The sequence below is a fragment of the Pseudophryne corroboree genome, chromosome 3, assembly GCF_028390025.1.
Source record: "Pseudophryne corroboree isolate aPseCor3 chromosome 3, aPseCor3.hap2, whole genome shotgun sequence".
Taxonomy (NCBI): domain Eukaryota; kingdom Metazoa; phylum Chordata; class Amphibia; order Anura; family Myobatrachidae; genus Pseudophryne; species Pseudophryne corroboree.
In genome coordinates this window covers 370544900-370616988 of record NC_086446.1, presented here as the reverse complement: position 1 = coordinate 370616988, position 72089 = coordinate 370544900, and the positions used below count along the sequence as shown (strand labels likewise).

At 45.5% G+C, this 72089-nt stretch overlaps 1 protein-coding gene across 1 annotated transcript; it reads left to right on the top strand.

The window, feature by feature from the left end:
• Nucleotides 1–14226: 14226 nt before the first annotated feature.
• On the top strand, nucleotides 14227–31415 carry DLX3 (distal-less homeobox 3). The gene is made up of 3 exons (XM_063963557.1): nucleotides 14227–14630; nucleotides 20506–20696; nucleotides 29911–31415. The coding sequence occupies exons 1-3, from the start codon at nucleotides 14297–14299 to the stop codon at nucleotides 30208–30210; spliced, it is 825 nt and encodes a 274-aa protein (XP_063819627.1). The 5' UTR covers nucleotides 14227–14296; the 3' UTR covers nucleotides 30211–31415.
• The last annotated feature ends 40674 nt before the right edge of the window (nucleotides 31416–72089 follow it).

Below are 72089 nucleotides of genomic sequence, written 5' to 3'. Positions count from 1 at the left end.
TGCAATGAATTGTGGACCCCGATCAGAAACAATATCAGTGGGCAACCCATGAAGTCTGAAAACATGGCGGAGAAACAAAACAACCAATCCCTGGGCAGATGGCAGTCTGGGAAGAGCAATGAAATGGGCCATCTTGCTAAAACGGTCCACTACCACCCATATGACTCGGAATCCGGCTGACAGAGGGAGGTCTACCACAAAATCCATGGAAATATGAGACCATGGCCTGAGAGGAACATTTAAGGGCATAAGTTGCCCGATAGGCAAGGAACGGGGAACCTTATGCTGTGCACAGACCTGACAAGAAAAAACAAACTCCTTAATGTCTTTAGAAAGACCAGGCCACCATACTGAGCGGGAGACTAATTCCAAAGTCTTAGAGATCCCCGGATGCCCGGCAACTTTGCTATCATGAAACTCAGTCAAAACAGTAGCTCTCAAAAACTCAGGGACGTAAAGACGACCAGCAGGAGTATTTCCAGGAGCTTGATGTTGAAGCTGCTTTAACTGGGTAAACAAATCTTGTGTGAGGCCTGCCCAAATGACTGAAGACGGAAGTATGGGAGTAACAGGACTGTTATTATGAACTGGAAGAAAACTGCGTGACAGGGCATCCGCCTTGGTATTCTTGGAACCTGGCCAAAAAGTGATAATAAACTTGAAACGAGTAAAAAATAAAGCCCAACGAGCCTGCCGGGCATTCAGCCGCTTAGCTGATTCGATGTACTGAAGATTTTTGTGGTCAGTCAATACTGAAATGGTATGTGTTGCTCCCTCAAGCCAATGCCTCCACTCCTCGAAAGCCCATTTAATAGCCAGTAACTCCCGGTTACCAACATCGTAGTTGGATTCAGCAGATGAGAATTTCCTGGACATAAAGGCACAAGAATGTAGTTCCAGAGAGTCCGGATCCTTCTGAGATAGGATAGCCCCCACTCCAACCTCCGAGGCATCAACCTCAACAATGAAGGGCAATTCTGGGTTGGGATGTCTGAGGACTGGAGCTGAGACAAAAGCTTGTTTCAAGGCCTGAAAGGATAACTCAGCTTCACGTGACCAGTTGGTAGGATCCGCTCCCTTCTTAGTCAGTGCCACAATGGGAGCAACCAGGTCGGAAAAAGAATGAATAAATCTTCTATAATAATTCGCAAACCCTAAAAAGCGCTGAATTGCTTTTAAGTTGGTGGGTTGCGCCCAACTAAGGATGGCTTGGAGCTTCTTAGGTTCCATACAGAATCCCCGAGGGGAAATAATGTACCCTAAAAAGGATACCTCCGTGACATGAAACTCACACTTCTCCAGCTTGGCATATAGGTGATTTTCACGTAATTTTTGAAGAACCTGACGCACCTGGGTAACATGTTGTTCAATTGAGTCAGAATAGATCAGGATGTCGTCTAAGTAAACGACCACGAATCTTCCTAGAAAATCACGGAGCACATCGTTAATGAGATCCTGGAAAACTGCCGGAGCGTTAGACAAGCCAAATGGCATCACCAGATACTCGTAGTGACCCGACTGAGTACTGAAAGCTGTCTTCCACTCATCTCCCGACTTGATTCGGATGAGGTTATACGCTCCCCTCAGGTCAATTTTAGAAAAAATCACAGCCGAACGCAGCTGATCAAAGAGGACAGAAATCAGCGGCAGAGGGTAAGTATTTTTAACTGAGATCTTATTCAGGGCTCTAAAGTCAATGCAAGGTCTGAGTGATCCATCTTTTTTCTCCACAAAGAAGAAGCCTGCACTTAAAGGGGATTTAGATGGCCTGATAAATCCTTTCCCTAGGCTCTCCTTAACATACTCATTCATGGCCGCAGTTTCTGGCCCGGATAATGCATATAACCTTCCCTTTGGCAATGTGGCACCAGGAATTAGCTCAATAGCACAATCATAAGGCCGATGGGAAGGCAGAAGGTCCGCATTGCCCTTGGAAAACACATCAACAAAGTCCTGGTATTCCACGGGAATGAGTTCGGGAATGGCAGCAGCTATTCTGACGGGAAACGTAATACATTCCTTATTACAGATGGTACCCCATTGTGAAATCTCCCCCGACTGCCAATCAATGATGGGATTATGAAAGGCCAGCCAAGGGTGACCCAGAACCACTGGAACTGCTGGGCAATGGGTAAGGAAAAACTCGATCTTTTCGGAATGAAGAGCTCCTACCGTAAGTAGTATAGGGGGTGTACGGAGGGAAATAACCCCATTGGACAAGGGACTCCCATCTAAACCATGCATGGTGATACACCTACCCAAGGCTAACTGAGGAATACCTAAGGCTTTGGCCCACGTTAAGTCCATAAAGTTCCCTGCAGCTCCACTGTCAACAAAAGCCGACACCGAAGAACTGAGGCTGCCAAAGGAAACTTTAGCTGGGACTAAAAGGGAGTTATTCGAGGAGATAAGCTGCAGACCAAAGTGAACCCCCTCACAATTCACTTGATCGAGGCGTTTCCCGACTTGTTCGGACAATTACGGGCAAAATGTCCCTTACCCCCACAGTACAAACAAAGACCAGAGTTTTGCCTTCTGGCTCTTTCTTATGGAGACAGCCGGGAGAGACCCATCTGCATGGGCTCCTCTATGTCCTCAGGAATGGAAAATACACATGGAGTAGACCTGACCGGTGCTCCTTTTTCAGCCCTCCGCTCTCTGAGACGACGATCAATCTTAATAGAAAGCTCCATGAGTTTATCGAGAGTCTCAGGAGCGGGATACTGAAGGAGACTGTCTTTTATAGACTCAGATAAGCCGAGGCGAAACTGACTGCGCAGGGCTGGGTCATTCCAGCCACAGTCGTTCGACCAACGGCGAAATTCTGTACAATAAACCTCTGCAGGATTTCTACCCTGTCTGAGAGCGCGTAACTGACTCTCAGCGGATGCCTCTCTATCAGGGTCATCATACAAAAGCCCTAAAGACCCCAAAAAGGCGTCTACTGACAACAATGCCGGATCCTCTGCTTTTAAACCAAAAGCCCAGGTCTGAGGATCCCCCTGGAGCAAAGAAATAATAATTCCGACCCGCTGAGATTCAGTACCTGAGGAGATCGGTCTTAAACGAAAATAAAGTTTACAGGATTCTTTAAAATTAAAAAACTCCTTCCTATCACCAGAAAAACGGTCAGGCAAGTGCATTTTTGGTTCAGGGACTACCCTCGGGGAAGTTCGTAAAAGATCTTCCTGCGACTTCACCCGAAGGGAAAGATCCTGAACCATCTGAGTAAGTTCTTGAATCTGGCTGACTAGGAGCTGGCCAGGATTTGGCCCTAAACCTGTGGGATTCATGAGGCCGATAACTCTTACAAAACTGAATAAGGAAAAAATCAAACCCTGTTTAATTTTAAGTTTTGGTATGGCCGGTAATAATGTTATGATTCCAGTACTCCTGACCGGAGGAGATCTAATGACAATGGCCAGAGTACTGGAAGGGGAATGCTGGTTACGGGAGCTAGAAAGACTAGTTGCCCCTGGCGCCCTAACTCTATTGTCTCACCCGTGCTATCGAAAATCCCTTGCGAGACTATGGTTTCTTGAGCCCCTGGCAGCCACGTTTGAAAGGCGGATTATGTCTGCCCAACTCCGGTGCCCCCCGGTCTTAGTGAGAGACAAAGGGAAATCCGAGGCAGGATGATGACAAGAGGACCTCTGACTGACAACAGGCCAGGGGCAACAAGCTAACTAACCAAACCAGAAGTATGCGCGGAAAAACCGCCAGATAAAAGGACAACCAAAATCCACTAGTCCGTTACTCCTACCCAGCACCGCTGGATACCAGAGTGGATCTGTGGGAGCGGAATCCTCCGCAAAAGCTCCGAAACACAAATAATAAATAATAATAAAGCGGCCAAGCCGCAACACACGGCTACGCCGTGACTCACGAACACCACTGGATGTTTAAAGGTGCTCAGTCAGGACTCCAGGAACAGATGACGACTTCCGAGTACAGGACAACTGAGGACAGGAACGAACGGGTACAGCAGGACTGGAAACACTCTCAGCAAACAGATACAGCATGCAGGAAGCTATTACCGACGTCTGTGAGAAGCCCTGGAAGTGTACTTAACAGGGAGTCCTCCAATCAGCTGTTCAGAGGCTGATTGGATTAAATGCCGTGCAGCTGCCTTGCTGCACGGCCAGGAAACAGGTGCCCTATTAATTTAAATGGACCCAGCAACGGGGAACGCGGTCCGCCAGTGGCGTCCCCGTTGCTAGGGTCCGTGCGGCTCCGTGCGCCCGCGTCTAGCGTTGCCAGGGAGCCGGCGGCTGTACGCGCACGGCGTCCCTGGTTGCTAGGCGCCGGGCCGCACCGACGAGCGGACCCCGGCGCCTAACAGCGTGAGAGAAGATGTTTAGTCTTATTAACCCCTGGATGTTCTGAAGTCTTGTTGTCATCGAATTCAGATAATACAGCTGATCTAAGTTTCTCTGGAACAATCAGGAGTCCTGAAGGAGTCTCAGATGGGTCCTACATCTGTGCTGACTGGACTTGAGAGGCAAGACTCATGGTTAGGCCAGTAAGGATACACCCTGGGGAAAGAATCGGCTCCGTACGCTTAGAGACTTCATGACAAGACAGAAAACTTCGGGATAAAGCGTCAGCTTTGATGTTTTTAGAGCCAGGCCTATAGGTAATAATGAAATTGAACCTGGTAAAAAAACAGTGTCTATCTGGCTTGTCAAGATTTTAATCTTTTAGCAGATTCAATGTAGACTAAATTTTTGTGGTCTGTGAAAATGGTTATTGTATGCCTTGCTCCTTGTAGCCAGTGTCTCCATTCCTCCAAAGCACATTTGACTGCTAGAAGCTCTCGATTCCCTATGTCATAATTGGCTTCAGCCAGAGAAAATTTTCGAGAGAAAAAGGCACAGGGATGGAGCTTATGACTGAGTGGATTCTAATGCGAAAGGATAGCTCCAACGCCTACTTCGGAGGCATCCACTTCTACAATGAAAGGTAGATTTTGAATGGGATGCTGAAGAACAGGAGCAGAGATAAACGCTTTCTTGAGGTTCTCAAAAGCCCTAACCGCCTGTGGTGGCCAATGAGCAGGACCCGCACCTTTCTTGGTCAGGCTCACAATTGGAGCAACAATTGAGGAAAAAGAATCAATGAATCTTCTGTAATAGTTTGTAAAACCAAGGAAACGTTGACTAGCTTTTAGATTGGAAGGGCTGATCCATTCCACAATTGCCTGAAGTTTCATAGGATCCATAGAAAACCCCTTGGAGGTGATAATGTATCCTAGGAAGGCCACCTTCTCAACCTCAAATTCCCATTTTTCCAGTTTTGCATACAGGTGATTCTCTCTTAGTTTGGTGAGGACCACTTTTACATGAGCTCAATGTTCTTTAAGTGAGGCAGAGTATATCAGAATATCATCGAGATAAACGACCATGAATTTTACAAGCAAATCCCGAAGAACATCATTTATGAGATCCTGGAAGATGGCAGGAGCGTTGGAGAGTCCAAAAGGCATAACCAAGTACTCATAGTGACCCAAATGAGTATTGAATGCGGTCTTCCATTCATCTCCCTGCCAGATCCGAATGAGATTATATTCCTCTCGTAAATCGATCTTGGAAAATATTGTAGCACTTCTGAGCTGATCAAATAACAGTGATCAGGGGTAATGGGTATGAATTTTTAATTGTAATCTTATTCAGTCCCCTGTAGTCAATACATGGCCGTAAAGAGCCGTCCTTTTTACAGACGAAGAAAAAAAACGGCTCCTACCGGTGATTTAGAAGGCCTGATGATGCCTTTTTCTAAGCTCTCCCGTATATATTCCTCCATAGCTTTTGTCTTGGGCAAAGATAGAGCGTAAAGGCGGCCCTTGGGGAGTCTAGCTTCGAGTATGAGATTGATTGCACAATCATAAGGACGGTGAGGAGGCAGAGATTCAGCTTGTTGTTTGGAAAAAACGTCAGAAAAAGATATGTACTGGGTTGGCAACCCTTCAGGGACAGGAAGTGCTGAGCGAACCGGCATGGTCAAGCATTTGATTGCACATTCCGTACCCCAAGAAACCAGATCTCCAGTACTCCAGTTGAATACTGGATTATGAATCTTAAACCACGGCAGGCCCAGAACAATTGGAGTTAGGGGACAATGTACCAGGAAAAATGATAACTTTTCACAATGGAACATTCCGACAAAAAACTGGAGGACTGGAGTCAGGGTACTGATCTGACCATTTTGGAGAGGACTACCATCCAAACCACAAATGGAAATTGGTGAGCAAAGAGTTTCCATAGGAATTCCTCTGGCACAAGCAAATTCCAAGTCCGGCAGCCCAGAATCAACAAAAGCAGTAACCTCACTAGGACCAGAAGGGGTTGTTATCCTAATGGGTAACAACAACAAATTATTTGGGGAGATTGAACAGAGACCCGAAAAGACTCTCCCAAAATTTCTCAGGTCTACTGGTTTTCCACCTTCTGTGGACAAATGTTCGCCAGATGTCCCTTGGTTCCACAATAGAGACACAGTCCAAGAACGCCTTTTCTTAGGCGTTAAACGGAAAGCCCCAGTTTGCATGGGTTCCTCCATATCCCCTACAACCTCTGGCACTGTCCAACGAGACAAAGGTGAGAGGACCTCCTTCTCCATCCTTCGTTCCCGAATCCGCCTATCTACTTTGATGGCTAACTCCATGAGTGCATCCAGGGTGACCTCCGAAGGACATTGGACGAGAAAATCCTTGATTTGTTCTGTTAATCCGAACCGTAACTGACTCCGAAGTGCGGGGTCATTCCAGCCACAATCATTGACCTATCGGCGAAATTTGGTACAATACACTTCGGCAGAGTTTCTCCCTTGTTTTAAAGAACGAAGATGGGCCTCTGCGGATGCTGCCCGATCTGGATCATCATAGAGAACACCTAAGGCTTTAAAGAAGGAATCCACGGAAAGCAGACTAGGGTGATCTGCTGAAAGGCTAAAGGCCCAAGACTGTGGGTCACCTTGTAACAGAGAAATTGTGATCCCTACTCGCTGGGTCTCAGTGCCCGAAGAGAAAGGCCTGAGCTTGAAATACTGCTTGCAACTTTCCCGGAAATTCACAAACTGCTTACGGTCTCTAGAAAACATATCTCTGAGGTTTAGCTTAGACTCCTGGGGAGCAGATGATGAGACAGTCTGGGTCCTACGAGTTTCCTCCTGAGTGTCCACTCGAAGAGTAAGATTCCGTAGCTGCTGGGTCAAACCCTGGACCTGAACAGCCAGAATCTGAGCTGGATTTTGTGTTGGTTCCATCCGGAGACAAGTGAGCCATGGAGCTACGGTTTTGTGGCTGGTGATACTGTTATGGATGAGTACCTGGAACTCAGGGGGGTATGCAACAACTGGGAAGTTCCAGTACTCACAGGTAAAGCTGCAGCTAGATTTGTTGTCAGCAGCTACTCGTGCTCTGCCCCTGACTCCGTTACCCCTCTCAGTGGTTGGATGGCGCCTGCGGTGCTAAAGTACTTGTGCCCACGGCAGCCGCGTTTGAATGGGCGAATTAGGTCCGCCCCCTGGTCTTAATCAGTGATAAAGCACCACCCAAGACTGCGAGTGAGTAAATGGCAACCTAACCAACCCTGCAACACCAAAGCACGAGTGATTATGAGAACTACAATGGTTTTAGATGTTCTAAGCAAATAAACAGTGAGAGCAACAATGCTCAGGGATGTTAAAGATATAAATATAAATAAAGAACTGTTAGCGTGGATACTCCACGAAAGCCTGAACACCGGCTGGCAAGATCTGGTCCAGAAATTATCCATCAAAGTCTCCAGGTCACAGCAACACAGGCAGGATCTCCAATGAGCTGACAGGTTCATACAGAAGTAAGAACTATCACCAGCGTCTTTGGAGTGACCAGGAAGAGAATATAAATGGTGCTGCACCAATCACAGAACAACTCCTAAATAGCAATTATAGTGCAGCTGTCCTGCTACACGTCCTAATACAGCTGGGTATTCAGTTGCTCAGCAACCGGGAACGCCATCTGCCTCCGGCGTCCCCGTTGCTAAGGATCTGGCGGCTGACAGCGCCAGGCGCCTGCCTGTTGCTAGGCGCCGGGCGGGGACCAGGAGCCTTTGCGACCGGCGTCTGCCTGTTGCTAGGCGCTGGGCGGGGGTCAACGGTAGGCGCGGCTTCCCGGCTCCCTGGCAACAGCCGGGACACGCGCCTCCCGGTGCTAACAGTATTACACAGTTGTGGCTAAATTTGATGTAATTTGCGTTTGGGGGCAGAGCAGGTTCTTTTGCAGAGGTTCAAAGTTCAATGTTCCTGCAATGCAGTTGTTAAAATTTTACTTTCGCATTTGGGTTACACATAGGGGTTGGCACTGAAGTAGCTGTCAAGCAGAAAAGAGCGAGTAACTTTGCACTTTGGTCCTACCATGTAGCGCTGCAGATAAGGCAGATGTAAAGCTGAGTACACACCTGACCAGCAAGTTGGCGGACCCGCTATTCCACCGTCCAATCGGCTGATCCAGGTAAGTATACACACTTACCGATCGCTGCTTGTGTCAGTCAGGACACCCAGCTGGGCTGTGGCGTCGCCCCCTCTCCCCGCTGGAAGTGTACAGGTGGTCAGCAGACTGCCCCTACACGCAACCAAAGATGCTGCACAGCCAACGCGATATGTCTGTGAATGTCGTTGTTCACAAACATATCAGGGGTACACACCAACCAATGGGCTTACGATATATCGGTTAATATGTACTCAGCTTACCATGTGCAGAGAGATTAAGGGAGAAGTTCAAATGGGTGAAAGGTTTAGTGAGGTAAAAAACTTGGCATACCTTGCGCACAATTTTGGATGACCACAAGTATGCACAGTCATTATACCTGCAATATCCAATTTTAAAAAATGGTTGCAGGGTTTTCAGCAGCTATTCACCCCTTTGGTGCTTTCTGCGGCTTCTGGTGGATTCCTCTATATCTTCACACTGGAGAGGGGGCTGCTGGGAGGTGCAAGGACTGGTGGGAGATGTACTTCTCCCAGCGGCTGGCTCCAAGGGTTGATAAACTACACGGGAAAGGAGGGGGGAGTCGTCACACACACCAGGGGTCACACTCACACACTCATGCACTCTCACACATATTTACATACACAGGCACTCACACACATCTCACATACTCACCTTGGATGCAGGTCACACTGCTTCAGAAGGTTAGTAATAATGGAGTAATTAAGGTAGTTGGAAGCTTCCAAAGGCTTAATTAGTTCTCAGGAGGGGTGCCGCAAGGGTAGGTCCCGGTGATTTTTCCTAAAACTAACAACTTCAGGAAAAATCAGACTTGCTCCGGAGGTGGAGAAAAGTTTTATTTTCTCCCTTCTAATTGAATAGAAAAACCCTGCACCATAATTTAATCCCCAGCCCCCCCCCCCCCGTTAAATGTGTTTCCCAATTGCAGTGTAAAAATCAAACTGTCGAGCATTTGTAGGCTACATCCAAAAGCAGCCAAAATTTAGTGAATTAACATTTTGTGGTGTTTATTGTTTATGAAAAGAGCTGGGGCAACAATTACCATAGAACTATGAACACTACAGGACAAATAACGCTGGTCGACAGCATCAAAAGGTCGACGTATGGTAGACACATGTTTTTTAGGGTTTTTTTCACGTTTTTACAACTTTTGATGCATTTACTATCCATATCACAAACTATTACCTTTAGTAACCTCTGCTCCGCTTCGCTTGCCACAGAGTCCGAAGCGTGGCGAACGTAGCGAGCCCACGAGGCGACGCATTTCAACAAATTAACTGTCCATGTTACAAACTATTAACATTAGTAACCTTGTGGCGAGTGAAGCAGAACGGAGCGAGCCACCGAGCCTGAGGCGTGGCGAGCGAAGCGTTGTTACCCATTTAAACAAATTTGGGTAAAACATGTTTAAAAACACAAAATAACACCCACAATTTTTTTTATGTCCACCTTTTGACCTTGTCGACCATTTGACTGTCGACCTTTTGACCATGTTGACCTTTTGACTGTTGACATTTAACCCTGTCAACCTTTTGACTGTCAACCTTTTGACCCTGTTGACCTTTTGACTGTAACCTATGGTGTAGACCTAATGACTGCCTATCTTTTTAATGCCGATCTTCTGTATCACACCCTTTTATGCATATCAGGTTTGGGCTTTTTATTAATCTACTTTTTTTGTGCAATAAGTATCACACACACTACAGAATGAAAGACACCATGCATTTATTAACAAGTTTTCATCAAACCCAGTGTTTGTTATGGATTAATTGGAGAAATTCCAAGCATGATTGTTTACATTTGTAATGAATTAAAGAGTAAATTCCCACTAATGAGCTACTGTGTGTATAACTTGATGATGAGTGTGGTTTTAAAAGATATCTTTAATAATAAAATATATTTTTTTCTAGGACAATCTTGATAATGAGTGTTTACTCTTAAGGTATTTGCTCCTGGTAAAATACATTATAGATAAATAAAATAGCATATTGCTATACTATATAAAGTCAAAACAAGGGCCCTCATTCCGAGTTGGTCGGTCGCAAGGCGAATTTAGCAGAGTTGCTCACGCTAAGCCGCCGCCTACTGGGAGTGAATCTTAGCTTCTTAAAATTGCGACCGATGTATTCGCAATATTGCGATTACTAACTACTTAGCAGTTTCAGAGTAGCTCCAGACTTACTCTGCCTGTGCGATCAGTTCAGTGCTTGTCGTTCCTGGTTGACGTCACAAACACACCCAGCGTTCGACCAGGCACTCCCACCGTTTCCCCGGCCACTCCTGCGTTTTTTCCGGAAACGGTAGCGTTTTCAGCAACACGCCCCTGAAACGCCGTGTTTCCGCCCAGTAACACCCATTTCCTGTCAATCACATTACGATCGCCGGAGCGAAGAAAAAGCCGTGAGTAAAAATACTTTCTTCATAGTAAAGTTACTTGGCGCAGTCGCAGTGCGAACTTTGCGCATGCGTACTAAGCGGATTTTCACTGCGATGCGATGAAAAAGAACGAGCGAACAACTCGGAATGAGGGCCAAAATATAATAAATAGATGTGCCGTGTAATTTATCTTTCGTGCACTTTTTCTTCCTGGCTGAACTTCTGTCACTAGGGGGAAGCACATCCACAGGCAGGGATCGTATTTTAGATGTATGCATTTTATATGCTACAGTATATAAAGCATTATTAGGCGTTTAAAGTTAGATTGAGACAGGAATCAGGTCTTTGTAGCCTTTTAGAGAAATATAAGGTAGGAGATTAATCAGATGGACTCAGCAATAATCTATAAAGAGGCACCTCTTGTGCAGTGAGGCAATGTTCTAATGCAGTGGTTCCCAAACTTTTTCGAATCACGGCACCTTGGAATATCAGACTTTTTTTCACGGCACCCCTAGGCCAAAAGTTTCTTATTGAAAAATGTAGAAACAAATATTAAATTAAGTAAATTGTTTTTATAAGTCATCCTTAGGGTCAGTTATGTGGCGAGGGTCAAGATTTGTTTCTGTTTGTCCACATATTTTATGATTGACTGCCCAGGGTGCCAGGGCACACAGTTTGAGAACCACTGTTCCATACCCTCCAACATATTACACAGAAAAATCGGTACAAATCCGAAAAAGGGGCGTGGCCGCGGGTAAAGGGGGGGGGGGGGGGTGTGGCCACGCCCCTTTTCCTATACTTTCAATGGAAGTTTGGAGAGGCAAAAATCGGTACAGACCATAAAAAAAAGTTACTGTACCTATTAAAAAGGTACAGTTGGAGAGTATGCTGTTCTAAAGTTTAAAACAAGGGGTAAAGGGCAGAAGGACAGTTTGCCCCATGAGCCATTCTTCATTTTACAGATTAGGGTCAGTATTTAGATGAGAGACGGCTTCTGTTGCTGTAACTAGTGTGCTGAGCAGGGCATAGACAATGTACTGTATATAGCACCTCTAAAGTTGTAATTTATTACAAATGTATATAAGTGTGCCCAGAGCCGGATTAAGTCCATGGGGGGGCCCGGGGTACGTAAGACAGTTGGGCCCCTATTCAAGAGAGGAGGAGGAGGAGGCGGGCGGGGGGGTTCACATACCAGCCAACGATCGAAGTGCGCTCCCGTCCCCGCCAACCGCACAGACAGCTGTGCGACGGCTCAGCTCTCCAATCATGTTTGAATGAAGCAGCCTGCCGCTCAGCCATTGGGGCAGTCTACTTCACTCATACGTTATTGGACAGCTGAGCCGTTGCTCAGCTGTCCTGTTTGTACGGCCGCCGCTGCAGTGCGGACGGGAGCACAGCACCACAGATCGGATCGGAAGAGAGATCCGATCTGTAGTGTGGCAGGGGGCCCTTTTTGAAAGGGGGGGCCCGGGGGTACGTATCTCCGGGACCCCCCCCCCCCTTAATCCAGCTCTGAGTGTGCCTTCAGTGGGTGCCTGCAGGACTGGATTAAGGCCACTTGGGTTTGGGGTTGAGAATGATTAAGGACCTATTGTGAGAAATAGAGGGGATGTGACCAGTGCTGTGTAGGTGTGGCTAGAGCCATGTGGGAATGTACACTCCCTTACACTAGAAGCCCCAATATCTCCTTAAAAACCCAAAAGTAGAAAAATTGCATCGTTTTGTATGGAAAATAGAAATAACGTTTGAATACTTATGATTTTGTCCAACCATGTGGGCAGCTGGCCATCATCATGCTGACATGATGAAGGGCCTATTTTTATTTTGAGGCCTGGAGCTGTAGCTCCATATCCCAATTGTTAATCTAGCCCTGAATGCTGGCACTTATGGTGGCCATCGGAAACATACAGGATTATGTTTTGGTTTTGAATCTATTAAAAAATGTAGAAGACAAAGAAATTGTTAGCCCTTATAATTCTGTTTTGTTTCGTTTAACACATCAGAACAAAGACACTGTCAATATCACATAACCTGATGAGTGTTGTCTGGAGATTTCTATGGAAACCCATGCAGCCCTGCAGCTCATTTTTAAACTGCACTGGTGTGGCACGCTGACTTCCCATCCATGTACCCAGCATTTCTATTTACATGTACATAATACTTTTCAACACAAACAAATTTTCAGCACTACTTATGTTCACTTGTATCTCCCATGCAAACATGTACAGTACCTTACCTGGTGGTGTGAGGCAGCTGTATTGTTCTCAGGTATACAAGATATTACCTGCAGCTTATCTTGCCAAGTGCTACCAAACTCTAATCATAGTTTATCTGTTTGTGATAAAGAGAATTAGCATTCAGACAGATATACTATGTCTTATTTCATACCTAAATCAGGTAGGGACAGTCCTAGTATTACTGTAGCTGACTGTCTGCAAATGGGTGGTCTTCAGTTTGCCGGCTGTTGGGATCCCAGCGCACAGTATACCGGCGCCAGAATCCCGACACCTGGCATACCGACACCATTTCTCCCTCTTGGGGATCCACGACCCCCCCTGGAGGAAGAATAAATAGCGTGGCGCGCTTGCCCGCGAGGGGCTCATTTACGCTCGCCCAGCTGTCGGTATGCCGGCGGATGGGATTCCGGTGCCGGTATGCTTAACGCCGGGAGCCCGGCTGTCGGCATACCATACTACACCCTGTGTAAACATAGCATTCTTAGATAACGCTGGTTCTGGCTTTGTTTCTGCCTTTTTGTTTGTTTTTATGGCATGGATATGTTTTTGCTCAGGTATATAATGTGCAGCATAGCACATTTGAATAGAAAAAAATTATGTTCATAACAAAAAAATAATAAATTACAATGTTAAAATATTCTATCTATCTATCTATCTATCTATCTATCTATCTAGATATGTGTATATAGATATTAAAGATATATTTAAATAAGTGTATATATATATATGTATATATATATATAAAAATCTATATATAAATCTATCTATCTATCTATCTATCTATCTATCTATCTATCTATCTATAAATATAAAAATAATCTTTGTTTTTTTACACTGTTTTTGTAAATCTAACTACTAAATGTTGATGTTTTTATATAAGCATTCAGTTTCACGCAATCAAATACATGCGTGTGTGTGTGTGTGTGTGTGTGTGTGTGTGTGTGTTTTCTTTTTGTACTGACAAGAAGCTGAGCCATAAATACAGAGCTGGTGAAGAAATCTGTTTTGCCTGGAAGGCTTTACTCCTGAAGCCAATAGGAATGCGAGACCCTCCCTTCTCTAACCTATAATTATGGAGTAGAACTGGTCTGTGGAGCTTTGGTTTTGGCTTTATTGTACAGGGAGAAGTACAGAAGGGCTCAGCAGGGATGTGTGTGTGAAAGTCTGTTGGGATCTCGCCTCTGCTCTACATAACATGAGTGGGACCTATGAAAAGAAGATGGCCGTGTTAACTGACTTGAGCACATCTTTGAGTTGCCATTCTGTGTCCAAGGACTCACCCACTCTCCCAGAATCCACTGCCACAGACATGGGTTACTACAGTGGTCCATTGGCTGGTGGCCAACATGACTACTACCAGAGTCAGTCATATTCACAGTCGCTCAATCCTTACAACTACCACCACCATCCCCAATTCAACCTGAGTGGACTGGTGGGAGCAGAAAGCTTCATGCCCAAGGATGAATATCAGTATGGAGGTGGATACCGTCCATATGGACATTATCGAGAGGCTCCAGCTCCAGAGACAGGTATGCAGGAAAATTGGTTTTTCGTGTCTATAGAAAAGGATCCATTCGTAGAAACAGACACACTACATAGGAGAACAATAGGAGAATAATTTAAGATTTATATATACAGTATATATATATGTATATATATATATATATATATATATAATGAGAGAGATAGAGAGAGAACAGAGAATATACAGAAAGTATTAAATATGGTTAGGGCAGAGAGGTGGACAAATTATCAGATGATGATAAATAATAATAAAAAAAAAATATTGCTTGACAAGATAAGAGATGAAAGAGAAAGATGAGGGAGTAATAGAGAAAGAAAGCTGAGGATGGAGGATCAGATGGAACTGAGCACTAATATAGAGCATGTATGCAATATAGTATGGTAAAAGGAAAAATAAGAAAGTGCTAAGGAGAGGACACTAAGCAAAGAAGTGGACAAGCTGTGGTCAGACAAGTGCAATCCAATATATGACATATATACAAATCACAACAAGTAAAACATAGTGCCTGCATAAAGTAAGCAGATTAACAGAAGCCTGCAATATTTAAATAGAAATCAGAGCATATGATACCCCAGCATTCAAGTTTCATTTATAATAGAAAAACTAACAAATAAACATTTTTGGTTGTTGACATACAATGCTAATTGATGTATAGTTTTAATATTGCTGTTAATGTATAATTTTAATATTGCTGTGATAATCTACTTTAGTACTGAACAAACAATACAGGTTCTTTCGTAGAAGGGGTCAGATTGTGGTTCATACTGTATTTATAGTTCCTACTCATACTCTATTATTAGATGCTAATATCTAATATTGCTATGAAAATAATATACTCATGCAATCATATATAGACAAAATATAGTTTTGTATACATAGGATTGGAGAGGAGTTGGAAAATATTGGTCGTATTATTATAATTAGTTATTTATACTAAAACATTTACTTTTAGTGGGTCAGCACAAAACAGTTTGTAATGCTAGTAGAGGGCCTTGCACATTGACTGCTACCTCTCCCTTGTGTTTGAAACAATTACAAAGCCAAATAAAAAAAATACTTTTAATGTGTAAAGTACTGATATATTTTCTAATTGGAGCTTTAACTCCATAAGTATTGATCCCAACTGAAAAATAGTAATTTACTGTGTAAGCAAAAGTCGTTGTAAAAGCATTTATTTTCATTTTAAAATAGAACTCAAAAAGACATCTTAATTTATTTCATACATTCCTAATTTATGAAGTCATATTATTTAGCATATTTCCAGAATACACAGTAGTTCAATACATATATATTTTCTGTGTGGGACTCTCATATACATTGTAATATATTGGGTTGGTCTTACACAGGGCATAGTTACTTAGTGACATTGACATGTTTATAATGTTAGAATGCTTATTCTTGTGTCTGACTTTTAAATGACTGACACATTATTAAGAGGCAAGGGGTTTACAGGAGTCTGGCTGCCTTTCTGTCTGGGACGTTAATCAGAGAGAATTTATACCTTTATTACAGTTATTCTCTGTGATGTAGCACATCTCTCTCTTCCTGTCTCTTCTCTAATCCCAAACTCCTGTTTACCTGTCTGCCTATATCCAGTTTGTCTGCATATGTACTGTACATCTAAGGTGTGTGAGTGTCTGAGAAGAACCAAGCTGTCTGACGGGTTCTACCTACATCCAAGCTGGCTGGCAGTCTGTCTATGTTTGAAAGTCTCTACATATATCCAGGCTGTCTATTGCTTGGGTGGCTACTAAACAGAATATCTTCTAGATCAGTGGTTCTCAAACTCAGTCCTCAGGACCCCACACTGTTCATGTTTTGCAGGTCACCTGTAGATTTTAAAAATGTGACAGTTGGTGATACACAGTACACCTGCCAGGTGACATGGAAACGTGAACCGTGTGGGGTTCCGAGGACCGAGTTTGAGAACCACTGTTCTAGATCAAGCTGTAAGACTGGGTTTATCTGTATGAAAGCTGACTGTCATTACCCCAGTATATCTATCCTATGACATCCTAGAGGATGTCTAATGACGTATAGACATCTATGTTGTTACAATGTGCAAGGTCACTGATTTCACATTTCTTCTTAAACTTTTGAACCTTTAATAACAATATCTAGGGCTATAATTATCATTTTGGCAAACTGCATCTACCTACAGCACAACTATTGGGATGGCAGCAAGGAAGTGGTTCCATATTAATTTCAATTCTTTATTTTTGCTTTTATTTTATTTTTGGTAATCTGGTCTTTACCAAGCAGCACCTATTTTTCCTAGTAAAAAAATGTTTATACTGTAGGAGTATCTTACACACTTCCAGTGTCAATTGCAAATTTGATCCTGGAAATCAATATTATTGTAACCCTGCTGTCCTAAACTCTGAAGTTGTAATATTATATGTAATATTATATGCTTTATTTCAATTCTAAAAATGTCACACATGAACTAAACAGACATTTACTTCTTTTTTTTTTGTTAGCTTGTAAAAACAACCAATTTGTAGGATCTAGAGCTGCAATTGGCACAGAATTAATGATGTTGACAGAAGAAATTAAGTGAAAAAAACATGGAGAAAGGGTGAAGACATCCTGACATGTTGGACAACACTTAAATCCTGAGATGTTCTTAGAAACACTGATAATTCCAAAATCTTCAGTCATAGGCGTGAACAGTTAATTGACCATGTATATAGAAGGCCATGTTCTGGGGATATTCCGGATTCCATGGAAATACTATACAGTATATTTACCTAACAAAGTAATTGGTGAACTGATATGCACAACCAGAGAAGTTATGAAAACATGGTGTGCTACTGATGGTTTGGGACAGGTCTGGAGAAATCTGTAATGATGATCTGTTCACTTTATCCTTTAGCAATTTGCTCTGGTATCCAGGTGCTCTATTTCTGTTAGTTCCAGACTGTCCTTGCATTTATGGTCACACCCTTAATCCTAGGTTAATTTTAAACCTTTTGATCTGTAACTATTTTGCCGGTCTTTATTATTTGTGTTTGTTTATATTCAAAGAGGAACTCGTCTACTGTACTGTATATGCCAAATTCCTTGGTCAAGCAACTCTCAAAGCTGAACGTTAGTTATACCAACCCCCCTACAATCTGTGTTTAAAGATGAGTGTTCAGCCATTTTTAGAGGCAGAGGATTGTCAAAATCCCTGCAATCTGGGACATACACAGAGACAGAATTATATTTACCATCAATGAGCTAGCTATGAGAATAGGACAGCAGTGCTGAAATTCAGGATAATGATAAGAGATGGTGGACAGAAGCCCCTTTGAGATATACAGAGACAACAACAGGCAATACTTTTGAGTACTATTTGAGACAGACAGAGCCAGTTACAATACAAAAGCCCAAAAAGGTGGAACCTGAGTTAAACAGACAAGAATAGGCAGCACAAGTTGCTTCCTACAATATTTAAAATTAAAGCAAAGTAAAGAGTTTTGTTGTATTCATAGGGATATGCAACCCCCTGACAAGTAAACATATTCACAACTTACTGTACGCAGCTAGACACCACACACTCATCTCACAATACATACAATGAGTGCTATTGTACTGAATGTAGAAGGCAATCACAACCTTTTTATGTGGAGGAGGATCTCCATGCTCACAATCTAATATAAAAAGAAGCTGAAGATTGGATAGAAAATGAGTTGTCACAGTCAGAGGAGAAACAGTTGGGTTATCTGCAGTCTGCGCTTTATGAAATTAGAGAGGAACAGCAAAGGAAATGCTGGACAGATATACTTTAGTCATAAAGATAGAAGGCATGGGCAATTTCAGGCAGGCTGGAAGAAACTGCACAGTAGAAGCAAGACTAAGGGGTCTATTTACTAAGACTTGGTTGGAGATAAAGTCACTGAAGATAAAGTACCAGTCAATTAACTCCCAACTGCTGTGCCACAGGCTGTGTTTGAAAAATGACAGTTAGAAGCCGATTGGCTGGTGCTTTATCTCCAGTGACTTTATCTCCATCCAAGGCTTAGTAAGTAGACCCCTAAATAGACCCCAGTAATGGGCTCTAGCAGTAGAGTTGGCATCGCCAAGAGCATACACACTTGCCGATGTGGGCAGTGATGGAGCAACGGTGGGGACCATGCAGCATTCGGCAGCATGGCTTTTGCTAATGACATCTCCTGTCGGCCCTGGACATAGCGATAAAGAGAGGGCAGGTAGTACCTGAGGTAGGCAGTGATAAAGAGAGGGCAGCTAGTACCTGAGGAGGGCAGCGATAAAGAGAGGGCAGGTATTACCTGAGGAAGGCAGCGATAAAGAGAGGGCAGGTATTACCTGAGGAAGGCAGCGATAAAGAGAGGGCAGGTATTACCTGAGGTAGGCAATGAAAAAGAGAGGGCAGGTAGTACCTTAGGATGACAGTGATAAAGAGAAGGCAGGTAGTACCTTAGGATGACAGTGATAAAGAGAGGGCAGCTAGTACCTGAGGAGGGCAGTGATAAAGAGAAGGCAGGTAGTACCTGAGGTAGGCAGTGATAAAGAGAGGGCAGCTAGTACCTGAGGAGGGCAGCGATAAAGAGAGGGCAGGTATTACCTGAGGTAGGCAATGAAAAAGAGAGGACAGGTAGTACCTTAGGATGACAGTGATAAAGAGAAGGCAGGTAGTACCCGAGGTAGGCAATGATAAAGATAGGGCCGTTAGTGCCTGAGGTAGGCAGTAATAAAGAGAGGGCAGCTAGTACCTTAGGATGGCAGTGATAAAGAGAAGGCAGGTAGTACCTGAGCTAGGCAATGATAAAGAGAGGGCAGTTAGTACCAGAGGTAGGCAGTAATAAAGAGAGGGCAGCTAGTACCTTAGGATGGTAGCGATAAGGAGAGGGCAGTAGTACCTTAGGATGACAGTGATAAAGAGAAGGCAGGTAGTACCTGAGGTAGGCAGTGATAAAGAGAGGGCAGCTAGTACCTGAGGAGGGCAGCGATAAAGAGAGGGCAGGTATTACCTGAGGTAGGCAATGAAAAAGAGAGGGCAGGTAGTACCTTAGGATGACAGTGATAAAGAGAAGGCAGGTAGTACCCGAGGTAGGCAATGATAAAGATAGGGCAGTTAGTGCCTGAGGTAGGCAGTAATAAAGAGAGGGCAGCTAGTACCTTAGGATGGCAGTGATAAAGAGAAGGCAGGTAGTACCCGAGCTAGGCAATGATAAAGAGAGGGCAGTTAGTACCAGAGGTAGGCAGTAATAAAGAGAGGGCAGCTAGTACCTTAGGATGGTAGCAATAAGGAGAGGGCAGTAGTACCTGAGGTAGGCAATGATAAAGAGAGGGCAGGTAGTACCTGAGGTAGGCAGTAATAAAGAGAGGGCAGCTAGTACCCAAGGAGGAAGGCAGCGATAAAGAGAGAGCAGGTAGTACCTGAGGTTGGCAACGATAAACAGAGGGCAGGTAGTACCTGAGGTAGGCAACGAAAAATAGAGGGCAGATAGTACCTGAACTAAGCATAGAGAGAGAGCAGGCAGTATCTGAGGTAAGCATAGATACTGTGCACTAAAATGGATATAGTAAAAAATAAATAGGAAAATCTAGTCACAGGATATAAATATCAACATGAATGACTTTGATGATGAAAGAACTATTGGAAAACAGATTTGACACCATTGTTTTGACCTGATATTTAAGTGGCTATGCTATTGTGTGCTTGGAATCTAGAGTATTAAGAGATAATTTGCAAAGGGGGCCCAGAGATTTTGACTTCCTAGGTGCCTCCACCAGGTTTAATCCGGCACTTTTCCTACCCTTCCTACTAGGTAACAGCAACAGATGTGTGATAATTAGTAGACCTGCCATATAGAATAATTTACGCATCCTTAAAGTAATCTAAAGCTGACCTTGATTATACTACCTTGCAGTGTCAATAAAGGAGGAGCCGGAAACTGAGGTACGAATGGTTAATGGGAAGCCGAAAAAGATCAGAAAACCAAGAACCATCTACTCTAGTTACCAGTTGGCAGCTCTGCAGAGGCGTTTCCAAAAGGCCCAGTATTTGGCACTGCCTGAGAGAGCAGAACTTGCGGCTCAGTTGGGACTTACACAAACACAGGTAATTAACAAATAATAGTGTATAATGGCACACTGTGAAAAAGCATGAAAAAGCAAGCAAAAAACAAAAGCATATAATGCTATCTATATAATAACTGTCAGCGGCATGTCCTGAGATGGACATGCGCAGTGGGAGAGGGAATGTGCCTTAGACATACACTGCCGAAAAGGAGATGGGACAGACCCGGAGAGGAAAGCAGCACCAGCACCAGCAAAGGGAAGTATTAAAGTGGGGTCTGCTGAAGTAAGAATAAATGACGTCACATATCAAGATTATGAGGAATTGTACCATTAAGGCTCTTGATATTGAAAAACAGTGTTAGACCAAACCTTGTATGTTGTTATTGTTTTGGACAGAAAATTCGGTCTGGGGTTTATTTCCCACAAGGGCCCAAATGTAATAGCTTGTGAGTTGTGGGCAACATCAAGATTTCGAAAATCTTGCTGCTTCTTACAACTTGCAGGCTATTATATCTGGGCTCAGGGCTTTATCTATGTGGAACGTGTATGCGCTCTATGTGTTTGCCCTGGTTTTCTCTTACAAAGTCCAGAAACATACAGGTAGGTTAATTAACTTTTCTAAAAAATGGAGCCAACTGTGTGTTAGGGAATGTAAACTAAATGGGACTGATACGAATTACCTTAAATAACACTCGCCAACAGTAAACCAAGATGGCTGTCTCACCCAACCCAGTGCCGTTGCAGGGTGAAATGCCACTTCACCAGGGGCTTCACCAGCACCATCAAGTAGTTGAACAGCTCTGTGGTAACAACCGGAGTGTCTTTAGAATGCAATGTAAGCCGGGTACACACTTGGTGATTATTCGGATGATATATCGTTCTGGCGCGGATTGGAACTATATATCAGCCACATCGCACAGTGTGTACCCTACCCACAAACGTGCGCTTCCATGGGACATTCCCTAGGCCGCCCTGTCTGGCATCCTGCATGCCCAATGGTCCGACCCAGGGAATGATGGTCTACATTTTAAATGTGTCTGCCAATGATACATACATCGCACTGTCGTCCACTGCATCATGCAATGTGTACCCAGCATTACATTGCAGGCACCCTGCAAACCAAATGCTGGTGTTGCCTGCTAATCTATGCGCCTTGTGGGGGAGCCACTGCTTGCCAACCCCTAGTTACGGCCCAGGCTTCACCCTCTGCAAAATATCTTAAGTGCTGTAAGCTCTATTGGAACAAAGGTGCTATAATAATAATAATAATAATAATAATAATTCTTATTTTTATCATTCCCATAAATGTATCACCTCTTAAAAATACAAGCAATGTCAAAATTGTCCCAAGGAGAACACTTGTCTTAAAGTGTATATGTAAAAGTCTTTTCACTTTTATTATAGTTTGGACTATTTCCATCCAATCATACTAAATACACTTTTAGATCCGGTAAATGCTTACATGCACATCTACATAAAAATCCTTCAGCTTGCACAAATATGTAATACAAAAGCTAAGCAAGTATATAATAGCTTGATACATAACAAAACAAATATTGACATACATGTAAAGAGGGACATATAATATGCAGAGCCAGCAGAATCGAGATTAATGTTTTGTAGTGTAATACTTGCATACATAATTAAATATATATTAACATTTGGGCAAAACATTGTAATATTTTCCATTGAGTTACATTAGTATCAGTTTTGCAAGACCCCAAATAACCTTCCTTCCATGAAAATATTGGAACTTCTTTTTGCAGAACTGAGCTTCAAATGTATCATCAGGCAGTGTAGCTCCTCTGCGGGATGTAGTCGTAATGTCGGCATTTACAATGTCAACATTCATAATGTAGAGTAGACACCACAATGTCAGCATTGTTGAAATTTCGACTCTGAACATGTTAGCACCTGCAGAATGTCAACAAGTGAAATGTCAGCATTCTGAGTGGACCCGACGGTTAGGGTTAGGCTGTGTCAATGGATTCTTTAGGTTAAGGCTACAGGAGGGGCAGGAGGCTAGGGATAGACACTAGAGGGAGGGCTAGGGGATAGGGAAAGGGGAAATACTCACTGCTGCCTGGAACACACCTTTAGAGCCAATGTACCAGTTATGGAACCAATAGACCACCAGGGACATACTGTCAAAATTGTAATCATGTCAACATTTCATCAGTGTCAACATGATGAATTATGACATGACCACTGCTAAAATGCCAATCATGTCAACATCATGTGTGTCAACAAAATATACCACATCCCTCTCCTACAGCAACCATTAACAGTAATGGATGCTAAAGAATGACCACTAATTACTCCACATTTTTTCCATAAATAGATCCTTTGCTTTAGGAAAGTACTTGTTTGGAAGGTATTTAATCCTGCATCTGCATTCTAATACCTCTTATATGATGTTTCTCCTACTGCATGTCCTTCCCAAAGTACCCTCTTAGCAACTATTCTGCTGTCCAAGCAGGAGGAAATGATCCATTGTACTCAAGGATCACCTCCAAGTTTACAATAATAGGCTATTACAGATAGGAAAACAGAGTTAGCTACCAATTATGGTTTGATAACTGTATCCTCATACAGGAGTAGGCAACCTGTGTCTCTACAGCCACTGTGAAACTACACATCCCAGCATGCCCACCACAGATTTGCTTTTATAAGCTGCATCAAGGTATGCTGTGATATGTAGTTCCACAGCATCTGAAGTGCCATTATTTTATAATTTATTAACAGTTTCTTATATAGTGCAGCATATTCTGTTGCACATTATAATTAAAACAACAGTAATAGAACAAACTGGGCAAAAACAGACATACATAGAGCATACTTGCCTACCCTCCCGGAATGGCCGGGAGGCTCCCGAAAATCGGGTGACCCTCCCGGCCCCCGGAAGAGCAGGCAAGTCTCCCGATTTCAGGAGTCACCCCCTGCCTGGCCGCCCACTTAGCGAGTGAAGTGGGCGGTCCGGGCAGGTGATGACGCGATTCTTGTTGAATCGCGTCATCATAGCCCCCCCCCCCCGCTGTATAATGCCGGTAATAGCTGTATTACACAGTGGGGAGCGTGGCTTACATGACACGATCCAGCAACCATGCCCCCATTCCGCCTCTGGCCCGCCTCCGTTCAGCCTCCACTCCGCCCCCCTCTTCACGTCACCTCACTACCCGCCCCCCTGCTGAGCCGACCGGCTGCTCTCTCCCGGAGAGAGCAGCCCAAAAGTCGGCAAGTATGACATAGAGGTAGGAAGGTCCTGCTCTCAAGTTTACAATCTAGGTTGCCTACCCCAACCTACTACATTATACACTAGCTGTGGCTATTACAATATAAAAGGGTCCATTTACTTTATTATATATTATTTTTTAAACCCAATAACTAGAATTTCTTGCCCCACTTTTCACGGCAAAAAGGACTTATTTACCGTCTGGATGTATTAAAAATCCCATGGGACAGGGGTTCTTATTTTACTTTATGCTGCTGGACCGTGGCCAGCCTGCTGTGCCTGTGAGGTCATCAGACAGCGCATGCATGAGTGGCTACCAGTGAGGGATTCAGAGGATCTCTTTCCCAGTAAATGATGTGATATGTAGCCCACAGGATACAATGGCTGCATAGCTATTGGAGTTTGGTAATCTCACAATATAGCAGCCTTCATAGATATCTGCTGTGGAACCCCTGTAATACATTTAGGGGATACTTACATCTTACAGGATTTTCTGCAAAATATGTTTAATAAATATGTCCCTCAAGCTTTACATACTACAAAGAGGGTAGATTCTACACACCAGAGATGTGGAATGTAAATGAAGAAGACATATTCAGGGGTGGTCTTCAGTATGCCGGCGGTCGGGCTCCCGGCGACCAGCATACCGGCGCCGGGAGCCCGACAGCCGGCATACCAACACTTATTCTCCCTCGTGGGGGTCCACGACCCCCCTGGACGGAGAATAAAATAGTGTGGCGCGCATAGCGCGCCACCGTGCCCGTAGCGTGGCAAGCGCAGTGAGCCCGCAAGGGGCTCATTTGCGCTCGCCACACTGTCGGTAAACCGGCGGCCGGCCTCCCGGCGCCGGTATGCTGGTCGCCGGGAGGCCGGCCGCCGGCAGGTCGTAGTGAACCCATATTCAGTCACCTCTTTATTGCTATTAAAAAAATTGCAAGATACATTGTTCCTATATGACAGATTTTGTCAATATAAATATAGGGGGAGATGTATCAAACCTTACAGGTAAAGTAAAGAAGTTGCCCATAGCTTATAGCTATCACTTATCTAAAATGACAGAAGCTGATTGGTTGGTGTGGGCAACTTATCCACTCTCTCTAAGGTTTGATTTATCTCCTCCATAAGGTGTCACTGGCTTCCAAAAATATTTGTTCATCTTTTTTATTTTCAATGTAATCCGACCTGCTCTTGGAAATTGATCAGAGTTGCACCCAAGCCAGTTGCAGCAATTATACTTGCACTGCATGTTTGGAACTAGATGCACCTATTCACCCATGTGCCTTGTTTTACTTACCTATCTAACAACTCTGCCCCTATCCATCAGCGTCATTTCCAGTCCTATGCCTGGTGCAAGAGAAACACCTGGAATCAGGCAGCTCTCCATGTAGCACAACGTAGCATATCCTACAATTCTGTGTACAAGCCCTTGTCACGCCCGCACTAAACTTAGCCCATGTGCGAATGTCATGTTACCGGCCAATTATGTCTATTACAGTAAGTCAGAACTGCATATGTGACTGAGATGTGTACAGCTCTAACCCAGATGGCTACGGAGCACGCACAGTCCTAAATTGCAAGATCCATCTGCAAAAGGGACTAATGTGCACCTCTGCATCAGTCCCTCTGGGGGTAATAGTACTTTTTATGTAAGTTTGTCAACAGCTATCTACTTTTATGGTCAGGCACAAGAAAAGTCCATTACTCTAGGTTATCATAAGAGTTCTTCTATGGCTGAAACATTTGATGTTGTAACCAGATTTTTGTGCAAGCACTATATGAGTGTATTATCCAGAGACAGGCTGAAAATAGAAAATAAAAATTTGCAATTAAACAATGTTATAGCTTTTAAAATAGATTGCTAGTCTGAAAGCATGATGACAGCTACATACTGTAGTTAGATAGACAGAAACTAATTGTCTGTGCTTAGTTGTCACAGATTGCAAGCTTGCGAGCAGGGCCCTCATACCTCTTTGTCTGATATTACCCAGTCTTGTTTTATTACTGTTTTTTCCCGATTGTAATCACAATGGAATATTCTGGGACTATATAGGTAACTGTTAATAAATAACTGTTAATGAAACAGGATCATCAAGTACCTTCTCGTAAAGGGCGAGATGTATCATATATATTGCATATTCTATGCAGTACATCCCTCCCCTCATTGTATGCATACCAGTGCTTATTAAAACTGTATACTCAAATAATTACACAAGGGACAGCTCTTCCGATAAGAGTTGTCCTTTGCAAAGAGAGGACTTCCAGGTTTATGGCCCTTGAGTACCAATTGTGTGTGTATAGCCGCTGGCCAGCATATGTACAAGCTGTGGGGAAACAGAGAGGAATACTTAAGTTCCCTTTTAGGGGAATTTTGCAGAAAGAAGCCCAGAGGCTTCTATAGGCAACACCATCTATAGATAATGTCAGGCATAAGCCCCAAAAATGTTTGCATAACGGCACATCTCAGCCACATAGCATTCTATGGAGACTGCAGTGCTTCCGAACGCCGCCGGCACGCCCCCCCCCCCCCCCCCCTCCTGCCCTGTGACCGCCTCTGCCTGTCAATCAGGCAGAGGCAATCTCACCAGTGAGATGCCTTCGCATCTCACAGTGTGCACACGCGCAGTGCAGCTGCTGCGCGTGCACACACCTCACTATACTTCAGCCTGCGATTGATGCCGCTGCAGCGACCAGGTCTGAATTAGGCCCTTAGTCACAAGGGAACTGTTAAGCCTAGTCTAGTCTGGACTAAAGCACTCATCATATTTAAATGTAATCTTGTACATTTTAGGCATGGTGCACCAGCACCAAATTACAGACGAAAAAACCTTATACGGATAACGCTAAGTCCCAAGTAAAGAGTAGCAAATCTTCACACAGAAAATTCACATTGTTCCACATTTGGCATCAGAATTTTACATGTTCCTTTGGCAAAATTTGAGTTTATAGCAGATTTCGGCCTTGTATTTTTATTTTGTCGTTTCCCAGCTTATTTATTGACAATTAAATGCAAACTTGGTGCAGTATAGCCAAGTAAAAGCAAAACACAAAGATTGTGTTGCTGGAACCTGTAACCTCTGGGGAACAATCTGCTCTGCCGTGACATTTTATTTGCTTTAAATTTCACCACAACTTTGCTTATTTCTAGTTCTAAATATTCAGTATAATAGATTGCATACTTGTATCTATATTTCAAATGTTGTCCAAAATTGTGATTTATTGTACATGTGATAACAGGCACTACAGTTCACATTCCTTTTCCTTTTGTATAATATGGGATATCCTATACAATAAAAGGCTAACACTGCTCCTCACCTCTATGGGGGAAGTCAAATGTTTTGCAAACTGATTGCCACTAGATGGCGTCTAATGGAGCAATATCAGTGTTGCTCCGTTCGGCGCACACAGCCGTTGGAGTGACATTACTGTTATGTTGATTCGTCATTTTGATGGGCTGGTAACTGATAATTTGTATAATGTGACTATAATATATTTTCCCTTTCTAAAATGTTATATGATAGAGAAAATAAAATTTCTATCACACTTTCACAATATCTCCCAACATTACCTTGTGGTAATTGTGATGAGTTCCTAAATAAAGAGTTTGACCACGAGTTTGAAGTTCATACGCACTGCATCTCCTCTATTCTGTTCCCTTGGGCCAGTGCACACCCAACTGAGAACGCAAGACAGATCCTTTCTATTGAAATCGGGGAGTTTGGGAAGTATGCTTCCATTAACGTCTAATATATCATATTTTTAGCACTAACTTAAATGGGAAAAGAGTCCTAGCAATAAGCATTTTTAATTTTCTGTAAAATTATTCAGCAACTACATATATATATATATATATATATACCTACCTTAAGTTTTCCTAAATACGGGGTGTGTTTCCCCGAAACGTAGAGAATCAAAGTGTGCACGCTTAAAGTTTCTGGAGTGCTGTGCAGCAATCAATCACCCCCATCTGGAGGTGGATTTGTTATAGCGTATATACTGTGTGTATACTGTATATATATATAAAGGTGCAATAGCCAGCTGCAGAATATCAGTGAGCCAGTTCTTGTGTCATTTATAAACCAACCAGTTCTTGTGTCAGTCATAAATAGTATGATTTAGGTCACCCTGTACATACTGTACATGTTCTTGTCAAGTAGAGATCTCTGAGGAAGATCCTATCCAACCACACTTAAATATTTGTCTTGTGCTCCGTTTGTAAGAGATGTCCGGGTGGGGTGTTTATGGTCAGGGAGGTGATGTCCTGAGGCTTCCTCATACTGATTTACAAAACACAATGTTGCTGTGAAACTGGGTTTGGTCCTTCTGGAATAGAGCTTGGGATGACTCACAGGGCGGGGGAAAAATCGGGACAGAGGTGTAGAGCTAGTGTGGGGGTAGGAAGAGTATAGAGAAAAAGAAAACACATAATAAGAGCTTAGTGGTTTAGTTCACGGGACTTGTCATTGCTAAGATGTCAGTCCTGTTGAGATCAAGGTATCCTTCATTAATGACCAGTCACATGTGCGACCAAAGTCAAATGTGCTTATTCATCATAGCTTTGTCCTCATTATGTAATCAGGCAACACGTATAATGAGCCCCATCTTAACACCAAAGTGTACTAAGTACTCTGACTTATTTAATAGAAAGATTCCCTATAAGTGCAGAGAGCCAGAGACATGATATTTCATATATGTGCCATAAGTGCATTCATAGAAATTACATATACAGTACCCCTATAGAAATTACACAAACACAAAAACCCATTGTGATTTGATGTAATGATTGTTCATGCTTTTCTTATACTGTGTGCTTATTGTGTTATAACGAAAAGCAACTCTCTGTAGGTTACTACCTGTTACCTTTTAGTTCCTTATCAGGGAAAATCAGGATTATTTGTCGACAAATATCTATGAACTACATCCATTTTCTTATCGTACCTATATAATTATATCCACATTTGCAATTGTTATCTTGACTACTTGACCCCTCATGTGCTGTCCATGTCTTCCAGAGGTTCACAGTCTCACGTCCATATGTCTGTAAAATCTATTCTAACAGAAGTAAAAACGATCAATGTTAGGGATATATAGTAAGAACAATAATAAGATGATGAAACAAGTATAGCCTGACAGCCGATCCTGCCATACTAGGCTTGACTAGACATGGCCTTTCTTCAAAGTCAGACTTGCATATTATTTACTTATTACAAGTTGTTTATATAGCACATACATATTCCGCAGAGCTTAACAGAGAAAAAGTTAGTGCACTGGTGGGAATCAAACCAAATACCTCAGTGCTATAAGCAATGCTAACCATTATGCCATCCATGCTGCCCACTGCATAGAATGAATATACACATTTATTTGAATTCAATTTAAAATCACTTAATTTTGAAATGTGACAGGCACAATTATATACAAATAAACAACCTAACTGCATAAATTGCGTAATATAACAAACAACTTGCTCTGCTTAGCCAAAAAGAACGGACAAGGACAATCTACTGTATTCTCTCTATGGGGTTATCAGATGGTCTAAAGCAGGGGTTCTCAAACTCAGTCCTCAGGACCCCACACGGTGCATGTTTTGCAGGTAACCCAGCAGGTGCACAGGTGAATTAATTACTCACAGACACATTTTAAAAGGTCCACAGGTGGAGCTAATTATTTCACTTGTGATTCAGTGAGGAGACAAAACATGCACTGTGTGGGGTCCTGAGGATCGAGTTTGAGAACCTGTGGTCTAAAGAAATGGCTATAGCAAATTACATTTATTAACATGAAGTAAATATTTTTTTTTGTTAAGTTTAAGTTTATACAGTAGTAGTGATGATTTAGTTATGATCTTGTACTGCATGCATGATTCTTCAGTATCGTACCTTAACTGAGTACCACTGGGATTATTAAGAAACACTATACCCTCTCACATCACATAAATCAGTAAGGACTAGCTGTGTGTGGTCACCATACTCAGGAACATTACTCCACATTTGGTTTAATAACTTAATTTATTTGTGTCCCTCAGGTGAAGATTTGGTTCCAGAACCGAAGGTCAAAGTTCAAGAAACTTTATAAAAATGGTGAAGGACCTGGATTGGAGCACAGCCCCAATAACAGTGATTCAATGGCTTGCAATTCTCCTTCATCCCCACCTCTGTGGGAAAATAGCAGAAGCCGAACCCCTCAGCAACCGAACCTTCCTCATTGTACATCTCCAAGCTATCTTGAGAACTATAATCAATGGTTTAACCAACAGAACCAAGCTGGACCTCATCTACAACCTCCTGATGCCTTGCACCAACCGCCACCTAATACAGTGTATTAATTGGCAAAGACTCTGAAGGTTTCTCAAATGGGTTAATTATCATATTACCCACTTTAACCTTATTAAAGAATTCTATAGACTGTGTTTGGGCTACAGACAAAATATTTAAGTGGCATTGGCGGAAAAGACGAATAATGTCTGAAAACACAAATGATTATGGATTTTGCTAAAGATTTTTGAAGGACATATATCGCCCAAAACAATATTTTTGGCACCTCAAATAAAGCATGTGAATGGACATTGAATGGAAAGACCTAACGGTGGATGCCAAAACCAGCACACATAGAAAAAATCCTTCTCATCTCTTAAGTATCTTACTCGACCAGGTTCCTTTGCTAGATCATAAGTACAAATACGTGTCACAGTGAAGCCCATAATTTCCTTGTTTGAGGTGTTCAATGCAGTGCAAGGCAAGAACAGGTTAGGTATGTGTCCACATCGTGCAGTTTTGATGACCAAGATAAATATCTCTGGAGGCTTTCTCTTCGATATTCCAAATCCTAAGTAGGTCACATTGAGACTTGGTAGTTTAACGTATGACCATACTTTCCTAATTTGTAAATAGGACCATAGACAAAAGACTAATACTGAGCTCTGCATTTGCAAGTTTGAGAAGTTGCAAGGCTTTCTGCTCGAGATGGAAATTCTCAATCATCAAATCATCATCACATCAAGTCAGGACCTCGGGTTCCACTAAAGAAAGAGATGCATTTTTTTTTTTTAACGCCTCCCATTGTCTTTGAAATATTTAAGGATAGATTGTGCAGAGAGGGGTTTTAACTTATTTTTGTAATATTTTGGGAAATGTATGGAATTGGAAGAATCTCTTTCAAGTGTAAGAGGAAGGGGATCTGAGAATGTTACTGTATGACTGCAAATTAAAATATTGTATTCTACTGGATAAACAGTAGATTTTGAAATGAGTTGTACATTTTCATGTATTATGTCAGTATAAGATTAGATAATGAATGATAGGTACATGTGTGTTTTTCTGCATCTGTTGCTGAGTAAATTTGGGTAAATCATTGTATTACGCCATCCAAATCTTAGAACACTGAGTTGAGTTTTTAGGGCTAAGGGCATTGATCATGGCGGTCGGGATTACGGTGGTCGGGATCCCAGTGGTCAGCATACCGTCACCAGGATCCTGGATGCCAGATTTCTATGGGTGTTGCTGTGCTGTCAGATTTACTAAGCTCCAGATGTTCACATTCATTTTTGTGATGACTTCAATTGAAGGTCATGTAAAGGTAATAAATTAAATCTATTTTTATATGTACATGGAGAAACCCTTTACATGCATTACATTATCATCAGTAATACAATAAGTATTTTTTATCCAGAGTTAAAAGAGTTTTCCAGTATCTGATCAACGTTGTGTAATCCCGCAACATCAGGGACGTATAGTCATACTAGGAACCTGGAGGTGAGATAGTTGTTGGTGCCCCCTACCCTCTGCTCGCATTCACTATCAACTCCCCATCCCAGCAGCACCCAGACACACAATCTCCCCAGGGGAGCTGAGATGGGGGAGTTACAGATGTAGCCACGCTCTGCCTTGCCGCAGTATGTCCTATTCGCTGCAAAGCTGGCGCGGCTGGTGCAGCTGGTGTGCCCACGACTATGACGCGTGCGTATGCATGTGCATACCATAGAAATACATGGTGCTGCGAATAGTCACAGCCTGGCATACCTAGTTGCATCCGTGGCATGCCACGGCACGTGTGCCTGTGCGGTTGTGCTGTAGGATGGATGTACACGGTTATATATGTACTAGTTACCTGGGCCCGGGATTGTTAGAGGGGCCCGGCCTGGGTCATCTGCTAAGGGGGGAATGTGCCCCATGTACAATTGCGAGGAGGAGGGGACGTTAGGGTGAGGGAAGTTTGCACCTAAGAAGAAGTCTCTCCCCATAGGTGCCAGCTGCTGTGGGAGTGGCTGTGTAAGGGGCCATGCCTCCTGCAGATCACATTCACATGTACCCTCCCCACTCCACATTCACTCCCACCACCTCAGCAGCACTGAGGGTAATAAAGCAGAACCTGGAGCAACCTGGAGGAGGTCAGTGTGCCCCCTTCAGGAATGGCGCGCAGAGGTGACTTCCTTCCTTTGTCTCCTGTATTACGTCCCTGTCTATAACCATTATACTTTTGCAGTTGTATTATTTTTCTTTTTTCAGAATTCTCACCTTTCTCACCTAGGGGTCTATTCATGAAGCAGTGAAAAGTGTGGAGAAGTTAGCCAGTGGAGAAGTTGCCCATGGCAACCAATCAGCATTCACGTAACATTTATAATTTGCATACTTTAAAATTATACAGAGCAGCTGATTGGTTGCCATAGGCAACTTCTCCACTGACTCACTTCTCCACTCTTTTCACTGCTTCATGAATAGACCTCTTAATCTTAACTTTATATTCTGCTTCTCACAAAGTCTCCTGGTGGTTTAAACTACTTCTGGGGACGGGATGTAGTTATGTGACCGGCGGTCAGGAGAACGGCAGTCACAATACCGGCACCTACATCCCGCCCCCTCACTATCCCGACGGTTGGTATGCTGACCAACATGGACTATTTCCACCACGACACCCATAGAGTGGGAATAGAACCTGTAGTGAGTGTGCTGCTCGCTACTGAGCCCATAGATGCCGTGATCCCGCCGTCGGTATTGTGACCGGGGGTCTCCAACCCCTGGGGACTATGGGGATGCTAAAGGAGTCATACGTGGTCTTTCTCCCAGAGTGATGTCCCCCATATGGTCTTCTCCTAGTGTCCCTGAAACAACAGTCAAGTCAACACAGTATATACAGTAGATCACATCTTGCTGCTGCTGTGTTCTCCTAATGTAAACTGACTCTTTTCTGCAAAGGTAATGATAATAAGCTCTTGTACAGCACCTGGAAAAACTTTTCTGCAATGTTTTGTAGCCATGCTTTTCACAATACAGCTTGCTGCATAGCGGGCCTGATTCCGATTAGCATGGAATTGTACATCCACAGGGAAGCAGCTGTGCAATTTCGTACAATTAAATTGCAAATGCATCAGGAGGGGTCTTTATGAGATAGACTGGCAATGTTAGCAGACCACTGTCTAGCACACCTAAAGAACAGGAATGATGCCGTTTGCCACCGCTGCTCTGCCCTCCAAACATCTAAGAGGAGGTGAGCGATATCGCAAGGCCAGTTCTGCACATCCAAATCTGGCCGAGAATAAGCACAGCATGTACTGTATATGAATATATGAGGTTTGTGTATTGGCATAGATTTCTACATATGATATATATGACAAAACAATCAGAGTCACACAATAGTGAAGTAATCATTTACAATAATCAGCATATGACCAGTCTCAATATAGGCTCACGCTGCTCCACGCATATCCTCTCTGCAAACCCGGAAGTCTCAGTGGTCCAAACCTTAGTCTCAGTGCCGATGATGTCAGTTCTACATATGTCACACCATCCATCCAACCCAGATGCGTTTCGTCGTACAGACTTTGCCACCAGGATTGCGAACAGGAAATGCGGGAAGCAGCATGACACAATATTGAGAATGGTCATATGCTGAATATTGTAATTCTATATGAGTTTTAAATACGTTACGTAGATTTGTTTACGCATACTTCACTATTGTGCACCTCCTGTTGTTTTGACATATGTACAGAATCTGCCTCTGGGAAGGGCTAAGGAGGAAAGCGGCACTCTGTTGTGGAATTGATTACAAAGAAATGAACATTTGCTTTCGCAACAAAGACTTTCTGATTCATATATATATATATATATATATATATATATATATATATATACCAAACAAAAAAATCTGCGGCACTCAGGGTCTTGTAGAAAAACAAATTGTATTAGGACATCAAAATAGTATCCATCAACGTTTCGGGGACTTAAACCCCTTTGTCAAGATGTGTGAAAGTGTGTAGGAATAGAACAACTCACCTTAAGAAGAAGGAGATGCGCCAAACCAAGAACGTGCAGCCGCTCCGGGACCCGCCGTGGACGCTGTGCCGCGCTGAGTGATGAAGCATAGACGCGTCAGAGCGGTGTCAGAGCCGGCCTATTGCTAGGCAACGCCGGAGGATGTATACACCCGGGATCGTGCGGCTGAAAGTGAAAGTGACAAGTAAAATAGAGCCACAAAGCAGCAGAGGGCTACAGGCATGCAGGCATAATGGGTGATGGTGAAAATAGGGACTTAAGGTACCAAAGACATGCGATATAGTGGAGAACAGGAGCTGCGATTGGCCTATACTAGAATGTGGTGACAGTGGTGGAGAGCCCTCCTAATTGTGGAGTAGATGGAGGGGGCAGTGCCTACAGGATGTCAAAGGCCAACGTAAGAAGGAAAAAGACAAGAAATAAAATTAAGAAACTAGACATGCACAGGACCAATAGCAAACAATAATGTCCAAAGTAGTAAAGTATAGTAGGAACACTGCACTCATCCAAATAAAGTCATTGTGACAAAAATCAATAAGGCTCAGATGTAAATTAACCAAAGGTGCTCCATGCGATCCTCTCATTCAAGCCAGAGGGGTGGATAGTGCCAAGGTTGAAGATCCAGGTCGCTTCATTCCTGAGGAGTTGGCCCCTTCCTGTCGCCTCCACGCAACGATTTTGGAACATGGTCGATTATGATGTGCTTAAGACCAGATAGAGTGGGGTGGGCTTCGTGAAAGTGTCTGGCCACTGGTTGGTCAGACGCCTAACCAGCTATCGCCGCCTTTATCGCGGAACGGTGCAAGGCCATATGCTCGCGTAGAGATCTGATAGTCTTGCCCAAGTAGCACAAGCCACACGGGCATACTATCAGATATATGATGTAAGTGGATGTACAGGTCACCGTGTGACGAATGTAAACCTTCTTATCGGTTAAAGGTAATGTGAACACCGAACCTGTCAACATGTGGGTGCACGTTGTGCAACCCAGACAGCGGTAGCAGCCGGGTTTCTTGGTGATAAACGTATCCTTTGAGGACATATCCGGAACTTTGGGGATATTCGAAATGTCGGTATGTACCAACATATCTCGCATATTCCGGCCCCTCCTGTAGCACATCATAGGGGTTTTATGCCTAAAGGGAAGTTGCGAGTCTGTGGAGACTATGGGCCAAAGGGCCCTGTTAGCTCGATTCAGCACAGGACTAGAAGTGTCAAAAGACGTGGTCCAGGGAATCCTGCTATCTATTGCTCTGGACTTAGATTGCATTAAAGAGCTGCGGGGCATCTTCAAAACCTCTCTCTTGGTGGCCTCTAAAGAAGAACACTCGTATCCTCTGGCAATGAACTTAAGGATCATCTTATCGAGTTCGCTCTCCAAGTTCTCGGATTGACTGTGTATGCGGGCTACCCTGATCATTTGGGACCTGGGGAGTCCCTGCTTCAAAGACCGGGGGTGATGGCTGTTGGCTCGGAGAAGGGTGTTTTTATCCGTAGGTTTATGATAAATGCTTGTATGTAGTTTACCTGCGTGCACTGTGACTAGAACATCCAGGTAATTGATGGATGAGGAGGACAAATGGTAGGTGATCCTGATCGGGGACGGTCTGGCGTTGATGGATTCCAGTAATGTCCTCAAGGCAGATTCGCCCCCTGTCCAGATGATGAACAGGTCGTCGATATACCTGGTAAAGAGTGCGATGAACTGTGTCGACGCCTGGTCGTAGAAGAACATCTGGGCCTCCTCCTTAAGCATGTACACGTTGGCATATGACGGGGCCACATTGCTGCCCATCGCACAGCCGGTTCTTTGTTGGTAGAACCGGCCGTCGAATAGGAAGTAGTTCCTAGTGAGGGTCAGCTCTAGTAGAGTCATGAAGAGGTCGAGGTCTACATCCTTCATTTCTTCTTCAACCAAAAAAGATCTCATTGCTGCCAAACCGTCTGCGTGCGGTATGCTGGTGTACAAGCTACAGATGTCGACTGTGCAAAAGAGCGCACCTTCAGGGACTGGGCCAAAGGCTTCCAATATACAGAGAAAGGAGGTGGTGCCCTTCAGGCAAGCGGACTGTTTGAGCACCAAAGGCTGCAGTATACTGTCAAGAAATTGTGAAATGGGCTGATACAGTGACTGCCGGGCCGAGATGATGGGTCGGCCGGGGGGCGACTGCAAGTTTTTGTGTATCTTAGGCACCGTAAACAGGACGGGGACCATTGGATGTTTCTGCAGAAGGGCCTTGAGTAGTTTATCTGAAATCAGCTTTTGTGAATGCGCTGTGGCTAGGATGGTGTCTAGTTCCTGCTTATAGGTAGTGGTGGGGTCAGAGCTCAATAAACTATAAGTGCTGGTGTCAGATAACTGGGCCAGGATTTCAGACCTGTAGTAAGCAAGATCCAGGACAACCACCCCGCCCCCTTTGTCCGCAGGGCGGATTACTATGTCCGTATAGGTGCCTAGATTTTTAAGGGCCACCCATTCTTGCTTGGATAAATTATGATGGTGTCGCTGTTCAGCCTTGGTGTATTTATCAACAGACTCGTCCATCAGACGTATATATGATTTAATGGAGGAATTCGTGGATGGAGGATCAAAAAGAGATTGACTTCTTTTATGCAGAAAAGATTGGAAGACAGGTGTCGGTAGGAGATTCTGCATTGGATGTAAGGAAAAGTATTCCTGCCATCATAGCTTCCTGGCAAATTGGAAGAGCTCTATTTTCCAAGTGAGTTCGTTATGCGGATTGGTAGGGACAAAAGAGAGTCCGTTGTTAAGGACACCCAACTCTATTGGGGTGAGGGTGCGCTTAGAGAGGTTATACACTAGGTCTTGTTTTTTGCAGCACGATCTTTTGAGTCTCGTGTTCTGACCGCCCCAGCGGGTGGCCGCCCTCTTGCTTTTGAAGATAGGGGGGCTGCTTGGTCAAAAGGGACAGCGTGTGTCTCCTGTGAGCCATCAGAGTCGGCTAAAGCAAACTCGCTATCACTATTAGACGAGGCTGCTGACCTGGAAGTGTTCTCCCTTTGTCGACGCCACCCCTGTCTAGGCCTTGAGTGGGATTTTTGAAAAGTATTGGGTCCCCCTCCCATCAGCCAACGATACACCCTGTTTTTTTCATAGTCGTCTTGGACGATGTTGTGCTTATTCTCTTTAAACTTGATTAGGTCCCTAAGGTAGTTGTCGCATTGAGTTCGCAGTTTGGACAGCCAATCGTGGGACTTGTCCTGTTGCAGGGACATGAGATGGTCAGATTCAAATGAATTGATTTTCTCCTTGACCGCTTTTAGCTCTCTGCCCGCCTCCTCTATCATCAAAAGCATCAGGTCAAGACTACATTTGTTGGTGATTCCTATCCATTTTTTACAGAACTCAGGGTTGAACCTCCCTATAGTGGGTGCGTTCCTAACCCTGAAACCTCTGGGGATCATGCATTCCCTATGATAATCGGAGAGGGAAATGCCGTGCAGTAGAAAATCAATCTCCATTCGTTTCAGTTTGTACAGCTGCTGATACAGGTCATCTCTCTCTCTATATATATATATATATATATATATATATATATATATATTCTATGTAGTGATCTGGCACTCACTGGTATGGCTGGTTGTTTGGTCCGGTGCCCTTACTGTTCCTCCGCATGCAGGGGGATGTAAATAGAAGCTGTGTAGTACGGCACTCAGACGCTGGTAGATGAATTAAGTTCAAGCCCTGGATAGCTGTCAACGTTTCAATTTAATAAGAATTTTTTTCAAGACATACAAAGTAAAAACAAAAGAACACTCACCTTATAACCCCTCACCACAAGTGCTCGTTGCGCTGGCCGGAGCGGGGACCGCCTACCGCCGGAGTCCGTCGGGCGGCAATCTCCCGTCAGCTGTGGCGCAGTCTGGTGACGTCATCACGCTTAACGTGATGCACGTCGGGTGTCATGGAGACCGGCTATAAACAAAAGAAATATACAAATACCAACTGCCATCTACATTTCTGTAGTATGCCTACCGGAATACACATGAAACTGAATGCTGATTAGATCTATGATCAACTTAAAAATAATAATGTGCAGCATTAATAGTTGGATTATATTGATATTACTGTTACGTCACGGGCCAAATAAAAAGACATAAAAAAATTAATGTGAAAAAATAACATATATAGATTATATAAACAAATCAGGGGAACCATTAAAGCCATATATACTAGTAGAGAAATGTATCAAATGTGCAGATATTAAAAATAATAATAATAAATTGCAAAACTCATATAAACATTATGCAAAGCAAGAGAGAGGTACCATGTCATTAAGTCCCCTGGGGATTACTGTGTCCAATTTATGGATCCATTTCGATTCACACCTCAGTAGGGCACTATCACGATCACCCCTCTCGAAGGGATGGGGGTATGTGATCTATCATTCTATATTTAATAGTGGCCAGAGTGTGTTTGGCCAATATAAAAGGAAGCAGCGACCAGCCGGTCGCTCGTCATTTTATATTGGCCAAACACACTCTGGCCACTATTAAATATAGAATGATAGATCACATACCCCCATCCCTTCGAGGGGGTGATCGTGATAGTGCCCTACTGAGGTGTGAATCGAAATGGATCCATAAATTGGACACAGTAATCCCCAGGGGACTTAATGACATGGTACCTCTCTCTTGCTTTGCATAATGTTTATATGAGTTTTGCAATTTATTATTATTATTTTTAATATCTGCACATTTGATACATTTCTCTACTAGTATATATGGCTTTAATGGTTCCCCTGATTTGTTTATATAATCTATATATGTTATTTTTTCACATTAATTTTTTTATGTCTTTTTATTTGGCCCGTGACGTAACAGTAATATCAATATAATCCAACTATTAATGCTGCACATTATTATTTTTAAGTTGATCATAGATCTAATCAGCATTCAGTTTCATGTGTATTCCGGTAGGCATACTACAGAAATGTAGATGGCAGTTGGTATTTGTATATTTCTTTTGTTTATAGCCGGTCTCCATGACACCCGACGTGCATCACGTTAAGCGTGATGACGTCACCAGACTGCGCCACAGCTGACGGGAGATTGCCGCCCGACGGACTCCGGCGGTAGGCGGTCCCCGCTCCGGCCAGCGCAACGAGCACTTGTGGTGAGGGGTTATAAGGTGAGTGTTCTTTTGTTTTTACTTTGTATGTCTTGAAAAAAATTCTTATTAAATTGAAACGTTGACAGCTATCCAGGGCTTGAACTTAATTCATCTACCAGCGTCTGAGTGCCGTACTACACAGCTTCTATATATATATATATATATATATATAGCGCCTCAGGACCCCCATTTTAATATAGTTTATTTTTGTCTCTAGCTGGCTGAGATGAGAGACTGCACCTGAGGATAGCTGCTTACATTTATGTAGATTATTATCTGATTAGTATATTCTAGTTAAGAACAGGCTGTCTTAACGCTTATTTGGTATTTGAAATATATATATATATATATATATATATATATATATACTGTAAAGCAGCCCGGCACTCCCTGATTACATAATGTAATTGGCCTGTGTGCCCTCCGGAGTTTTAGTAATAGTATGCAGAAAGAAATCGGCGGCACTCCAGGACTTGTCAAACAAAAAACTGGTGTATTAAAGCATCACAGGATACAATACATGACCGACGTTTCGGGGCCCGTAGCCCCTTCTTCAAGGTGTATGTGATGTGTGTTAAAGCTTACCTTATAAGCCGTGAATTACCCGCCAACCGAACGTGAGGACGGACGCCTCCGGCCACTCTGTCTCCGACGCGCTCCCCGGACTTCCGGGGTCCGCTACGGATGACATCACGCGTCCCTGCGTCGGGTTGCTATGGTAGCAGCCAGCGCGTAGGATCGCGCTGGCCGGGGCTGTCAAGAAATAACTATGTGGTAAAGAATACAAGAATGTGAAACACCCATGCACTATGTGCCTCAATACAGTTCAAAAGAAGGGATATTCCCTAGAGCATAGACATAGAGGTGAACGGGTTAATGGGGTGTGATTTAGATATTGGTGAACACCCTATTATTATTAGAAACCATAGTGGCCAGTTAATGAGTTATGCTGATGGCCGTGTTGATTAAGTGTGATCACACTCTCCAAATGTCTACTGGTTGGAACCCTTATGTAAAGTCACCATGTGTGCAAGGTGTCTAATGACCTTAACCTTAGGTCCCAGGTGTATACCAGATAAATAAACAAACAATGGCATCTTATATATTCCCCTTGATATTGGATTCTTTATATGAAAGTCCATCTGAAGCCCACCATGGTAAGTCCATCTTAATATTCAGTCCCACTTAATAAAGGGAATTCCATGCTATATTCTCATTTAAGCCTATAGGGCTTATGGTGTTCAGTTTAAAGATCCATCTCGCTTCCAACGTGAGGAGTTTGCCTCCTCTGTCTCCTCCTCGAATAGTGTCTGGTACTTGATCTATAAGTATGTGCTTAAGCGAGTTCAATGAGTGTCTCATCTCAGCAAAGTGCCTGGCTACAGGTTGATCGATTTTCTTCCCAGACAGCGCTTGGCTAATGGCGGATCTATGTAAAGCCATACGTTCTCTTGCTGTCCTGATGGTCTTCCCCACATAGCCTTTGCCACATGGGCATATTATGAGGTAGACTATGTATTTAGAGGTACAAGTTAAGACTTGCCTTATTTGTCCCACTTTCTCAGACAGGGGAAACTTGAAAGAAGATCCTGTTAACATGTGTGTACACGTGGTACACCCTAGGCACCTATAGCATCCAGGCTTTTTGGTTAAAAAGTTCGAAGGGGAAGTGTCGCTGAACCCTGTTATGTCTGGGTGGACTATGCTGTCCTTGATATTTTTTCCTCTCAGGAAACAAGCCATGGGTCTCTTGGATCTAAAACATTTAAGATTTTAACCCGTTCACCTCTATGTCTATGCTCTAGGGAATATCCCTTCTTTTGAACTGTATTGAGGCACATAGTGCATGGGTGTTTCACATTCTTGTATTCTTTACCACATAGTTATTTCTTGACAGCCCCGGCCAGCGCGATCCTACGCGCCGGCTGCTACCATAGCAACCCGACGCAGGGACGCGTGATGTCATCCGTAGCGGACCCCGGAAGTCCGGGGAGCGCGTCGGAGACAGAGTGGCCGGAGGCGTCCGTCCTCACGTTCGGTTGGCGGGTAATTCACGGCTTATAAGGTAAGCTTTAACACACATCACATACACCTTGAAGAAGGGGCTACGGGCCCCGAAACGTCGGTCATGTATTGTATCCTGTGATGCTTTAATACACCAGTTTTTTGTTTGACAAGTCCTGGAGTGCCGCCGATTTCTTTCTGCATACTATATATATATATATTATATATATATATATATATATATATATATATATATATTTATTTGTTATTTATCTATTTTTTTTCTTTGCATGCAGCCCAGAGTGGATTATTATGGATGTTTATACGGCTCATATACAAAATCTAGCAGTAGGCACATTCCTGTGTCGTGTTGCCAGTCAGAGGGTGACACACACAGTAATAAAAGCAGGTGTGTACATGTGCCCTACACTTTCCCCACACCCATATAACAAGATACACTTAAATCATTCTCCTCCTACTTGTCATGCTTCAAGCCTTTACTCACACTCGAAGACCTATTTACATGATTAAAAAAAGAACACGAAGACGACTCATATAGGAGGGAATGTATTCATAGCACTCAAATGTTTTCAGATTAATTTTTTTAATATTGGATAAAGCATATATATATATATATAGATATATATATATATACTATTTAAAAATGAAAATCTGTCATTCTGTCCTTCTGCCTGTTTCTCTATACAAATCCACAGTTTACAAGTGAAGATCGTGAAATTTCATATACAAGCGTATTAAAACATGGCAGACACAACTAAAACAATTAGAAATCCCTAGCACCCCTAGGGGGGCAGACAGCAGGATAGAGTATATCAGGAGACAGCATAACTCCGGAATTGCTGGACCCATGTACTCAAAAATTGGTACACATATGCCTTCCAATCTGCCAACAAACACTGTGGGAGGAAGACACCCCTTAGGGGTGAGGCAGCAGCACTGAGTATTTCAGCAGATAGCATAACTCTGGAATGCCTGCAGCAATTTACAACAAACTTGGTACACATATGACTTAAACTCTGGAAACAAACACTATGGGGGGTCACACACCCCAAGCACCCCTAGGGGTGGGACAGCAGCACAAGGTATGTCAGCAGCCAGCAAAACTGTGGAAGGCCTGGAGCAATTTACACCAGTGACGTGCGGTGAGGTAAATGCCTGGGGAGGCACTGGCTAAACTCGCTAACTGCACAGCGGGAACTCCTGAGCTACTAGTCACACCCCATACCAGCACAGCTAGTCCTACAGCATACCTACGGACTGTCCCGATTTTGGCGGGACAGTCCTGTTTTTCACGGTCTGTCCCACCCGCGGGTTGCAGTGTCCTGTGGTGGGGAGGGGAGGGGGGGGGGGCAGTTGGGAGATCCCCCTGTCACCCGCTGCTCTGAGCAGAGCAGTGGTGAATAGATGCTGTGCGCATGTGCACAGCGTCAGTAGCGGCTCTTGCCACGGGCAAGCAGGCTTTTTGCCCGGGGCGCCGCTACCCTGAGGGCGCCGCCGCCGTGACAAGAGCCGCTACTGATCCACCCTCCCTCCCCGCTCCCCAGCTGCAGCGAGCGCCGCATCGCTCACTGACGCTACAGGTCAAAATTGACCACTAGTGTCAGTGAGGCGCTGCTATGGGAGAGACATCATAACATCTCTCCCGTAGGGAAGAGCCGACGCCCGGAGACAGCGGCAGCAGCGGTCCGGAAGCAGGAGCGAGGCTCGTAAGTATTTTTTTTTAGGGTTTCAAAGCGGCGCTACTACAGGAGGCACATACTGGGGGCACTACTACAGGGGGCACAGCTACTGGAGGCAGATCTACAGGGGGCACATACTGGGGGCACTGCTACAGGGGGAACAGCTACAGGGGGCACTGCTACAGGGGGAACAGCTACTGGGGGCAAATTAACTGGGGGCACAACTACTGGGGGCACAGCTACAGGGGGCAAATCAACTGGGGGGCACAACTACTTGGGGCAAATCTGGGGGCACAGCTACTGGGGACATAACTGTGGCCACGACCCTCCCCTATGAAGCCATGCCCCTATTTTTCGTGAACTGTTTTGCCGGGGAGGGGGGGCACCAGTGGAAACTTTCGCACTGGGCGCCACAAGGTGTAGACCCGGCCCTGCATAGTGTCTATTCTCGGCAGGGGTGTGGTATGTGAGACCGCTGGTCAGCATACCGACACTGGAATCCTGGCAGCGGAATGCCATGCGGGTGGGGTTCGAGAGCAACAATCCCCTTGTGGGCTCGCTCGACATGCTGCGGGCTCGGTGGTGACCTGCGGTAGCCACAGTTGCTATTCGCACTCTATGGATGTTGTGGACACCCACGAGTGGAAATAGTCCCTGTTGGTCGGCATGCCGACCGTCGGGATTGTGAGGGGGCGGGATGTAGGGGGAGGTCCCCCCGAGATGTAGAGGGAAGGCGGACTCCTGACCGCTGGTCACATAACTACCCCCCTCTCAGTGCCGTAACTAGACATTTTAGTGCTGTGTGCAAGAAACGGCATCGGCGCCCCCCCCTTAACGCAAATCGGCGGTAGTGCGCGCCGTAGGCACGCGTGAAAAATATAGGGGCATGGCTTCACGGGAAAGGGGTGTGACCACAAAATAACACCAATTCATATAATGGTGCACAGTAGTCTCCATTATTCAAATTACGTCACACAGTAGCGCCACTACACTAGGTAGAGCCCCTTTTACACCTTACGGCAGACAGCGTCCCCTTTTTACACGTTACGGCAGACAGCGTCTCCTTTTTTACACATTACGGCAGACAGCGTCTACTTTTTTACACATTACAGCATACAGCGTCCCCTTTTTTACACATTACGGCAGACAGCGTCCCCTTTTTTACACATTACGGCAGACAGCGTCCCCTTTTTACACATTACGGCAGACAGCTTCCCCTTTTTACACATTATGGCAGACAGCTTCCCCTTTTTACACATTACGGCAGACAGCGTCCCCTTTTTACACATTACGGCAGACAGCTTCCCCTTTTTACACGTTACGGCAGACAGCGTCTCCTTTTTTATACATTACGGCAGAGAGTGTCCCCCTTTTACACATTACAGCTGACAGCATCCACCTTTTACACGTTACGGCAGACAGCGTCCCCTTTTACACATTACAGCACACAGAGTCCCCCTTTAACACAGTACGGCAGGCAGATTCCCCCTTACACACACCCCCCCTCCTACCCTTAGGGTGTAGTGTAGTGTAGTGTAGTGTACTATGGTGTAGTGTACTGTAGTGAAGTGTAGTGTAATATAGTGTAGTGTAGTATAGTGTAGTCACTCACGTGTTGTTGTGGGCAGGTGGGCGGCGGCGGCTTCGCCGGAACACGGGCGGGTGGGTGGCGGCTTCAGCAGCAGGAGTCTTGTGGGCGGCAGTGGCTTCCAAATTGCAGGGGAGGGGGGCCGGGCTGCCGCTGGCCCATTGAGAAGCCTGCCTGTCACACAGACGCCGCAGCGGCTTGAAAACTTCCTTTGAACTTGAAGCCGCCCGTCCGCCTGTGTCCAGCTAAAGCCGGCGGCTTCAGCTGGACACAGGCGGGCAGGCGGCGGTGGCTTCAAGTTCAGAAGAAGTTGCGGAACACAGGTGGGCGGGTGGTGGCAGCTTCAGTGGGACACGGTTGTGTCCAGGCGGGTGTGCGGTGGCTTCAGAGGGACACGGGCGGGCGGCGCCGCCGTCAGCGGAACACAGGTGGCGCCGCCTTCAGCAGTCTGGGCTCGGAGCTAGCAGGTGTGATGCCCGATGGTGCGCCCTCAGTGCATTTGCGCTGTGGGCAAGGCATCATCGGCACACACCTAGTTACGGCTCTGCTCCCCCCTCCCCCCGTAGAGAGGGACAGGGGGCATGGCCAGCAGCTCACTGAGAGCTGTTCATGCCCCCATAATCACAAAAATGGAGGCGTGGCTTGCATTCACGGCACTTGCAGCGAGGCCACGCGCCCTCACCGATAGGCCACGCCCCCTAAAAAACCGGGCCCTTGAAGAAATGGGAGGTATGCTACATTGAATGAGGCCTTACACTCACCTGGCAGCAGTACACATCAGTATGTCTGCCTCCAGAGCCAGGAGATTCACCACTCTGCACTTCCCTTCATCTCTCCACTGAGCGCCCAGCACCACGATCACTCTGCTGCCCATAAGCAGAGGGACACCAGCAGCTGCAGGGAGCTGTCAGTGGCCGGAGAGGGGGTAGGGCAGTCAAGCTGCTGTAAGCCCTGCTGAACTGGAGGAGGTGAGGAGCTGCAGAAGCTCCGTGGTTGAGCTGTGTCCACAGGCAGGAGCGGCTGGTGAGTGACTGTCACGCTCCCACCTGAAGGGACTGCTGTCTGTCGGTACTTAAAATGTGGCCGCCCTGGGGGAATGGCATCTGACACTCTGCCCACCCGGCTCAGTCCACCCCTGCCATTGTCCAATCACGTCTGCCTGATTGACAGGGGTGTGCCTTGATGTGAGCTGAAGGCACAGCCCCCTGTCAATGAGGCAGACGTTCTAGTGCCGCTTTTCATTCATTTTTCAATGGGATTTTCCAGCCCGCAGCTTGGCCCCGCCCCCTTCCGCCCCCCACTTCAGCCTCTTTATTATTGTCAGTGGGAGGCAGCGCTCTCGCTGCCTCCCACATAGCTTTGGCTGCATTCTGAAAATGATTACAATAATACAAAGTAGGATCTTTGTATTATATTAATCATTATGACAGGGGAGGCACTGCCTCCCCTGCCTCCCCTGACTGCACGTCCCTGATTTACACCAAACTTGGTACACATCTGACTTAAAATCTTGGAACAAACTCTGTGGGGGTTAAACACTCCTATGACCCCTAGGGGTGGAAGAGCAGCACAGAGTATTTCAGGTGACAGCAAAACTATGGAAGGCCTGGAGCAATTTACCGCAAACTTGGTACACATCTCACTTACATTCTGGGAAAAAACTCTGTGGGGGTTATACAACCCTAGCACCCCTAGGGGTGACACAGTGGCACAGAGTATTTCAGGAGTCAGCATAAATCCCAAATAGCTAGACCAATTTGCAACAAACTGGGTACACATAAGACTTACATTAGGGAAAAACACAATGTAGGGGTTAAACAACGCGAGCACCCCTAGGGGTGGGACAGCAGCACAGAGTATGTCAGCAGACAGCATAACTGTGGAAGGCCTGGAGCAATTTACACCAAACTTGGTACACATTTGACTTACAATCTCAAAAACACCCCTACCACCCCTAGGAGTGGGACAGCGGCACAGAATATTTAAGGAGACAGCATAACTCCCGAATGGCTAGACCAATTTACAACAAACTGGGTACACATATGATTTACACCCGGGAAACAAACAATGTGGGAGTCAGACACCCCTAGCACCCCTAGGGGTGGGACAGCAGCACAGAGTACGTCAGCAGACAGTATTACTGTAGAAGGCCTGCAGCCATTTACACCAAACTTGGTAAACATCTGACTTACAATCTGGGAACAAACTCGGTGGGGGTTATACCCCCTACCACCCCTAGGGGTGGGACAGCAGCACAGAGAATTTCAGGAGACCAATTGACATCAAACTTGCTACACATATGACTTACAAGCTGGGAACAAACACTGTGGGGGTAAGACACCCCTAGGGGTGAGGCAGCAGCACAGGGCTTTTCAGCAGACACCATAACTCTGGAATGCCTGTAGCAATTTACACCAAACTTGCTACACATATTACTTACACTCTGGAAACAAACACTGTGGGGGTAAGACACTCCTAGGGTTGAGGCAGCAGCACAGAGTTTTTTTTAGCAGACAGCATAACTCTGGAATGCCTGGAACAATTTACCCCAAACTTGCTACACATATTACTTACACTCTGGGAACAAACACTTTGGGGGCAGGGCCGGCGCCACCATTAGGCAGCTTTAGGCAGCTGCCTATGGGCGGCGGCCACTGGAGGGCGGCACTAAACACTTGGCTCAGTCAGCCAAGCTCCACCTTTTTTTTTTTTTTTGAAAGACGAGGAGCAGTCAGGGATGTCGTCGCCGCCAATGTGAAGTCAGGTGAATGTATTGTAATTATTGGGCTCCCGCACGCTGCATTATTATCTCAGCCCGCAGCCCGCCGCTGCCCCCCCCCCCCCGCGCGCGAGCGATTGAGCTCCCGGACTCCCGTATGTCACCCCCCTCCGTAATTGGGCTCCCGGAGTCACGCATGCCGCTTCTTGTCACACGCCGCCGCCGCTTCCCCCGGGTCTGCATCTTGTAACCCGCTCTCCTCTCATCTCTTCTTCCCCCGCGACTCTGCCTGTTAACGCTGCAGTAAGTTTAGCAGCCTGCAGCTCCGTGACTTCAGGGAAGACAGGGGCGGGAATCGGGATCCCTGTCTTGATGATGAGTTGGGAGGACAGAGGAAAATGAGCATTCTCTCTGTCCTGTGCATGGGTCATCACAGCCTGTCTTTCCCATCAACAAAGCAAAAGACAGGCTGTATTATTTATTTGTACTTCTTCTGTTACCAATTCAATGTATGTGAATATTAGGCTTTGGGTATATATATATATATATATACTTACATACATACACACACACACACTGCTCAAAGTGGAACGGTATTGCATACCGCCACTTCTTCGAGCACTGAGGGCGGGATGTACTAAGTGATGCTACTATTACAAATCTTCCACAGAGCGGCCGCACTGGGAGTTCAGGGCTGTGTTTCCCCACTGATTGTCTGATTCAGCCCTGGTAAGGGCGGCGCTGCGGGGTCCAGTAACCTCAATATTATTCTATTACTGCTGCTGCTAAGGGCTGTATCTGGCAGTAACTCTCCAGGCCATGCCCAGGACGTGGGGAACGATCCAGTTACCCAGCTGCAGCACAATGTATGTCCCGTGTACTCGGGGTGGCGGGGGTGATCTGACCGTGCCGGAGCTGGGCGCCTTTAGCTGGATGCACGGTGAAGCTGTGCCTGTAATACGCCGGACGCTGCCCAGCTACCTCTGCCCTGCTGCCCCTGCCTGGGTGAGAGTAGCATGAGGGCTCCTGGCGGAGTGCTGCTGATTTTATGTAGTGTGTGTCATTTACTGTGCATCTTACTGTGTCATATTTTATATTTGTGTGTGTCACTGCATAGGTTACTGTGTGTGTGTGTGTGTGTGTGTGTGTGTGTGTGTGTGTGTGTGTGTGTGTGTGTGTCACTGTATAGGCTACTGTGTCGGTTACTGTGTGTCACTGTATAGGTTACTCTGTGTGTGTGTGTGTCACTGTATAGGCTACTGTGTCGGTTACTGTGTGTCACTGTATAGGTTACTGTGTGTGTGTGTGTGTGTGTGTGTGTGTGTGTGTGTGTGTGGGTTACTGTATAGGTTACTGTGTGCTATTATGTGATTTTCGGCTCATACCGTATGATATAATGTGAATTTTGGCTCATTCTGTGTGCTATAATGTGAATTTTGTCTCATACCGTGTGCTATATAATGTGAATTTTGGCTCATTCTGTCTCCTATAATGTGAATTTCAGCTCATATCGTGTGCTATAATGTGAATTTCGGCTCATATCGTGTGCTATAATGTGAATTTCGGCTCATACCGTGTGCTATAATGTGAATTGCGGCTCATACCATGTGCTATAAGGTGAATTTTGGCTCGTACCGTGTGCTATAATGTGAATTTTCGGCTCATACCGTGTGCTATAATGTGAATTTGGCTCATACCGTGTGCTATAATGTGAATTTTGGCTCAATCTGTGTGGTGTAATGTGAAAGGGTCACCAGTACTAGATAGTATAAGGGGTCCTTTTATGATGCATAATGTGTACAAGGGGTATATGGTGTGGTAAACTATACTGAAGGACACGTTCCCTGTTGAGTGGCCACGTCCCCTTTCCGGAGCGCACGCATGCTAAATTACAACCTTCACTTTTCCAAACCCAACTTCAAAATTTCCACTTCGACCACTGTGTGTGTGTGTGTGTGTGTGTATATGTGTGTATGTATATGTATGTATATATATATATATATATATTTATTTTTTATATACACACACACAGTCACAGTATATATAGCTGGGAGCAGGGCCCGATTATAAGAAGGGCGATAGGGGTGGTTGCGGTGTGGGGGGGAGGGGGGGTTATGGCTGAAGTTTTGCCTAGGGTGCCAAAAAACCTTGCACCGGCCCTGTGTGGGGGTAACACACCACTAGTACCCCTAGGGGTGGGCCAGCAGCACAGAGTATATCAGGACATGCATGATATGTCAGTGATGACAGGGCTGCATGGGACAGCGGCAGTGACATGATGTGAGGAGGGGAATGGAGGCAGCAGGAAGCCACATACAGAGACTATAGTGTAAGCAGCATGGTCCCCCAGCAGCACTTTGGGTTTTCATTTTATTGATGTGTATAACATTTTACATGCTTTTTTATACTATGTTATTTATACTGTGTGTTTAATATTTAAATTCATTTTTGTAAACAAACATTCTTAAAATCCCGGGCAACGCTGGGTAGCTCCCTGTATCTGCATAATATATATATATATATATATATATATATATATATATATATTATGCAGATACAGGGCAACCTCCATAGCAGCCCAATCAACCACTGTAATTACCTTTATATTTTGTTCTTTAAAGCAACAGTGAAAGGCAGCACATTTTTCTAGTAATATGATTCTACTGCATCAGCAATGACATAAAAGGACAGTGACTAGTAGTCATTGCATAAAATACATGACCAATAGTTTGTGTAATATTGAATTGGAAAATGGAAATTTTTGTTGGCTGCAGGGCGTATTCTGTAAAGTTCTAAGCTGGTCGGCAAAAGCAGAAAATGTGGTTACTGCGTCTGTTATAAGTTAGATGCTGCTGTGGTGCAACTTCATCAAAATGTTACATTACAGTACTGTATGTTTTTGTTCAAATGTAAGATACATGTGCAGCCTGTTGTGGCCTTGATAGAAGAGCAAAGTAAAAGTATATAAAAAAAAAGTAAAAAGGCTTGAGACAGCACTAGTAAGTATCCGGCTCCCTCAGGCACTGATCTAACACTGAGTTTCAGTGGGCTATAAAGGGGGAGGAGCCAACTACAAGTCTATAAAAATGTAAAGTGCCAGGCTTCACTCATCCAGCCATCTATACCCCAGTGTATACCTTCAGTGTCCCTTAGTAGATGAAGGAGAAAATATGAGAATTTATATTTTATAGCAAACCTTTTGAACCAGTTTTTCTGTCTGTGGAGTTTTAGAGTGCTAGTGCAGATTACCCAACTAAAAAGATTGGTTTTCCTTTCTGTTTACCCTTCTTAGGACTCATCAATTAAGGACTGGATTTTTCACTAAGCACTGCAGAAACATGTTCTGAAATATTATAGGTTGAGTCTTACATATCCAAAAATCTGAGACCTAAAATATTCAGAAAACCCACATTTTTTGAGCATGACTGAGCTATGCTTTCTGATTATTCACTGTAGACAGACTTTGTTTAACACAAAAATCTATAAATAATATTGTATAAAATTGCCTCCATGCTATCTGTATAAGGTGTATACAAAACATATATCCATTCTGTGTTTAGACTTGGGTCCCATTCCCAAGATCTCTCATCGTGGTGTGCAAGTATTACAAAATATGGAAAAAATCGGATTTTAATTACCTACCGGTAAATCCTTTTCTCGTAGTCTGTAGAGGATGCTGGGGTCCACATTATTACCATGGGATATAGACGGGTCCACTAGGAGCCATAGGCACTTTAGTTTGAGAGTGTGGGCTGGCTCCTCCCTCTATGCCCCTCTTACCAGACTCAGTCTAGAAACTGTACCCGAGGACACGGACATCTTTGAGAGAATGATTTTACACAGACAGTGGCGAGATTCACACCAGCTCACACACAAGTCAAACCAAGCTAACTAGCTTGAAACACCAGCAACGGCTGAACAAAATAACTTACCAAGTAACAAAACAGTACTTAACCCAGAATTAAGCAGTACTGAACTAAAGAACCACTGCAGGATCACAAAGTGCTGGGTGGGCACCCAGCATCCTCTACGGACTACGAGAAAAGGATTTACCAGTAGGTAATTAAAATCCTATTTTCTCGTCCTAGAGGATGCTGGGGTCCACATTAGTACCATGGGGATGTACCAAAGCTCCCAGAACGGAAAGGAGAGCGCGGAAGCTCCTGCAGAACTGATTGACCAAAGTTTAGGTCCTCAGAGGCCAAAGTATCGAACTTGTAGAACTTTGCGAATGTGTTCGACCCCGACCAAGTAGCTGCTCGGCAGAGTTGTAAGGCCGAGACACCCCAGGCAGCCGCCCAGGAAGAACCCACCTTATGAGTAGAGTGGGCCTGAACAGACATAGGACACGGCAAGCCTGCCGTAGAATACGCATGCACCTGATCCAGCGAGAGATCGTCTGCTTAGAAGCAGGACACTCAATTTTCTTGGGATCATACAGGACAAAAAGAGAGTCTGATTTTCTGTGACGAGCAGTCCTCCTCACATAGATTTTTAGAGCCCTTACAACATCTAAGGACTTTGATGAAATTGAGGAGTCAGTCGCAACTGGTACCACAATAGGTTGGTTGATATGAAATGCCGACACAACCTTCGGAAGAAACAGCTGACGTGTCCGAAGCTCAGTTCTGTCTACATGGAAGACAAAGTATGGGTTTTTACATGACAAAGCCCTCAACTCCAACACACGTCTAGCAGAAGCTAAGGCAAACAAAGTGACAACCTTCCATGTGAGAAACTTGACCTCAACCTCCTGTAGAAGCTCAAACCAGTCCGACTGGAGGAACTGCAACACCATGTTAAGATCCCAAGGCGCCGTAGGTGGTACAAAGGGAGGTTGGATGTGCAGAACTCCCTTCAAAAAAGTCTGAACCTCAGGGAGGGCAGCCAACTGTTTCTGGAAAAAAATGGATAGGGCTGAAATGTGGACCTTAATGGATCCTAACCTGAGGCCCAGATCCATACCTGCTTGCAGGAAGAGGAGAAAACGTCCCAGTTGAAACTCCACCGCAGAAAACTTCTTGGACTCACACCAAGATACATATTTTTTCCAAATACGATGGTAATGTTTTGACGTTACTCCTTTCCTAGCCTGTATCATGGTAGGAATAACCTTGTTCGGAATTCCCTTCCGAGCTAGTATCTGGCGTTCAACCTCCATGCCGTCAAACATAGCCGTGGTAAGTCTTGATAGGCGAACGGCCCCTGCTGCACCAGGTCCTCCTGAAGAGGAAGAGGCCTCGGCTCTTCTAGCAGTAGATCCAGAAGATCCACGTAGCATGCCCTTCGTGGCCAGTATGGTGCAATGAGGATTCTTGTTCTCCTTATGAGTTTGAGAACTCTTGGAATGAATGGAAGTAGAGGAAACACGTACACCGACTGGAACACCCACGGAGTCTCTAGGGCGTCCACCGCCACTGCTTGCGGGTCCCTCAACCTGGAACAATACCGCCAAAGCTTCTTGTTGAGACGGGAAGCCATCATGTCAATTTGAGGTACGCCGCAAAGATCTATTACCTCCTTGAACACCTCCAGATGGAGACCCCACTCCCCTGGATGGAGATCGTGTCTGCTGGGGAAGTCCACTTCCCAGTTGTCTACTCCCAGAATGAAGACTGCTGAAAGCGTCAACGGGTATTTTTCTGCCCAAAGGATAATTCTTTTCACCTCTGACATTGCAGCTCTGCTCTTCATTCCGCCTTGTCGGTTTATGTAAGCCATCGTTGTTACATTGTCCGACTGCACTTGAATGGCCCGATTTCTCAGGAGATGGGCCGCTTGGAGAAGCCCATTGTAGATGGCTCTTAGTTCCAGAATGTTTATCGGTAGGCTGGCTTCCAGACTTGACCACCTTCCTTGGAAGGTTTCCCCTTGAGTGACTGCGCCCCAGCCCCGGAGACTTGCATCTGTGGTTAGAAGGATCCAGTCCTGAATCCCGAACCTGCGGCCCTCCAGAAGGTGAGATAATTGCAGCCACAAGAGGAGTGAAATCCTTGCCTTTGGCGACAGACGTATTCTCTGGTGCATGTGTAGATAGGATTCCGACCACTTGCCCAGGAGATGAAGCTGGAAGGACTGAGCGTGAAACCTCCCGTACTGCAGAGCCTCGTAAGAGGCCACCATCTTCCCCAGAAGGCGAATGCACTGATGGACCGAAACCTGGGTTGGCTTCAGGACATCCCAGACCATTGTTTGTATCACCAATGCTTTTTCCTCTGGAAGAAACACTCTCTGCACTTCTGTGTCGAGGATCATTCCCAGAAAAGACAACCTCCTGGTTGGTTCCAAATGTGATTTTGGAAGATTCAGGATCCAACCATGTTCCCTGAGAAGCTGGGTCGTGAGAGCTATGGACCGTAACAGCTTCTCCTTGGATGATGCTTTCATCAGCAGATCATCCAGATATGGAATTATGTTCACCCCCTGTCTGCGGAGGTAGAACCCTCATTTTCACCATCACCTTGGTGAATACCCTTGGTGCTGTGGAGAGGCCGAATGGCAGGGCCTGGAACTGAAAATGACCATCCAACAGTGCGAATCGAAGATAAGCTTGATGCGGCAGCCAAATCGTAATGTGGAGGTACGCATCCTTGATATCCAGGGAACCAGGAATTCCCTCTCTTCCAGACCTGATATCACTGCCCTCAGAGACTCCATTTTGAACTTGAACTCCCTCAGAAAGGGGTTTAGTGATTTTAAATTCAGAATGCGCCTGACCGAACCATCCGGTTTTGGTACCACGAAAAGGTTCAAATAGTAACCTTTGTTTTGCATCTGGGGAGGGACTGGTGCGATAACCTGTGCCTCCACCAGCTTCTGGATGGCTCCCAGTAGGGTAGCCCTGTCCGCCAGTAAAGCTGGCAAGCCTGATTTGAAGAACCGGTGAGGAGGGAGATCTTGAAATCCCAGCCGTGGGACACAATATCTAGTAACCAGGGTTCCAGGCTGGACGGCACCCAGACGTGACTGAAATGTCTGAGTCTCGCCCCCACCGGCCCTACCTCCAGGCCGCGCTGTCCACCGTCATGCTGAGGACTTTGGTGTACCAGAAGCAGGTTTCTGTTCCTGGGAACCTGCGGCAGCAGGTTTCTTGGATTTTGGCAGACTTCTCTAAAAAAGGTGTTGGACGGTTTGGCCTTTCTTGTTTTATTAACATGAAAGGACCGTGATGTCGCTGAAGGAAAAGGTTTCTGTGCAGCAGGTGCAGCTGAGGGAAGAAAAGGTTACTTACCCGCTGTAGCTGTGGAAATCCACGCATCCAACGCTTCCCCAAAGAGGGCCTGACTTGTGTAGGGTAGGGTCTCCACACCTCTCCTGGATTCCGCGTCAGCAGACCACTGGCGCAGCCACATTCCTCGACGCGCGGAGACAGACATGGAAGAAATTCCTGCAGCCACTGAACCCAGGTCCTTCATGGATTACACCATAAATCCTGCAGAATCCTGAATGTTACATAAAAACAATTCTACGTTACTTTTATCCATAGTATCCAATAGTGATGAGTGGGTTCGGTTCCTCGGGATCCGAACCCCCCCGAACTTCACTCATTTTACACGGTTCCAAGGCAGACTCGAATCTTCCCGCCTTGCTCAGTTAACCCGAGCGCGCCCGAACGTCGTCATCCCGCTGTCAAATTCTCGCGAGATTCGTATTCTATAAAAGGAGCCACGCGTCGCTGCCATTTTCACTCGTGCTTTGGAGATGATAGCGAGAGGACGTGGCTGCGTTCTCTCAGTTTCTTTGCTCAGTGTGCTGCAAATATTTGTGCTCAGTGTGCTGCAAATATCTGTGCTGAGTGTGCTTGCAAATATCTGTGCTCAGTGTGCTGAAAATATCTACGTTCTCTGCCTGAAAACGCTCCATATCTGTGCTGCATTGTAGTATATAGTAGGAGGACAGTGCAGAATTTTGCTGTGACCACCAGTATATATATAGCAGTACGGTACAGTAGTCCATTGCTCTACCTCTGTGTCGTCAAGTATATTATGCATCCATACCTGTGTTGCATTTTAGTTGTGCGCAGTATATAGTAGGAGGACAGTGCAGAATTTTGCTGACCACCAGTCTATATATATAGCAGTACGGTACAGTAGTCCACTGCTCTACCTCTGTGTCGTCAAGTATACTATGCATCCATACCTGTGCTGCATTTTAGTTGTGCGCAGTATATAGTAGGAGGACCGTGCAGAATTTTGCTGACCATCAGTATATATATAGCAGTACGGTACAGTAGTCCACTGCTCTAACTCTGTGTCGTCAAGTATACTATGCATCCATACCTGTGCTGTATTTTAGTTGTGTGCAGTATTTAGTAGGAGGACAGTGCAGAATTTTGCTGACCACCAGTATATATATAGCAGTACGGTACAGTAGTCCACTGCTCTACCTCTGTGTCATCAAGTATACTATGCATCCATACCTGTGCTGCATTTTAGTTGTGTGCAGTATATAGTAGGAGGACAGTGCAGAATTTTGCTGACCACCAGTATATATATAGCAGTACAGTACAGTAGTCCACTGCTCTACCTCTGTGTCGTCAAGTATACTACAAAAGTTCAGCAAAATGACCCAAAAATCAAAATTAAAAGCGTCTGATGAGAAGCGTAAACTTGCCAATATGCCATTTACGACACGGAGTGGCAAGGAACGGCTGAGGCCCTGGCCTATGTTCATGGCTAGTGGTTCAGATTCACATGAGGATGGAAGCACTCATCCTCTCGCTAGAAAACTGCAGTGCCACTCCTGGATGGGCCAGGTGTTTGTGTCGGCCAGTTGGGTCGCTTAGCTTAGTCACACAGCTACCTCATTGCACCTCTTTTTTTCTTTGCATCATGTGCTGTTTGGGGACTATTTTTTAAATCTGCCATCCTGTCTGACACTGTAGTGCCACTCCTATATGGGCCAGGTGTTTGTGTCAGCCACTTGGGTCGCTTGGCTTAGTCACACAGCTACCTCATTGCACCTCTTTTTTTCTTTGCATCATCTGCTGTTTGGGGACTATTTTTTAAATCTGCCATCCTGTCTGACACTGCAGTGCCATTCCTAGATGGGCCAGGTGTTTCTGTCGGCCACTTGGGTCGCTTAGCTTAGCAATCCAGCGACCTTGGTACACCTCTTTTTTTCTTTGCATCATGTGCTGTTCAGGGACTATTTTTAAATCTGCCATCCTGTCTGACACTGCAGTGCCACTCCTAGATGGGCCAGGTGTTTGTGTCGGCCACTTGGGTCGCTTAGCTTAGCCATCCAGCGACCTTGGTGCACCTCTTTTTTTCTTTGCATCATGTGCTGTTTGGGGACTATTTTTTAAATCTACCATCCTGTCTGACACTGCAGTGCCACTCCTAGATGGGCCAGGTGTTTGTGTCGGCCACTTGGGTCGCTTAGCTTAGTCACAAAGCTACCTCATTGCACCTCTTTTTTTCTTTGCATCATGTGCTGTTTGGGGACTATTTTTTAAATCTGCCATCCTGTCTGATACTGCAGTGCCACTCCTAGATGGGCCAGGTGTTTGTGTCGGCCACTTGGGTCGCTTAGCTTAGCCATCCAGCGACCTTGGTGCACCTCTTTTTTTCTTTGCATCATGTGCTGTTTGGGGACTATTTTTTAAATCTGCCATCCTGTCTGACACTGCAGTGCCACTCCTAGATGGGCCAGGTGTTTGTGTCGGCCACTTGGGTCGCTTAGCTTAGTCACACAGCTACCTCATTGCACCTCTTTTTTTCTTTGCATCATGTGCTGCTTGGGGACTATTTTTTAAATCTGCCATCCTGTCTAACACTGCATTGCCACTCCTAGATGGGCCAGGTGTTTGTGTCGGCCACTATTGTCGCTTAGCTTAGCCATCCAGCGACCTCGGTGCAAATTTTAGGACTAAAAATAATATTGTGAGGTGTGAGGTGTTCAGAATAGACTGGAAATGAGTGGAAATTATGGTTATTGAGGTTAATAATACTATGGGATCAAAATGACCCCCAAATTCTATGATTTAAGCTGTGTTTGAGGGTTTTTTGTAAAAAAACACCCGAATCCAAAACACACCCGAATCCGACAAAAAAATTTCAGGGAGGTTTTGCCAAAACGCGTCCAAATCCAAAACACGGCCGCGGAACCGAATCCAAAACCAAAACACAAAACCCGAAAAATTTCCGGTGCACATCACTAGTATCCAATTCCTCAAGTAACGTGCCTGAGTAGGCCTTAGTATCGCCCCTGAAGCCGTGTATATGGATTTGAGCGTAGTATCAAGTTTGCGATCAGCCAGCTCCTTTAAGGCGGTGGATCCTGGAACAGGTAAAACCACCTTTTTAGAGAGTCTGGATACAGACGCGTCCACTATGGGTGGGTTTTCCCATTTTTTCCTATCTTCCTCAGGGAAGGGAAAAGCAACCAAAACTCTTCTAGGTATCTGGATTTTTTTCTCCGGGTTTTCCCATGCTTTCTCAAATATAGCATTTAATTCTTTGGACGCAGGGAAGGTTAGCAAGGCTTTCTTATTGTCAGTGAAGTAAGCCACCTCAACCTGCTCCGGTGTTGTATCTGCAATATTCAACACATCCCTTATAGCCTCTATCATCAACTGCACCCCTTTAGCAAGAGATGCGGCCCCCCTAAGCACATCCCCATAACCGTCTGCCATGTCAGAGTCGGTATCCATGTCATCCTGCATAATCTGTGCATGAGCACATTTATGGGAACTTCCTGAGGGGGGTCCTGAGGTAACAGAACCGGACCAAACTGCCAAAGAGTTCTGTAAAACCTGAGTTGCAATTCATTCTGTGCAACCCTAGTAGAAATCTGAGAAATCATGGATTTGATAGCAGATAACCATTCAGGCTCCCTTGCTGGTATCTGTGCTAAAACAGTGCAATCCTGATTACATGGAATGGGATCATCCTGAGAGGACATATCCTCTGAAGCATATGACACAGAGTCCCTGGACATAGCTAATGGAGACCACAGACACTCCACACACACACAGGGGAGTACAGACAGAGTTTCACCCCCAAGAATGGCAAGAGAGACACAGAGATTGGAGCCAACCCGCACACAGCGCTTTCCAGGAATAGGAAGGCCCTAAACCAGCGCTGACTGTGTACCTTAATAGGTTACACAGTCTTTACACAGCCTTTCTCCCCTTCTACAACCCCATGGTACCGTGAGAGATAGCTGGAGTTGCTCTGGAGGGACTGCACATCACTGACAGCGTTTCTGCAGGCAGGAAAATGGCGCTGAACGCTGCTGGGTCCGCTCTGAGGAGAAGCTCCGCCCCCTTAATGGTGCTGTCTTCCCGCTCTTCATAGGATTATACTGTCCTGCAGTGACGTGCGGTGAGGTTACTGGTTGGGGAGGCACTGGCAGCTAACAAGCCCTCCAAACACCCCCCCCCCCCCCCCGAAAAAGAAAAAAAAAAAGTGTGGTCCCCCGACACATCAGCAAAACCAGCACTAGGCAGAACCAGCCAGGGGGAGTAATGCCATAGCAGGGGAGACACTCAGTGTGGGGTCCCCCTGCCATAACATTAATCTGCCCCCCCAGCCAGTCAGCCCAGGGTTGGAATTCCTCGGAAAGTGGGAACCCCAAAAAATAAAAATGGGGTCCCCCCTCCCGAGCAATAACCAGCACTGGGCTGATAGCCCAGTGCTATGCCCCGCACCCCTGGTGGCGGTGGGTGCGGAGTTCATTGTGTTAATATTGTTCTTTACAGGTGGCCCACAGGTCCCAGCAAGCCTGCCCCAGCATGCTGGCACTTGGAGAACCACAAGTGCCAGCATGCCCGGACATAAAGGGCCTGCTGGCACCTGTAGTCCACCTGCAAAGAATAGTAATATTGTTCTTTACAGGTAGCCTACAGGTCCCAGCAAGCTTGCCCCAGCATGCTGGCACTTGGAGAACCACAAGTGCCAGCATGCCCGGACATAAAGGGCCCGCTGGCACCTGTAGTCCACCTGTAAAGAAAATATTAAAATTAAAACACCACACGTCTTTAAAATAAGCTTTATTAAACCGGACCTTCACCTGGGGGCGGCGGCCTTTAAGCTCTTTTGCGTGGCCGCCGCCTTCCCAGGGCTTCCGGCGTCTTCACCTGGGGGGGGCACCACCTCCCCAGGGCTTCCAGCGTCTTCACCTGGTGGGCGGCGGCTGCTAAGCTCTTTTGCATAGCCGCCGCCCAGCCAGGACTTGCGGCGTCTTCTTTCTTCAGGAGCTCTTCACAGCTCCTCCTCCGCCGTCGGACTGACCTCCTCCGCCTCGCGCTGACTTATATAAGTCAGCCGGAGGGGGCGGGGCGATGACGCGGCGAGCCGTGATTGGCTCGCGGCGGCCATCTTGAATTTCAAAAATGACGCTGAGGCGCCATTTTTGAAACTGGAACCACTCCGCTGCCAAACTCTGCTGGATTAAGGTACATTTCCGCCGCCGCACCGCCGCTGCAACCCGCACCGCCGCCGCCCGCACCACCGCCGCATCCCGCCGCCCGCACCATCGCCGCATCCAGCCGCCCGCACCTCCTCCGCCAGCGTCGCCCACACAGTGATTGACAGCGGATCCAGTGACGGATCCGCTGGCCAATCACTGTGGCCTCACTTAATCATTATGACAGGGGAGGCACTGCCTCCCCTGCCTGCACGTCCCTGCTGTCCTGAGGATTCATGCTGGCAGAGATCCCGGGACCCTGACAGGCTGTGTGATCAGTGTAGGGTGTAGGCGCTGGCTCAGAGCGCCCCTCACAGCGCCGCACTATGTACCGCTGAGCCCCGGAGCGCAGTTAGCACTGTGCTCCATACCCTGTTGCCGCCATCTTCACACCGGCTCACCGTTTGCTAGGGGGGGCCGATGACTCACTTGCCACTGATCTTCTGGCTCTGCAAGGGTGTGGCGGCATGCTGCCGGGGTGAGCGATCCCCTGTGGCAGGGAACGTTCTATCCCCTCAGGAGCTCAGTGTCCTGTCAGCGGAGATAGTGGCTCAGACCCCGCAGGGTGGACACTACTCCCTCCCTTAGTCCCACGATGCAGGGAGGCTGTTGCCAGCAGCCTCCCTGTAAAATAATAAACTCTAAAATAAACTTTTACTAAAGAAGCTCTGTAGAGCTCCCCTAGCTGTGACCGGCTCCTCCGGGCACATTTTCTAAACTGAGTCTGGTAGGAGGGGCATAGAGGGAGGAGCCAGCCCACACTCTCAAACTCTTAAAGTGCCAATGGCTCCTAGTAGACCCGTCTATACCCCATGGTACTAATGTGGACCCCAGCATCCTCTAGGACATAAGAGAAAATCCAAAATACTTCTGGTCAAAATCATTTTGAATATGGGAGACTCAACCTTTACAAAATACATAAGTAAGCCACCCTTATTCAGGAGAATAGACTTCTGGGCAAGGTAGTTTAGACTGCAGCTCTTTGCATTAGTAGTACTTTGTCTACTGCTCTCTGGAGCCAATTGTTCTCTTGGTTTCACTTAATTTATATAAGGTTGTTAACCTGCAATCTGCAGATATTATTTCTTTGGTTGTTATGGGCTGCAGCACATCTGTGATATTTGCAGTGGCACTGAGAGGGGGACAGGTACTCTTTACCAGGGCCCATTGGAGGGGCCTGGAGAGGACCAGGGTCCCGCTGCCCTCCTCCTTTCCCATTGCTGCAGCCGCATGTCGGGCACTGGCATGCGCAGCACATTTTATTAGGGGGTGCACCATCGGATGGGTGTGTCTAGCACCGCCTTTTGGGCGTTTCTAGAACCATCTATTGATGGTCAACGCATATAAAATATCCACCTTTGTACCAATCCTAATAATGCAGATACATTGTCAGATGTTGTGGTGTGCATCATACAGACACCCCTGATGGCACTCACTGCAATTACACTGCTTCTCCTCAGCCTGGTCTGGCTCCCCCTCTCTTTCCCCTGCAAGCTGCAGCAGCTTACTTACAAGTCAGTCACTCACTGACACTGACAGTCGCAGACTAGTTACTGCTGCTGCTGCTGGAAAAACGAGTGACGTGTCAGTGCTGCTGCCGGCCGTCAGCCAGTATTGAATTTGTCTTCCTAAGGGGAACGCTGGCTGCATGCTGATCCTCATCAGTGGCTGGCGTTGGCATAGCATAGAAGGAGAGATGTGGGCGTGTGACGGGTGGGCGTGTGAGCAGCATGACGTAATCACGTCACATCACGCTGTTTTTATACATTGAGGTGGAGCCGGGAATTTGAAAGCCGGTGGCAGTGGCACCCTTGATTAACCCAGGTGTCCGGTCAGTGATGCAGTCCTGACAGGATGCAGCGTAGAGGGGACAATAATCAACCTGCTCGGCTATCGCTGCATCAGGCATTTGAGATCAGGGTGCCAGACATTAGGGGGTGCCTGTGCGCACCAGGCACCCCCCCTGCGCACACCTATGATGTCGGGTGGGGAGGCAGCTGCAGTAGCAGCCAGTCCTCTCTCCCACATGTTGAAAGGAAGGAGAGCATTCGCGCTTATCGGCCATCGGTTCTGACCTTGGCCACCCCCTCGTGCCCGCTTCACGCCCGCATATAAGTAACTACTATTTTTAACTATTTTACTATCTGCCCATGCCTCCCCCTCATTGGCCATTCCCCCTGGATATTTTCCCAAGGTTTTTACAAGCCATGTTTCCAATATCTGCCACTTGAACCATAGATTTCTCTCCAATGATTCACAGTGAGTGATACGGGATCACATATTAAATGCTGTAGGCGCACATGACAATTTGGCGCTCTAGATGACCATCGTAGTTTGTCTAATGGCTGCCAACCTCTATGTCAAACAAAACATATATTATTTTTTGTAACCATGGTAAGGGTATGCAGTGCACTACTGTACCTCTGTGTCTGAGATAATCTCAGCGCTACATTAAGTTTATTGTTATGCTTGCAACATCACCAAATTCTGCAGTCATTTAAATGACTTTATAAAAACCAACAGGAGTGTTGCATCTGTTATGTATATGACAAAACCCGAGGAATGTGTATTAAATATGAAGGCACCAGGGTGACTGAAACTATACAAAAATGAGTGAAGAGTACCCTTGGTAGGGTATAAATGTTTCAGAACTTTGTTAAGCATTCTTATATCAGTGTAAAAGAAAAAGAAAAAATTAACCTGCAGCAAAATATGTACCATTGTCCCCGGAATGTTCATAAGACTCCCAAATTTGGCTATACCCTCCAGAAATCCCAGGAGAGTAGAGCAGCCTCACCGGGAAAGTGGACAGTCCAGAAGCTTAGTAAAGTAAATCACAATGAATTGCGTCATTGTCCCCCTGCAAATCGTAGCATTGTTCTGCATTTTACATTGTGGGGCATTGCTATGATGTCAAAGCTAGTTGTGTAATGCCCTTTGAACATCTTACCTGGACCTCCTCTACCACAGAGGAGCTGAAGATCAAACAGCAAGTATGAGACAAGCATACACAATGACACATTTATTCCTTACAAAATGCATGCATTGCTTTAGGTAATAAATGTAACACATATTTTTGAATTAGTGCTTGTCGTTTTGTACCCAAGATATCATATGATTCAATATTCTCTACCATAGTGGTCTAAACACTGGACAGTATATGAATATAATATCTGGTGCTTGTACAGGAATTTATGAGGTTTGCATTTAGGTAGGAAAAGGTTAATCCCGAAACACCCCCAGGGCTCTCCTAGAGCAGGAGAAGCAGACAGACTGGAGACATGTAAGGAAAGCAAGAGAGGGAAACATAGCTGGAGAATAAGACACTAGAATATGAGGACTGAGTATTTGGACCAATTTTAAGCGCTACTGGGCACGCGCACAGCTATTTTTAAAATGATAAGGCTAATAATCACTTTGACTCAAAAATTAAGGAATAACCACTGGCAATAGTCATTGGTATTTGTGGCAATACTGTAGACACACACACATATTATATATACTGTGTATGTATATATATATATATATATATATATATATGTATACTGTATATATGTAATGTGTTATATGTATAAATATATATATATATATATATATGTATACTGTATATATGTTATATGTATATATATATCCCCACAATAGGCACGGCACTCCAGGGACTCGTTCTGAATTGGATCTCTCTCTCTCTCTATATATATATATATATATATATATATGGGTGTGTATCGCATTACCGGCCCTGGGTATCCCGGCGGTCAGCATCCCAACTAGTGATGAGCGGGTTCGGATCCTCGGGATCCGAACCCCCCCGAACTTCACCCATTTTACACGGTTCCGAGGCAGACTCGAATCTTCCCGCCTTGCTCGGTTAACCCGAGCGCGCCCGAAGGTCATCATCCCACGGTCAGATTCTCGCGAGATTCGTATTCTATATAAGGAGCCGCGCGTCGCCACCATTTTTCACTCGTGCATTGGAGATCATCGTGAGAGGACGTGGCTGGGGTCCTCTCAGTTTCTATGTTCAGTGGGCTGCAAATTGTGCTGCAAATATCTGTGCTCAGTGTGCTGCAAATATCTGTGCTCAGTGTGCTGCAAGTGCAAATATCTACGTTCTCTGCCTGAAAAACGCTCCATATCTGTGCTCAGTGTGCTGCAAATATCTGTGCTCAGTGTGCTAATTGCTTTATTGTGGGGACTGGGGACCAGCAGTATTATATAGTAGGAGCAGGGCCGTCTTTTCGTATGGGCTCAGTGGGCTCTTGCCCAAGGGCCCCAGGAGAATAAGGGCCCTAGGCTGATAGCTGAGAGTCCCCTCTTTCCAGGGATACCAGATTTTTGAAAATCGGGCAAGGGGAACCAGAGATATCCGACTTCAAAGCAGTGGTCCCTATCCAAGCCTTTTAATTGCTCTTCCCAGCCAGATATCTTGGATTCTGTTTGACTTATAGTTTTTCAGAGGGTATACTCCAAACGCTGGGACTCTCCCCTTTTGGTAAACACTGGCAGCTTGTCTCTACTATGCCCAGAACCAGAGATATCAGCCTTCCAGCAGCTGGTCTCTGCTCCAGTTCTGCACGCCTGGTATACAGTTTTATATTTTAGTTGGTGGATTGCTCTGGCTTCTGAACTCTGATCCCCAAGTCCCCAGTACCTCCTGAAAGGAGGGACTCTTTAGTGTTTTCATCCCATTCAAAGCTAAGAAATCTACTTCCAGGAACTGGAGATATCTGCACTCATGCAAGCTGCCCTCCCACCGGAAAATGGTGAATATTAAGCCCACGCCACTATCCACCCCTCCCCTGCGTATTAAACACCCCCTACCACCCTGGAAGTTATGTATCAGGGCCCCTTCATTCAGCCCAATGCCCCCTTCTACAGTTTAGTGTTCTCCCTCCTGCCCCATTTCCCACCATCTGTGCAGTAAAGGAGTAATTAGCAGAAATTACTGCTCCAGGTCCTACATGCTAAATTGAAGATAGAACACCCCCTACCACCCACGAGACATCAAAGCTGCCACTGACAGCCCCCCCACCCCTACTGCTGGAGGATAGGTAGGGGCCCCAGTGCATTGTTGTGCCCAGGGGCCCACACTGCTGTTAAGACGGCCCTGAGTAGGAGGACAGTGCAGAGTTTTGCTGACCAGTGACCACCAGTATTATACGTTCTCTGCGTGAAAAACGCTCCATATCTGTGCTGCATTGTAGTATATAGTAGGAGGACAGTGCAGAAATTTGCTGACCACCAGTATAACTATATATATAGCAGTACGGTACAGTAGTCCACTGCTCTACCTACCTCTGTGTCGTCAAGTATACTATCCATCCATACCTGTGGTGCATTTCAGTTTTGCACAGTTTGCTGACCACCAGTATATACTATATAGCAGTACGGTACAGAAGGCCACTGCTCTACCTACCTCTGTGTTGTCAAGTATACTATGCATCCATACCTGTGTTGCATTTCAGTTTTGCGCAGTTTGCTGACCACCAGTATAACTATATATATATAGCAGTACTGTACAGTAGTCCACTGCTCTACCTACCTCTGTGTCGTCAAGTATACTATCCATCCATACCTGTGGTGCATTTCAGTTTTGCACAGTTTGCTGACCACCAGTATATACTATATAGCAGTACGGTACAGAAGGCCACTGCTCTACCTACCTCTGTGTCGTCAAGTATACTATCCATCCATACCTGTGGTGCATTTCAGTTTTGCACAGTTTGCTGACCACCAGTATAACTATATATATAGCAGTACGGTACAATAGTCCACTGCTCTACCTACCTCTGTGTCGTCAAGTATACTATCCATCCATACCTGTGGTGCATTTCAGTTTTGCACAGTTTGCTGACCACCAGTATATACTATATAGCAGTATGGTACAGAAGGCCACTGCTCTACCTACCTCTGTGTCGTCAAGTATACTATCCATCCATACCTGTGGTGCATTTCAGTTGTGCACAGTTTGCTGACCACCAGTATAACTATATATATAGCAGTATGGTACAGTAGTCCACTGCTCTACCTCCCTCTGTGTCGTCAAGTATACTATCCATCCATACCTGTGGTGCATTTCAGTTTTGCACAGTTTGCTGACCACCAGTATATAATATATAGCAGTACGGTTCAGTAGGCCACTGCTCTACCTACCTCTGTGTCGTCAAGTATACTATCCATCCATACCTGTGGTGCATTTCAGTTTTGCACAGTTTGCTGACCACCAGTATATACTATATAGCAGTATGGTACAGAAGGCCACTGCTCTACCTACCTCTGTGTCGTCAAGTATACTATCCATCCATACCTGTGGTGCATTTCAGTTGTGCACAGTTTGCTGACCACCAGTATAACTATATATATAGCAGTATGGTACAGTAGTCCACTGCTCTACCTACCTCTGTGTCGTCAAGTATACTATCCATCCATACCTGTGGTGCATTTCAGTTTTGCACAGTTTGCTGACCACCAGTATATAATATATAGCAGTACGGTTCAGTAGGCCACTGCTCTACCTACCTCTGTGTCGTCAAGTATACTATCCATCCATACCTGTGGTGCATTTCAGTTTTGCACAGTTTGCTGACCACCAGTATATACTATATAGCAGTACGGTACAGAAGGCCACTGCTCTACCTACCTCTGTGTTGTCAAGTATACTATCCATCCATACCTGTGTTGCATTTCAGTTTTGCGCAGTTTGCTGACCACCAGTATAACTATATATATATATAGCAGTACGGTACAGTAGTCCACTGCTCTACCTACCTCTGTGTCGTCAAGTATACTATCCATCCATACCTGTGGTGCATTTCAGTTTTGCACAGTTTGCTGACCACCAGTATATACTATATAGCAGTACGGTACAGTAGGCCACTGCTCTACCTACCTCTGTGTCGTCAAGTATACTATTCATCCATACCTGTGGTGCATTTCAGTTTTGCACAGTTTGCTGACCACCAGTATATAATATATAGGAGTATGGTACAGTAGGCCACTGCTCTACCTACCTCTGTGTCGTCAAGTATACTATCCATCCATACCTGTGGTGCATTTCAGTTTTGCACAGTTTTTTGACCACCAGTATATACTATATAGCAGTACGGTACAGTAGGCCACTGCTCTACCTACCTCTGTGTCGTCAAGTATACTATCCATCCATACCTGTGGTGCATTTCAGTTTTGCACAGTTTGCTGACCACCAGTATATACTATATAGCAGTACGGTACAGTAGGCCACTGCTCTACCTACCTCTGTGTCGTCAAGTATACTAACCATCCATACCTGTGGGGCATTTCAGTTTTGCACAGTTTGCTGACCACCAGTATATACTATATAGCAGTACGGTACAGAAGGCCACTGCTCTACCTACCTCTGTGTCATCAAGTATACTATCCATCCATACCTGTGGTGCATTTCAGTTTTGCACAGTTTGCTGACCACCAGTATAACTATATATATATAGCAGTACGGTACAGTAGTCCACTGCTCTACCTACCTCTGTGTCGTCAAGTATACTATCCATCCATACCTGTGGTGCATTTCAGTTTTGCACAGTTTGCTGACCACCAGTATATACTATATAGCAGTACGGTACAGAAGGCCACTGCTCTACCTACCTCTGTGTCGTCAAGTATACTATCCATCCATACCTGTGGTGCATTTCAGTTTTGCACAGTTTGCTGACCACCAGTATAACTATATACATAGCAGTACGGTACAGTAGTCCACTGCTCTACCTACCTCTGTGTCATCAAGTATACTATCCATCCATACCTGTGGTGCATTTCAGTTTTGCACAGTTTGCTGACCACCAGTATATACTATATAGCAGTACGGTACAGAAGGCCACTGCTCTACCTACCTCTGTGTCGTCAAGTATACTATCCATCCATACTTGTGGTGCATTTCAGTTGTGCGCAGTATATATAGTAGTAAGCCATTGCTATTGATATATTACTGCCATATAATTCCACACATTAAAAAATGGAGAACAAAAATGTGGATGGTAAAATAAGGAAAGATCAAGATCTACTTCCACCTCGTGCTGAAGCTGCTGCCACTAGTCATGGCCGAGACGATGAAATGCCATCAACGTCGTCTGTCAAGGCCGATGCCCAATGTCATAGTAGAGAGCATGTAAAATCCAAAAAACAAAAGGTCAGTAAAATGACCCAAAAATCTAAATCAAAATCATCTGAGGAGAAGCGTAAACTTGCCAATGTGCCATTTACGACACGGAGTGGCATGGAACGGCTGAGGCCCTGGCCTATGTTCAAGGCTAGTGGTTCAGCTTCACCTGAGGATGGAAGCACTCATCCTCCTGCTAGAAAACTTAAAAGAGTTAGGATGGCAAAAGCACAGCAAAGAACTGTGCATTCTTCTAAATCACAAATCCCCAAGGAGATTCCAATTGTGTCGGTTGCGATGCCTGCCCTTTCCAACACTGGACGGGAAGAGGTTGCACCTTCCACCATTTGCACGCCCCCTGCAAGTGCTGGAAGGAGCACCCGCAGTCCAGTTCCTGATAGTCAAATTGAAGATGTCACTGTTGAAGTACACCAGGATGAGGATATGGATGTTGCTGGTGCTGGGGAGGAAATTGACAAGGAGGATTCTGATGGTGAGGTGGTTTGTTTAAGTCAGGCACCCGGGGAGACACCTGTTGTCCATGGGACGAATATGGCCATTGACATGCCTGCTCAAAATAAAAAATAAAAATCACCTCTTCGGTGTGGAATTATTTCAACAGAAATGCGGACAACTGGTGTCAAGCCGTGTGTTGCCTTTGTCAAGCTGTAATAAGTAGGGGTAAGGACGTTAACCACCTAGGAACATCCTCCCTTATACGTCACCTGGACCGCATTCATCAGAAGTCAGTGACAAGTTCAAAAATTTTGGATGACAGCGGAAGCAGTCCACTGACCACTAAATCCCTTCCTCTTGTAACCAAGCTCCTGCAAACCACACCACCAACTCCCTCAGTGTCAATTTCCTCCTTACACAGGAAAGCCAATAGTCCTGCAGGCCATGTCACTGTGAAGTCTGACGAGTCCTCTCCTGCCTGGGATTCCTCCGATGCATCCTTGAGTGTAACACCTACTGCTGCTGGCGCTGCTGTTGTTGCTGCTGGGACTCGATCGTCATCCCAGAGGGGAAATCGGAAGACCACTTGTACTACTTCCAGTAAGCAATTGACTGTCCAACAGTCCTTTGCGAGGAAGATGAAATATCACAGCAGTCATCCTGCTGCAAAGCGGATAACTCAGGCCTTGGCAGCCTGGGTGGTGAGAAACGTGTTTCCGGTATCCACCATTAATTCACAGGGAACTAGAGACTTGATTGAGGTACTGTGTCCCCGGTACCAAATACCATCTAGGTTCCATTTCTCTAGGCAGGCGATACCGAAAATGTACACAGACGTCAGAAAAAGAGTCACCAGTGTCCTAAAAAATGCAGTTGTACCCAATGTCCACTTAACCACGGACATGTGGACAAGTGGAGCAGGGCAGACTCAGGACTATATGACTGTGACAGCCCACTGGGTAGATGTATTGCCTCCCGCAGCAAGAACAGCAGCGGCGGCACCAGTAGCAGCATCTCGCAAACGCCAACTCGTTCCTAGGCAGGCTACACTTTGTATCACCGCTTTCCATAAGAGGCACACAGCTGACAACCTCTCATGGAAACTGAGGAACATCATCGCAGAATGGCTTACCCCAATTGGACTCTCCTGGGGATTTGTGACATCGGACAACGCCACCAATATTGTGCGTGCATTACATCTGGGCAAATTCCAGCACGTCCCATGTTTTGCACATACATTGAATTTGGTGGTGCAGAATTATTTAAAAAACGACAGGGGCGTGCAAGAGATGCTGTCGGTGGCCCGAAGAATTGCGGGCCACTTTCGGCATTCAGCCATCGCGTGCCGAAGACTGGAGCACCAGCAAACAGTCCTGAACCTGCCCTGCCATCATCTGAAGCAAGAGGAGGTAACGAGGTGGAATTCAACCCTCTATATGCTTCAGAGGATGGAGGAGCAGCAAAAGGCCATTCAAGCCTATACATCTGCCTACGATATAGGCAAAGGAGGGGGAATGCACCTGACTCAAGCACAGTGGAGAATGATTGCAACGTTGTGCAAGGTTCTGAAACCCTTTGAACTTGCCACACGTGAAGTCAGTTCAGACACTGCCAGCCTGAGTCAGGTCATTCCCCTCATCAGGCTTTTGCAGAAGAAGCTGGAGACATTAAAGGAGGAGATAAAACAGTGCGATTCCGCTAGGCATGTGGGACTTGTGGATGGAGCCCTTAATTCGCTTAACCAGGATTCACGGGTGGTCAATCTGTTGAAATCAGAGCACTACATTTTGGCCATCGTGCTCGATCCTAGATTTAAAACCTACGTTGTATCTCTCTTTCCGGCAGACACAAGTCTGCAGAGGTTCAAAGACCTGCTGGTGAGAAAATTGTCAAGTCAAGCGGAACGTGACCCGTCAACAGCCCCTCCTTCACATTCTCCCGCAACTGGAGGTGCGAGGAAAAGGCTAAGAATTCCGAGCCCACCCGCTGGCGGTGATGCAGGGCAGTCTGTAGCGAGTGCTGACATCTGGTCCGGACTGAAGGACCTGCCAACGATTACTGACATGTCGTCCACTGTCACTGCATATGATTCTGTCACCATTGAAAGAATGGTGGAGGATTATATGAGTGACCGCATCCAAGTAGGCACGTCAGACAGTCCGTACGTATACTGGCAGGAAAAAGAGGCAATTTGGAGGCCCTTGCACAAACTGGCTTTATTTTACCTAAGTTGCCCCCCCTCCAGTGTGTACTCTGAAAGAGTGTCTAGTGCAGCCGCTCACCTTGTCAGCAATCGGCGTACGAGGTTACTTCCAGAAAATGTGGAGAAGATGATGTTCATCAAAATTAATTATAATCAATTCCTCCGTGGAGGCATTCACCAGCAATTGCCTCCAGAAAGTACACAGGGACCTGAGATGGTGGATTCCAGTGGGGACAAATTAATAATCTGTGAGGAGGGGGATGTACACAGTGAAAGGGGTGAGGAATTGGACGATGAGGAGGAGGTGGACATCTTGCCTCTGTAGAGCCAGTTTGTGCAAGGAGAGATTGATTGCTTCTTTTTTGGTGGGGGCCCAAACCAACCAGTCATTTCAGTCACAGTTGTGTGGCAGACCCTGTCGCTGAAATAATGGGTTTGTTAAAGTGTGCATGTCCTGTTTATACAACATAAGGGTGGGTGGGAGGGCCCAAGGACAATTCCATCTTGCACCTCTTTTTTCTTTCATTTTTCTTTGCATCATGTGCTGTTTGGGGACAATTTTTTTGAAGTGCCATCCTGCCTGACACTGCAGTGCCACTCCTAGATGGGCCACGTGTTTGTGTCGGCCACTTGGGTCGCTTAGCTTAGTCACACAGCTACCTCATTGCGCCTCTTTTTTTCTTTGCATCATGTGCTGTTTGGGGGCTATTTTTTTGAAGTGCCATCCTGCCTGACACTGCAGTGCCACTCCTAGATGGGCCAGGTGTTTGTGTCGGCCACTTGGGTCGCTTAGCTTAGTCACACAGCTACCTCGTTGCGCCTTTTTTTTTCTTTGCATCATGTGCTGTTTGGGGACTATTTGTTTGAAGTGCTATCCTGTCTGACACTGCAGTGCCACTCCTAGATGGGCCAGGTGTTTGTGTCGGCCACTTGGGTCGCGTAGCTTAGTCATCCAGCGGACCTCGTGCAAATTTTAGGACTAAAAATAATATTGTGAGGTGTGAGGTGTTCAGAATAGACTGAAAATTAGTGGAAATTATGGTTATTGAGGTTAATAATACTATGGGATCAAAATGACCCCCAAATTCTATGATTTAAGCTGTTTTTGAGGGTTTTTTGTAAAAATCACCCGAATCCAAAACACACCCGAATCCGACAAAAAAATTTCAGGGAGGTTTTGCCAAAACGCGTCCAAATCCAAAACACGGCCACGGAACCGAATCCAAAACCAAAACACAAAACCCGAAAAATTTCCGGTGCACATCACTAATCCCAACCACTGGACCCCACTGGTCATGCTGCACAGTCTTAGTTGCGACCATGAGTGGGAATAGTCCCTGCTAGTCGGCATGCCAACTGTTGGGTACTAGAGGGCGCAGGATGTAGGGGGAGGTAACCGGTCATGTAACTACATCCCATACATATATATATATATATGTGTGTGTATATATATATATATATATATATATATATATATTTATTTATGTAATTATATATGTATATTAGAGATGTGCACTGGACACTTTTTTCGGGTTTTGTGTTTTGGTTTTGGATCTGGATATCCGTTCATGGTTTGGTTCTGGATTGGTT

What these genes read in the sequence shown, in the direction of transcription:
- DLX3 (XM_063963557.1), top strand. Translation starts at nt 14,297, where the DNA reads ATGAGTGGGACCTATGAAAAGAAGATGGCCGTGTTAACTGACTTGAGC. An exon ending in GGCTCCAGCTCCAGAGACAG is followed by an intron (nt 14,631 to 20,505) that starts GTATGCAGGAAA and finishes ACTACCTTGCAG; the next exon opens with TGTCAATAAAGGAGGAGCCG. An exon ending in TGGGACTTACACAAACACAG is followed by an intron (nt 20,697 to 29,910) that starts GTAATTAACAAA and finishes TGTGTCCCTCAG; the next exon opens with GTGAAGATTTGGTTCCAGAA.